This window comes from Arachis stenosperma, chromosome 5 (assembly GCF_014773155.1).
Source record: "Arachis stenosperma cultivar V10309 chromosome 5, arast.V10309.gnm1.PFL2, whole genome shotgun sequence".
Lineage (NCBI taxonomy): Eukaryota > Viridiplantae > Streptophyta > Magnoliopsida > Fabales > Fabaceae > Arachis > Arachis stenosperma.
Window position 1 is genome coordinate 120,417,954 of NC_080381.1, and position 71,417 is coordinate 120,489,370.

Below are 71,417 nucleotides of genomic sequence, written 5' to 3' on the forward strand. Positions count from 1 at the left end.
AAATGATTTTTTTTAGTTTCATCATAAATAGTATTTACTTTATTATTTGCTGATAAAAGTAAATAAAATTAACTATAATCTAAAAATTAATAACCTTATAAATTACGTAAATGTAGAAAAAATATTTAAATTTTTTTAAAATACTAAATTAAGTTAATTTTGTCGGAACATTAGAAACAGAATTAAGTATAGAAGAATGTTAAATTAATTTTTTTTAAATAGTATAAATAACCTCACGTAATTCTATTTATTTTATTATAATCCTTTGTAATTAGCATATTAACTTATAAATTATATAAATTTTTAAAAAATATTCTCCAACCCAATTGCTTACTTAAAAATTCAAAAAAAAAGTATATTTGAATTTAAATTTAAAATTATAAACATAGTACTTTAATTAAAAATTATAATTAGATTTATTTTTAAAATAAGTACACATTAAAAATTAATAACTAACTTAATTGTATCAATAGTAATTCAAAGAAGAAATTTATAACTTTATGACATTAAATATTAAAATAGAAATAATCAGAATATTCACGGTGAGAATCAAATTAAAAATAAAACCACAAGTAATAACTAAATAACTTCAATTTATATTTAAAAATATTCTAAATTCCAAACATAAAAATCGAAAAGAACAAAAAAAAATAACAATTCAAGAAAAGACAATGTTTTCACCAAAACAAACATATGCTTGGCATTATTCTATTAGATAGACTCTAAAAGGAATTCTAAAACATGTGCATCCAAATTCTCAAGTTTCATTTTCAATCTTGATCTTGTTGTAAGTTGGGGTATCTCCTTCCACCTTCGAATATTTCGATTTCGAGGATAGTCGCTTAGTTGGTGTAATAATATTTTCCAGCAATTCGGATTCATTATTAGCCGTAACTTCATTGGAGAATTCAAGCAACAAATTTTGTACAAAATACCACGTTAAATTAAAGACTTTTTTCTAACCTTTGATTTTATCTCACTAATATTTTTTGAATAAAATTAAGATCTAATTTTGAGAGAACAAATAAACAAAAAATTTATTTTTTGAACAAATACCTTAGCACCTTCTACTTTCTCCCCTTCAATGATTGAGGATGCCTTTGAAATTGGAAGCAAACCACCGGTGTAGTCAACATCCTAAAATTATAATTAGGAGTGGATCAAGTATCTCTACATAGCTCTTTCCCAAAATTTGTTTTGCCTCATTGTCAATGACTACAAAACATGCACAGTCAGAATCATCAATGACACTAAGCTTTATTCGGTACCTGCTTAAAAAAGAAAATAATATAAAAAAAGTTAAATATAGAGTTATTCAATATCTGATCCCATGTGCATAGACTTTAATTTAAAAAAAAATAAATAACCTTGGAGTTATGGATAAAAAGAGACGGCCACAACTTGAACATTTAAAAGTTTTTGTAAAAACATATGTGGACCCGTTGCATTCGCATTAGCCGTACCATCAGTCTGGAGTATCCATAATATGACTTATAGTAACCAAGACAACACAAACAACATTCTAAAAAAAAAACTTAATAATTTAAATTCCCTGAATTTGGAGAATTTTTAAATCTTAAAGATATACCTAAATAATTTGAATAAAATTAAGATCTAATTTTGAGATAACAAACAAATAAAAAATTTATTTTCTGAACAAATATCTTAGCACCTTCTACTTTCTCCCCTTCAATGATTGAGAATGCATTTGAAATTGGAAACAAACTACCGGTGTAATCAACATCCTAAAATTATAATTAGGAGTAGATCAAGTATCTCTACAAAACTCTTTCCCAAAATTTATTCTGCCTTCTTGTCAATGACTACAAAATATACACAGTCAGAATCATCAATGATATCAAGCTTTATTCGGTACCTGCTTAAAAAAAAATAACATAAACAAATTAAATATAGAGTTATTCAATATCTGATCCAATATCTGATCCAATGTGCATAGACTTTAATTTAAAAAAATAAATAAATAACCTTAGAATTATGGATAAAAGGAGACGGCCACAACTTGAAAATTTAAAAGTTTTTTGTAAAAACATATATGGACCCGTTGCATTCGCATTAGCCGTACCACCAGTCTGGAGTATCGATAATATGACTTATAGTATTTAAGACAACACAAACAGCATTCTGAAAAAAAAAACTTAATAATTTAAATTCTCTGAATTTAGTGAATTTTTAAATCTTAAAGATATACCTAAATAAATAAGATGAATAAACAAAAATAATCTATGTACAACGAATTTCAATTATTTTTTTCTCAACTTTTTTTCAAAAAAGAAAATTATTGTATCTAATTCTTTTAACTGTTCAATGATTTTGCCTTGATAAATTTTTAAGAATGCAGCCTCATTTGAAATTCCGCCGATGTTACCCCTAGGTTTTTCAAATCTTACAAAGCTAGATAAATAAAGAGAAAAAAAATTATGTTAGATTTGGTAGATTTGTTATCCTTTTCAAGAGTCCTCTCACTCCCATGCAATAAGATATCCAACAACATCTGAAATAATTTAAAATAAAAAAAAATTATTGTCAATAAGTTTATTAAAAAAAACTGCCGAAATTATCAATAAAATAAATAAATTTATAAATAAATTATACTTTTTCTAGAATAATAAACTTACCAACTAAATAGGTGCAATCATACCCAGGAGCATTTGAGAGTGTCAAAACTCACAAACTTAAATCCATATAGTAGGATACTTGACGATTCTGGAAGTCTATGCACATCAGTATGCTGGTTTAAATTAACCATGTACTTATGATGTGTAGTCTTTACGTAACCATTATTCAGTCCAACACCAAAGTACCTTATTTGGTAAGATATTTCTTCTTCCAGCAAATTTACGAATCGAGACACAAAAGCCCGCTTAACTGAGGCGTGTATTTTTTCTATATAGAATTAATGAACAAAAATCAAAGAACGATTAGATGGGAATAAATAAATAAATTTAAAATATAAATAATATAAATTTAAAATAAAATAGAAAAATATTAGTAGAAAACTCACGTCTCATCGAACTAAACCATCTCAATTGAGTATGGCAATGAAGAATTTCTGTAATTTGGCAGTGTCCATAACCGTATCACTCGTATACGTACAAACAAATTATCGATTGTAGGACTGATGTCTGCAATTTTGTGAATTCCAGCCGTTGGAATAAGTAGAGAGATTTTGGATATATGTAAAGAAAGGGATTGATATACTTTCAAATAATTTAAAATTTAAAAAATAACAATTTAAGTAAAACAACCCAAACTTAAAATTTGAAAATAACAACCTAAGTAAATACTAATTTATAATTAATAAATATAATTCTAAAATTGATTAGATGGAATAAATAAATAAATTTAAAATATAAATAATATAAATTTAAAATAAAATAGAAAAAAATTAGTAGAAAACTCACGTCTCATGAAACTAAACCATCTCAATTGAGTATGGCAATGAAGAATAACCGTATCACTCGTATACGTACAAACAAATTGTCGATTGTAGGACTGATGTCTGCAATTTTGTGAATTCCAGCCGTTGAAATAAGTAGAGAGATTTTGGATATATGTAAAGAAAGGGATTGATGTACTTTCAAATAATTTAAAATTAAAAAAAAAACAATCTAAGTAAAACAACCCAAACTTAAAATTTGAAAATAACAACCTAAGCAAATACTAATTTATAATTAATAAATATAATTCTAAAATTGATTAGATGGAATAAATAAATAAATTTAAAATATAAATAATATAAATTTAAAATAAAATAGAAAAATATTAGTAGAAAACTCACGTCTCATCAAACTAAACCATCTCAATTGAGTATGGCAATGAAGAATTTCTGTAATTTGGCAGTGTCCATAACCGTATCACTCGTATACGTACAAACAAATTGTCGATTGTAGGACTGATGTCTGCAATTTTGTGAATTCCAGCCGTTGGAATAAGTAGAGAGATTTTGGATATATGTAAAGAAAGGAATTGATGTACTTTCAAATAATTTAAAATTTAAAAAATAACAATCTAAGTAAAACAACCCAAACTTAAAATTTGAAAATAACAACCTAAGCAAATACTAATTTATAATTAATAAATATAATTCTAAAATTTTCTAGTGACGACACCTAAGAAAATGAACTCCTAAACTCAGCGTATGAGCGCCACGTCAGCATAAGAGCTCCCCATTTGTATACTATAAAGATAAAGATTAACGCCACTGGAAGATCGTGCATGCTAAACATATTAAAGGCTTCATATAATACATAGATGTGTCTTTTGTGGGAATCCAGAAGCAATTGAACACTTTTTTTTAGGTATGAACTTGCCTATAAGGTTTGGGTTTACTAGCACACTCAATTTGTAGAACCGCATGAGTATGGCCACTAACCATGAAAGAAAGCTACCCTAGCTGGATTGGTGTGGTAAGTGGTATGAGGAAAAGAGGTAATTTTGCTGTGTTTAACTTCTTTCTTTTTTTTTTATTAATATATTTAATTTGTTTAAATAAAATGTAAATATTGTTTTAGTCTCTAACGTTAACGTTTAGAGTCAGAATTGAAGTCGTCCTTCACGTAATTTTTTATTTAGAATCGTCCTTAATGTTGTATTTGATTTTAAAATCGTTCTTTCTAATAAATTTTTATTATAAATGACAAAACTATCCTTTTGAGCTTTTGTGTTTCATGCGAAACACTTCATGTCTTCATTTGTATGTAAACCCTCAACATTAACCACAACATTTCACAAACCAATGTGAGCAGTGCAGCATGTCTTAGCCCAGGATCGAAAACGACGGAAGCTGTTCTTGGAGTGAAGAGAGCAGGTGAGGTCGAGTTACTTGAAGGAAGGAACATGAACAGTCGGTCAGTACTCGCAGGATTGGCGTAGGCATGATTTCCCTCCTTCCATTGACTTTGGTAGCTCTCCTCCTACTAGTTAGTTTCGGGTTAGAAGGTTTAGGTTTTGGTAGTTTGCTGATGATTGAATGGAAGCCAAAGATCTTAGTATTAAGACTAGTGATTAACATCACCGTGAGTTAGGGAGGTCTGTGTGTGTGCGTGTTTTTATTTTTTTCTATTGTTGCAATATGGTAATGTGTTCTAATAGTAATTTACTCATAGAATGTTGGAGAAGACAATGGATTATTTCAAACTGAAAGTCTACCATGGAGAATGGTTTACTTATCAAAACGGGTCATTACAATATGTGGGAGGAGAAACAACAATGATAAAAGAGATTGATTGTGATCGATTGGTCCGTATTTAAACTTTATGCAGAGCTAAAGCAGTTTGGTTATGTTGAGGAGAATATCTCAGCGCTGTGGTTCAAGGATCCCATATATGAAGACATGGAGGAAAATATGAAGTTGTTTAAAGGTAATGCAGATTCGATTGCCATATGTGAAATAGCTGAGTTGAGAGATTATGTAGAGTTGTTTGTTGTGCACAAGGTTGAGGATGATGACGTGTTTCCTGCTGCTGGCTCCATTGATGTTGGGGAGGATCATAGGATGGTTGATAAAGGTGAGGGACAAGAGCTAGTTGTGTATGGTGGAGAACAGGCGGGGCGAAACTAATCTGAACCAGTTGCTGATGATATTGGGGCAGAGACTAGGGACAGTGATGATGATGATAATCAGGAAGTTGAGTTTGATAATTCTGATGATAGTGATAGTCTCAATTAAAAGTATAAACCATCTGAAAAAGAGGATGACAGTATAGATGATTTGCACTTTATCGATAGCGAAGATGAGCTTGATCTTGATGTAAGTGGGTTTCAGGATGTGAATGTCATGACTGAAAAACGTAAGGCTGTGAAAAAGAAGGGTGTGGCAACTGAGAACTTTGAAAATGATGAGGGAGCAAACAATGATGAGTTAGATTTGGACCATAAGGTTGGAGTTGAGGGGTCAGATTCAGACCATGAGGGAGTGAGGTATCTAGTTCACAAGGCACAAAAAGACATGAATTAATACAGGTTGGAAGTTGGCACAGTATATGCATCTCGGGAGGAGTTCAAGGACACTATGACTGCATATATTGTGCAAACCACAAGGGCAATTACATTTAAGAAGTGTGGTTCGAAGAGGGTTAGGGCAGTTTGTTCTTGAGAGTGTCCTTTTTGACTGTATGCTGCAAAAATTGGAGAAGAGGATACTTGGCAGCTTCGCAGCATGAATTTGACTCACATGTGTACACAAGCACACAGGCTGGGGATTTTACAATTGAAATGGCTTGGCAAGGCATTTAAGAAGAAGGTTGAATCAAATCTCAAGGTGAAGATAAAGGAGTTGGTTGCAAAGGCTCAGAAAAAGTGGAACTTGACTGTCACTAAGGCAATGGCAATGAGGACTAAGCAGATTGCATTGGATAAAATTCAGGAAACCTTCCGAGAGCAGTATAAGAGGATTTATGACTATGGACATGAGCTGTTGAGGGAAAATCCAGACTCCTCCGTTCGCATACAAGTGCAAAGGTCCCCTGATTTTGATAATGAAGCATAGTCCTCATCCATGACAAATTATTGCATTTTCTAGAGGATTTACGTGTGCTTGGAAGTATGCAAGCAGAGCTTCCAGCATTACAGGTCCTTCATTGGTCTAGATAGATGCTTTTGAAGACACCCCAGGAAAGACAATTGCTCACTGCAATAGGTTGGGATCCGAATGACCAAATGTTGCCCATTGCATATGCGGTAGTAGAGGCCGACACCAAGGACTCATGGACTTGGTTCTTAAATCATCTTGTATCTGACCTTGGGATTGAGAATATGGGAAGATCCACATTCATGTCCGACCAACAGAAAGTAAGTATATTTCACCACATTTTACTTATGCACGTTTACATTGTGAATTACTGCATATCAAGTATCCTTAACTATATGCTCATTGATATCATGAGTGTAGGGTTTGTTGCCAGTATACGAGGATGTTATACTAGGAGTAGACAACCAATTCTGTGTGAGACACTTATACAATAACTTCAGAAAAAGGTTTCCAGGGTTAGAATTGAAGCAAATGATGTAGAAGTGTGATAAGGCGACTCACTAAAAAGATTGAGAAAGGTACATGGCCAAACTGAAAGCTATGAATCTGGAAGCTTTTCGGTACCTAATTGCTATTCCACCTAGGTATTAGTCTAGATCTAGGTTCACCTTTAATTCTAAAGTAGATACACCGGTTAACAATATGTCTGAAAGCTTTAACTCTACCACAATTGATGCTAGAGAGAAGCCTATAGTTACGATGTTAGAGAAGATCAGGGTTAAACTAATGACTAGGTAGGCAGAAAATAGGAAAATAGCTCAGAACTATTTAGGGACAATCTTACTAAGAATTAGAGTCGGGTTGGAAAGAAGGTCTAGATCAGCTGAGGAGTGGTGATCATATTGGTCTGCAGCTTAGAAATATGAAGTTCTTAACGGATTAGAGAAGTTTGCTATTGACTTAGGCACTTATGAGTGTTCATGTAGAAGATGGCAGATGAGTGGCATACTTTGTGTCCATGCTATTATTAGCATCAAATTCAAGGGACTTGACTTGGAACCTTTTGTTGCCGACTGTTATAAGAAAGAAGCGTACTTGAAGTGCTACAAGTCTGTCATACACCCATTGAACGGACCTGATCTTTGGGAAAGAACATCACATCATGATGTTATGCCACTCCCGTATAGAAGGCCTAGTCACAGGCCAGTGAAAAAGAGGAAACCAGCTACTAGAGAGAAAGAACAGAGCAACCACACTCACTTGTCAAGGAAGGTGGAGAAACTAAGATGCTTAATATGTGGTTCAGTTGGACACAACAAAAATAGATGTCCTAAACCTATTGAAGATGAAGTATGATTTTTAATTTTTTTTACTGCTTTTTTGAGGTTTGTCATAAACCTATCATTGTTGTGGTTAATTGCAACTGTTTGTTAGGCCCAACATTCAAAGAAGCTTAGCAAAGGCAAACAGAAGAAGGAAAGCACCAAATCACATCCTCCGGCTGCCAAAGGAGGAAGAAAGATTGCATCTTCACAACCCACTCCTAAATTGAGTGTCAAGAGGAAAGCTATTTCAACAACACAGCTACCATCCTTAGCCCAGTCCAACTCTGCAACACAGCCAAAAAGGCTTAGAGGGAACCACTAAGCCTAATATGATCCACAGCCCAAGAACTACACCAGCCCAATAAGTTTAACACCTCCTTCATCCTTAGCACAACCAACCACCACAACCCTTTCTGCGTCTCAACTAACCCTTGCCACATCCTCAAGCCAATCTGTTAGACACTTCACTGTCAGGCTTTTTGGAGCAGCTCACGTTTCTCCAAAGAAAGTGAGGTTAATGGCAAAGTTACCTCTAAAAAAGGGGATTACTTTAGGAAAATTGAAAACTTATACAATGCATGTGGGTTTACTTTGAGTTAAGTTTGTCTTAAGCTTTTGGTAATGTTAATGTGGACTCTGTTAGCTATTTTTTGTTGGTGATATTTTGCTTGTGAGCTACTCAGTGTTGTATTGAATTATTGGCTTGGACCAACCAACCTTTTTGGGATTAATTCTAGATGTGAAATACTATATTTATTATGGATGTTATTCTGACATTTACCATATTGAGTTAAGTTTGTCTTAGTTTGTTGTTTATGACATTATTATGGAATTGTTCAGTAATGAAACCCATGTATTTGCCAAACAGAAATACTACTCTCATTTCAGAAACCAACCATACTTACATAATTGTCATTCATATATGTTGAAACATATTCAATAGAACTTCTTTCAGGGAACCCACCAAATAAATAAACCCTAGCCCAATTTACCTACAACAACAACAGCAGCATACTCCTACCCACTTTTCATACAAGGTTCAATGGAATTACACAATGTTGCTTTACTTTAGAAAAATTCTGCAGCAGCAAATACATAAACTCAATCCACCCAAACAACCCTAACACAACAACGACCTTCAGCTTCTATTCTGCCGCTTTCGTTCTTGATTTCAGCGAAGAAACCTTCCTCTTGATTCTGCAATTTCTGGGTGTTCCACCTCTGTCTCTGGATCTTCCCAACGAAAGAAGTTACAGCCTTGTTGCACCTACACATACCCACCGTGTTCACTCTCCATTCCAGCATCCAAATGACTCAATTGAGAAAAAAAAAAACAAACCTCAAAATAGACACAGCCCCAGAATTTGTGACCAGAGTTCTCCTTAGTCCCTGAGATTCGCAACACCGGCCTCTCACCATGGGAACAAAGTAGCGGCCTGCCATGTGAGGAAGATCTGCTTCGAGACAAGGTTGAGTTTTGGGCAGCCATGGCGTTCTCCCTCTAAGAGGTCGACGATGGTGGATTCTGCAACAGTGGCTTTTACATTACATTACTCTTTTTTTCCATTAAATATATATTTATAATCTTTTTCTATTGTCATAACTACCGGTAACAAACGAAAGGACATTTATGTCCAAAAAAATTATAAAAGACGATTTTAAATTCAAATACAATATAAAGAACGATTCTAAATAAAAAATTACGTAAGGAACGATTTCGATTTTAATCCTAAACGTTATGCACCAAAATAATACTTACCTTTTTAAATAATCAAGGTGTAATTTTTAATATAGTTATACTAAGTAAGAATGGTGTCATAAAAAAATAAAAAAATTACGTCTTATTATTGGAAATTCGGAGTGCTTGCAAATGAAGAGTTGTATATATAAAACAGGAATTAAACCTCGACACTTATTTAAGCGAATGAGTGAGTTGAGCATTCGATTAACTCAATATAGTTTATACTTTTTTGTTGATTTTTCACTATTTTTTCAAGTCCAACAGGTCAAAGACTAATTTATTTAGATCTAACTTTAATTAAAAATTTATCACTAATTAATAAATTACTACATACGCAAAGTAAAATTAAAATTTCAATACTTATCTAAGTAGAGAAATAACGAGCCCATGTTAGTTCAAATTGGTTTATTTATATGTATATAATTTTTTTTTTGGGACGAAGTCATATAAGCTTATTATTGCTCAAAGTCTCCCAAAAACTAGGACCTTGAAGATGATGAACTAGAATCAGAAGAAGAGAGCATGGAAAGCGACCAAGAAGAGGTACCTAAAGCAGAGAAGAACAACCAATTAAAATATACTGTTTTAGAAGTAGAAGAAATGGAAGGAAAAGTTAAAAATTTTTAAGATAAAACTAAAATAAAATAAATTTATAAATATTTTAAAATTTTTTAACAAATTTTAAAAACAAAAAATATATTTCATCTTTATAATAATTATTCTGCTATGTTATAGTTAAATATTTAGCTACTTACATAGTCTAGGACCAAAGTTTATTTTCAGGGTAATCATTAATTAATCAGGAAACAATCACTTTTAAGCATGGAAGGTTGATTTAGGTTAAGAATATGATTTGCGATATATACATATAGTAAGTGATTAATCCATTATGTTTGATGAGTTCATTGCACTTCCAAAACACAACCATATACATGAAAATTTCGATGGTGTTACGTCTTAACATAGCATATATATGACATGTATGTACTCCCAACGCTTTGGAAAACATATATATTAATAAATATAAATAATATATAAAATAAGAGATAAATGAATGAAATGTACGTAGAAAAGGAAATCAACACCAAATATATTCATAGAACAAGGATCATAAAAATGATTTAATGACTAGACACTTGGCTTAGACAGGTACAAACGTACGTACGCGTGTCCCAACATGCATATAAATTTAACATAAGAAAACGACTTCTGGAGCAATAATTTGACAGATGTATATCATTGTTCCTAAAAAATTAAATTCCGTTCCATCTCAAATACTATTAATTAATTGTTTTCTTGATATATAAATTATAAATTCTTACTATATATATATAAAGATGTTTTAGATTTACAATAATATCTAAATATTTTAGTAATATTACAATATAAATTATGTTTTAATTTTTTAATGTTTTTTACTTATATAAAATATTTTAGATATTCTTATATTAACAATTAATAATGCATAGTATTCTTAAATTTATTTTAAAAATATATATAAAAAATAATATTAAATTCACCGACATCATGTGATATCATATTTGGAATTTTTTTTAAATTTGTTTAAATAAATATTATATTTTTTTATTAAAACATAATTAATAAAAAATTTAGATTTTCTAAAGTTTGAATTTTATTTTAGAGAATAAAGTGTGATTTTTTATTTTTGAATAATTTTTTTATATTTATTCTTGATTTTACCTATAAAATAAATAGTAAAAAATTATATTTTACTCTTTAAAATAAAATTCAAATTTTAGAAAATTTAAATCCATTAATAAAATATATGTGTGGAATCAATATTAAATGAATAAATGACGTCTTAAAAATATTTTCAATATGCAAACCTGATAACTCGATAAATTTTCAACGTCTCGTAATAGAAGAATTCGTCTTCAAAATTAATATACGGCATATCCAATCTACATATATTATGTTATATAAAAAATTAATTATTAAATAAATTATATATAAAATATAAAATACACAATAAAAATAAATTAAATATTATATATATTTATATATAAATATATCGTGACTTATTTTTAGTGTGCACATGATTTTTTATTCATCCCCTTAAAGAATACACACGATATTTTATATTTCAAAATCCATTTTGCCTAAAATGGGAAAAATTATTCAAGATATTTTTTCAAAACACTAAATGTTGCGATTTGAATGTTACCAACTTATTACCATTAGGAAGATGACATCAATCTAATGCAATATAATCGTGGGTTCCAAGTCACTCTCAAGAATTTTAAGTACATAATGTACAATTAGTAACTTAATTAAATGGGTAATAATAATAAAGTGATAGAATTGTGTGAATATTAGACAAAGAACAAATATAATAATGACGAAATAATAACGACAGTGTTAATGTATATGCTTCACTGCCAAATCTCTCCATCAAACTTTCCTTTGCGGGTGAAAAGTCACAATGGGATTGACAAAAACTATCAACAACTGAAAATTAAAATCTAAAAGTAAATAAACGACATACATTTAATTTGTATTTATATTTCGAAACATCAAACAATATTATTTATTGCTGATTTTGTCAATGATAGTCTAAATCAAGGGTAAGTTCAGATCCAATTAAGTTCCTTTATTATGGTTAGGTAAAGCTAAGGACAAGGTGCGTGAAATTAAACTAATTGAACCGTGGCATTTAGAGAACAAAAAAAGAACATTAGGAAGGCATGATTAATGGTGATAATTGGAGTCAAATGAAAGGCAAGCAACCTACCATTTTTATTTTCTCATTGAATTTCAAAGGTTGCTCTTGATACTCGTGAATCATGATGATGATTTATTGATTTATCTATAAATTTTAAAATTGTTTGGGGCATTCAATGGGAGGTGATCACACATAAGGTGAGAGTGTGAGACGCCAACACATGGATCTGAGGACATAGAGTTTGATCACACATTCACACCAAATATTTTTTTAATTTTTTGAAAATAATGATTTAGAGTTTTAATTTATCACCTAATTATTTTTCTAATATTTAAATGAGTAAACAAACTATTTTTAAAGAAATTAAGTGGATAATTATAAAAATAAATTAGAATTTTCGATATTTTTTATTGACCATAAATTGAAATTGGAGAGATTTAATATCTTTTATAACTACATTATTCTTACTAACCAACTTAAATTTATTGAGTGATTAGCTTACATGTCTATTTGAGTAAGTATCAAAAGTTGAAAAAAGAAAAATACAATATAAAAGAAGACAAAACAGAAAAAATAATAAAGGATATAATTGACTGCATCTTTTTCAAATTAAATTAAATTATTAACGAGTACAAGTTGGGTATGAAGATTATAATATTAGTAACAATCTTAATGCATAGGGAGATACTCATGTGAAGTTGGTTAAATTAAAATAATTTCAGTATAAAGATTATAACTAAAAATATTACGTATAAATGCTTGTTATATATATATAATAGAGTAATATTCCTTCCCCCCTTTATAACTAAAATATTTTATTTTATTAGATAAATCAATTTTTATTATTATTCAATTAAAAATATTATTGATACATTAAAATTAACTACTAAAATTAGTTATTAAAAAAAATATACATCAAAACATAAAATATATATTAAAAATAATTAAACTATATATATATTTTTTTATATAAATATATAATAACTATTTTTTGTGGTTGATTTTATATACATCTAATATAGTTGTTATTCAATGCATACATAGCAATTCCTGTTCTGTTGTCAAAAATATTTCTTCTACTATAACTCGTTAAGAATATAGTTTGTAATTAATTTTTTTTTCATAAAATATGTAGCCGAAGCGAATGATGACTCCAAACTATAATTCGATTGGAGAGTTTTTTGTTTTTTCAAAAAATTTGTAGTCGAAATCAAACTCAGTATATAAGTGGGGCGTATATTTATGGAAGACACTTTTAACACTCAAATTATTTAAGAAGTATAATAATTTTATGAAATAAAAAATAAGACATTAAAAAATGAAATAGAATTCATAAAAAAGTTATCATATGACTTTCTTTTGTTGTTGAGACATAAAAGGTATTTTTTATAGGTATAAGATTAATAAATAACATTGATATTCAGGACGATTTAGTCATTAAGTTAATAATGACCGTTATTAAACTCGTATGCTAGAATTTATAAATTCAAGAATGAATAATAATTAAGGACTTGTTATAAGTTACCACTCATTATGTATAAAAAAGATCAGAGTTAGGCGATCATTTTGAATGACATATCAAACAGGTTTATAGATAATCTTGAGTAACAAATCAATTTCTAAAAAAAAATTAAATTTTATATCAATCATTTTATTTTTTATTTTTTATTGTATTAGCCAATAAATTACTATATGCATAAAGTATGATTCAAATTTTTTATTTTTATTTAAGTGCACTAATTAACTGATAACTAAACCTATCCAATTTGATTATATCAATTTTTTTATATAAATAAACAAAAATAAATTACCATTTGTATTTATAAAAGATATAAACGCTTGTAACTATAAAAGATTATCTCTGTGTGCTAAGAATATCGGGACTTAGATTATACAATTGATCCATTAGGACATTCTTAACACACAGAAACCATTTTCTATCGTTACAAATATCGTTTTATTCTTATATAAGTACATTTATTTGTGTCAGTATCTTTTATGAGTACAAACAGTAACTTATTCAAATAAAAAATTTAATATGAAGGCCGATTTATCTAACGAGATAAAAATTTAAAGGTTCATTTAATAATAAAAATATGTTAAAAACTAAAATATTTTTAAAAACTAATTTTAGATACTAATCTTACAAATAATTTCCTATGTCTTGTCTATAGTAAGGGCAATCCAACGAAACGGCGTCGGTGCATTGGGTATGATCACGTGAGAAGGCCAAAAAAAAAAAAAAAAAACCCCGAAAGGTGGTTAGCTGGAGGTTAAAATTTTGAGGGAAGTGGCAGGTTTTTGTTAAGGAAGAAAAAAAAAAAATCGTCGGTGCTCTCTTTAATCTTTATATCTTTCGTTTTTCATCTCTCACCCTTCAAACCGCCACAACACAAGAATCAAAGCCAGGAACCACCACAATATATATACACATTCGCATTAATACATTGATTACAGTCTGCGTGATTCATAACTATTATTATTATTATTATTATTATTATTATTATTATTATTATTCCAATTTCCATTGATTGAACCATCAGCTACATATATACACACTCGGAGAATCAATTGGTGGAAGCTTGCCTGACTCATTCACTCATTCTTCTTCTTCTTCTTCTTCTAGTTTTCACCACCACCTATGTCTGAATCTGCTTTACTTGATGCTGACAACATCTACCTCGATGGAAAGGTTCTTCTTTTTCCCCATTTCATTTCTGGGTTTCCGTTAAAGTTTCCATCTTTGTTAAGTTTTGGATCGTTTCTTAGCACTTTCTCAATTGGGCGATTGCAATTTTTCTAACTTCTAACTTTTGCTATGCTGCGTTGCGATTGTTTTTATTAAGCTAATATTTTTACATCATTGGTAGTATTGGATCTAGTTTTTTCATGTTGGATGTTACAGCGAGCTTGAACTGTTTTCATATTCATTATTTTGAATTCATGGGGGTTGGTTTATTTTCTTCTGTTGCTTTAATTCATTTTTTAATGTTCTTCTTTTGAATTGAATGTGTTTTACATCGCCAAGCCATTGAGATTTTGAATTTTTCATTTTTTATTTTAAACATGTCAAATAGCTGATCTGTGTTTTGGATGTACCCTATGCTTTCTTTTTATTTCTTTCTTTTTTTTCTATTTTTAAATTCCATATTCCATAACATGTTGAGCTCGTGAGCTGTTTATTCATTTCTTTGCAATTCCATATTTAGATTAAAACATGGATTTAGTATTTTTTTTTCGAGATATGAATCTTAACCTTACCCTTATTTGATGCCATTTTGATGATGTAAAAGAAAAGATTTTATATTTGCATTTTATTTTACTTCCTATTAGTTAACTAACACATTGTTTTTTTCTCCACCTTGTATCATTGATCCGTCTTTTTGTTTTTTCATGTGGGGTCCGGGTTCCCTTTTTTTTTTCTTTTTAATTTTTTTCCCCTGTTTTCTTATATGATGATGTTCATGCCTTTGAAGGAATTGGATCCATTTTGCTTTTGGCTTTTCCCTCTCCTCGGTTCTCTCTAAGTGCATTACAGTCTATAGGAATTAAGAACCTTGGCTATACCTTTCTTGTCCTTTATCTCATTATTTTTGTACTGGATTATAGTTATAGCAGGTGGTGCTTTTTGTTAATTTATGTAAGTATTTGTTATTAGATAATGTAAAGTCATTCTTCTCCTTTTAAATATTCCAAAGATGTTGTCCTCTTTTTCACTGGCTTCACCTTGTATTCTTCCTGGGGCATACAATGATTGGAATCTGGAAGTATTCAATTCATGCATCTTTTTGAAAAGTGATACTAATATGCTGTTGCTTGTTAGTTGGGTTTGTCCAAAAAAGGGGTAAGGCCACATGGAGGCAAATATGTTAGGGAATAAACTGTTTTAACAAGTTTTGGACATGCTTTTCTTACATTACTCTAATGGAGTATGTACAAAATAAAGGATATCCTTTCCTCTACAGAAACGTTTTATTTTTCGTTTTGTTTTTTTGTTCCAAAAGATTACTTCAGTTTTTTTATTCGTTTTTGCTCTGATTTGTTTGTGTTCTTTTTCATTTGTTCTATGCAGTACTAATTTTGGATTATTACTTCAGGAACATTATATTCGAACTGGCTGTGGTTCTGTGTCTGTCATGGTATACGGTGATCATGACAAACCAGCCCTGATCACTTATCCGGATTTAGCGCTAAATTGTAAGTGGTGTTATCTCGTTTTCCAGTAGCTAATATATCAAGCATTCTGAGCTTTCTGCTGTTGTTTTAGAATCTATTGCTCCGAGTGTTCATTCTCTTAAAAGCCTGATACATAATTTGTTGTCGATTCAGATAAATCATGTTTCCAAGGATTATTTTTCTGTCCAGAGGCGGCTTCTTTGCTGCTACACAACTTTTGCATATATCATATTAGTCCTCCCGGGCATGAGGTCTGTATATTGTCAACTCGAACTACCTTGTATTACCTTCAAAACCCAATATTATTATTCACATAATTTCTCTGGAACTTCCACAAGAGTTCTTGCAGTTGGGAGCTGCTGAAATTAGTTCTGAAGATCCTATTCCTTCCGTCGAAGACTTGGCAGATCAAATAATTGAGATCCTCAACTATTTCGGGTAATTGCAGTATCATTACTTGCTCAATAAATTTTTTGTTATTGTTGTTTTGAACTATTACATCTATTGAAACTCAAAACTAATATGTAAAGTAAAAGGCATGAACTATTCTGGGTGGAATTTTAATGAATATTATATATTTAACCGATGGATGAACTATTTCTTTGACCAGGCTTGGTGCAGTGATGTGTATGGGAGTAATGGCTGGTGCTTATATCCTTTCCCTATTTGCAGTATGTATCCTACGTAGCTTTGAATGGTGAAATTTTGGGATGTGGCCAATGCTTTGTAGTTTTAGATTATATGAAGTCAATCAAATTGATTTGCTCTTCTTTGATGCTTTATTACAGACGAAATATAGGGAGCGGGTTCTTGGTTTGATACTTGTATCTCCTTTATGCAAAGCTCCTTCTTGGACTGAATGGTTTTATAACAAGGTTCCTTCCAAATGCCTTAGACTATCTGATGTGTTCTCGAATTCAATAACATTACCTGAAACTGTTTCCAATTTCTTTCAGGTGATGTCAAATTTGTTATATTTCTATGGGGTATGTGGTTTGTTGAAAGAGTGTCTGCTCCAGAGATACTTCAGCAAGGTATTATAATGTGATGATCTGTCTCGGATTCCCTCATTTATTCGATGGTAACTAGTTTCTGTAATCAACATCAACAGGAGGTTCGTGGTAATGCCGAGGTTCCGGAATCCGAGATAGTTCAAGCTTGCAAAAGAGTCAGTGCTAACCAAACCTAGTTTCTTTTTCTCTTGTTTTTCTTTCTTCTCCTCACTTTTTCTATGTTCAATATATTTATCTCACTTTGTGCTTGTTTCCTTTCCTTTTTCTTCTTCTCAGTTACTGGATGATAGAAAATGCAAAAATGTCTTAAGGTTCCTTCATGCAATTAATCAGTAAGATCTTCTAGATAGTTGCTTTACCATATTCACTTCCTTGCTCTTTGTAATTTCATATATCATCCTCTGGGAATTTAAGTTGGAGATTGGCGTCAGCATCTGTATGTGTTTGAACTTGTTTTGCCAACTTGTAGGAGGCCTGACATAACAGATGGATTGAAGAGATTAAAATGCCGTACACTTATTTTCGTGGGGGACAGTTCTCCTTTCCATTCAGAGGCTCTATATATGACTTCAAAACTCGATAGAAGATATAGTGCCTTGGTTGAGGTATGTAGTTCTTCTTGCATCAGTATGTGGAAGGGTCTACTATAATACAAATAGCAAAAGTACTATGTGCACGCCAAAATTCAGCCACTATATATTTGTGTATAAATATGTGTTATTTAACTCATTTTCAACGTGTATTTTGTATTTCAACATCTATTCTATACGGATAGCTGATTTGATGGTTGATTTTTAGTATATATGTAGCATAGTTGATTTTCAGGTTTACTTAACATTGAGGGAGGTAATGGCGAATATAGTATCTATCACATAACTTCAATGGAGGACCTTAAACACCTAAATGCATGTGTTATGTAGGAAAATATTGCATGAGATACATAAAGTAGGATCATAAGATGTGTTGATTTGGCAGGTCCAAGGATGTGGGTCAATGGTTACAGAGGAACAACCACATGCAATGCTGATTCCAATGGAGTATTTTCTCATGGGGTATGGTTTGTATAGACCCTGCTACTTCAGTGAAAGTCCAAGGAGTCCTCTTAGCCCATCATGCATTTCTCCAGAGCTACTCTCTCCAGAAAGCATGGGATTGAAGCTTAAGCCTATAAAGACCCGGGTTTCTGTTCCCCTTGAAGTTTGATATCCCTTTTTTTTTTGTTGTAATTTTAAGCTTTTTTATTTCCTTACTTGTATCTTCTTTATTTTTTACTTTTTTAATTTTCAAGAGGGTTAGAGAAGAGAGAGTTGGAGGGAGTTGTAGATATAGAAAGAGAAGGGGTGTGTAATGAAATATAGGTAGATTTGCTTGCATTCATTTTGTAGTTAGTCATAAAGGAAGCATTGAGCTTTCTCACTGTATTGACTCATCAATTGTTTATTGACTCACTACTCATTACTCATGGGCAGCAATAATCTTAAGGGACACTTTGATTTCAAAAAAGGTTTAATTAATGATTTTGCTGTATTTATAGTACAGTATTGCTAATAGAGTAATTGTATACAGTAATTTTTTTTTCCAAAATACTGTATAAGTAGACTAAATTTCAATTGCCTTTCAATTGATATATGATAGATGTAAAGTCTCAACACTAATTTTACATGATGTAACACAATACAAACATCTTTGAAATTCCTATAAATGAAGCTACAATAAAAATCTCTAAAGCCTGCAATGAACAAGGAAAAATTGTTGCAGACAATACTGAACTTGAAGTATGTCGCAGCCACAGCACTAACTTCTTGGAGCCTCCTTATCATAATTTGCTGATCATCATTTCCATGAACAGGATCACCCCAAGAAGTACATGGCAAAATCAAGGGGGCTTGGTGTATCTTCGCCATAACTGGATCCTCTACTTTAGTTTTATATAGAGATTGACAATTTGATACTCTAGCTTATGAATCTGAATCAGAAGCTGGATCCTCAACTTCACTCTCGCCACTTGAACCATCATTTGCGGATGAAGTCTCGGCTTTGACTGGACGAGAATTTTGAAGGAGGTTATGTTTGATGAATTTGACTTTCCTTTCTTTGCTTTTTCCTTTTCGCTTTTGGCTTCCACCATCAGTTACCTTCATAGTTCGAGCAGCAGCTACAAACGCATCACTAATCACTTCGTTTTGCTTATCCTCCTCAACTGCATTTCCCTCTTCCCCAGCATTATCAACATAAAAAAGATCATCATCCACCATCTTTCCATCCAAGTTACCAGTAGGTTGCTCGGCTTGGGAAATATCAAGACCTGATTTAGCACAGCTTCTTAAAGTATCATCTTCAAGAACTCGAATTCCTCTATTCTCAATGCTCAGCAACCAAGCTAACAAGCAGAATAAATTGGAACGAAATAAGTTAGAAATAATGCACTGAGAACCATGTAGCCGACTCCACCTAATAGGAAAAAACTTTATTGTTGTTGTAATAAACTGAGAACCATGCTGGAAGTTGCAACCTAGATATAAGCAGTGATAATCTACTTACTCAAAAGAGCTCTGGGTGAAGATCCATTTGCTTTAACAGCTTTTTCCTCCAAACCATTCTGGCTTGTAACATATTTGATTATTTGCAAGGGTATCCGTGAAACAGAAAATTCCCTAACATAAGAGAGAGCTCTTTTCTGATCACCAATTCCCCTGCATTAATAAATTATTAGATACTACAAGTACAAAGAGAGAGCCATATAAACATAATACGATACTAAATTCTTTATACCTAAAATATTCTACAGCCTTATGAGTAACAATCAATCTGGTCAAGGAAAGGCCTTTGATGTACTTGGAATTTTCATAAAGGAAAGGGTACTCCACCAATAGCAAAGCATCAAACAGAACCTTCCTAAACAGAGTTTCCTCTTCAGATTTCTGCAGACACTCATATTTGATAGATGTCACTTAAATTACTGATGATGAACATATGAATATATGTATGTAAGAACAAGGACACGGCACAAAAATTAAGATAAAATGGACACAAAAAACCAAGATATGCTAGCCTTTGTCCGGTCCATAAAATCATGGTGTTGGAGCTTTGTGTATTAACAATGGAAACAAATGCAAGCTATGATATCAAAGAAATAAAATGAACTTATGAGGAACATTCAAAAGGAAAATAATCAAACTATACTAACCGAAATTGAGCTCAGTGGCAAAGATGTCCCTAATGCTGCCCTCATGAGGATCTCTGGTTACACAAGACAAATCAACATCAAAACAGGAGCTAGAAAATGAGTCATAGTTCTAGATAACTCAAAATACATGATCAAACTCAATCATCAAACTAGTTATAGATGTTTATGCATTTTAGACAGAACAATTATAATAGTGCAGACTGCAGTACAAAAAGCTAAAATCATAAAATTTTACAACCTTTGAAAAACTAAAGTCACATTGTCACAAGTAACAAAATGTAGCATGAAACTGAAAATTTAAAACCATGTAATAACTAAATACTGACCCAAAAAGTAAATATTCTGAAAGCTAGATATTGAGCCAACAGCCCAACTCTTGAGATTCACTTCCAATTCATCCCCTGGTGTTTTCCTATGACAAAGCAACCTAAGTTTCAAGAAAAAAGCTTCCATGATGACAGCACCTCCCAAGTAACCAACATGAAAACCCTTATCACAAAGCCACTTGCAAACATCACTGCCCAAAATTGGCAACAAAGATTCAAACCCATTATCAGCATCCCCATTTGCATTCATCCAAACATAAGCCAAATCAGTGAAAGGCATAATCAAATTCAATCCAATAAAATCATGTTCTTCCTCCTCAGAAAGCTTTTTACTACAGCAAATACTCATGTACCCAACAATCACATCCACCAGGGACTTCACCTCCTTCATTGCTTTCTTTTCTCTCTTCAGCTTCAGTTCCTTTCCAGAAAGTTCTAGAAGAACCTTGTGAACCTCATAAACAACTGGGGCCATCAAAGCCACACTCTTTGAAGCACCAACTGAAGCTGAACACGCAGATAGCAGCTGAAACAAGGATCTTACGTCAGATACACGATCCAAGGCATCACCTTTCTCCGATTTGAGGCTTTGAAACTTGATTGCAGTGTAGACCCATATCACCTCAAAAGGTGGATTAACATTGGCTTGCATCAATTCGTAGAATACATCAAGGAAAGAAGAAAAATCAGGGGACCCTTTGCGAGTCTCGGAAATTAGTTCTTGCACTGAGTTTTTCATCTTCATGGCATAGTTTTCACCCACAAGAGGGACGAAATTATCTGATGCATTGCTCAAACCTGTGATCTCCATTGCTTGATTTCTCGCTGAACCAAAATTGGGGTCTAGGGTTTATCAGAAGATGGGGTTTTGGACTTAAAGTTTCCAGTTTCCACAGTTTGGGCCTGGCCCGGTTTCTCTAATTCTCTGTCATTTTGGTGGGGGTTTAGTTTTGCATTGACTCCAACGTGGAAAAGAAGGTGGAAATTTTTTATTTTTTAATCTTTTTTGGGAAAATTTTAGATTTTTATTATTAGATTAATGATGTAGAGCTACGTGTTTGCCTGCACCTTATTGGTGAAAAATGGGACCCACTTTTGCTATGCTTCCCTGGACCAATCACATGCGCTAAAAAATCTTATTTTGCGTTTTGTAACAAAACCAAGAATTTGCGTTTTCCTATATTTTTAAGCTTAGGAAAAGAAGCAAGGTTTTGGTTTTTGGTTTTTTTGTTATTTGATTACTTCAGTTCTCTGTCAATTTTGGTGGAAAATTCCCACCTTTTTTGAGGATCCGAATTTCCTGTACAAGGTGGGGGGTTCTAGAACATCGTGTGTGTTGTGTTGTGTTGAGGAAGATGAAGACATTGTTTTGGGTTGTGTTTGTTTCAGTGGTGGTTTCAACATGGTTGCCACTCTCTGAGTGTTTCAAAAAACCCGCAGTGCTTGCTAGAAAAGAGGACATTCCGTACATAAAGTGTCAAGTTTGTGAGCTTCTCGCTAAGCAGTTGCATCAGCAGGTGAAGAAAAAGCATGCTGAGACCGCTCCCAAAAAGGTTTTCTTTTTTCATGTCTTTCAATTGTAGGAGTGTTTTATTGGTAAGATTATTGTGTTGTTGTTTGGACTATTCTAAATTTGTGTGTGTTTTTGGGATGCTAGATCTCGGAGTATCAGATCATTGAGATAGCAGAGAATGTTTGTAATCTTAAGAAGGTAGAAGCGGATTGGATATTGCGCATTGATATTGTGGAGAAAGAAGATAGGCTTGAGGTAAGAATGGTGGTTCAATTTTTTCATTTATTTGATGATTGTGTGTGATTCATGCAATAGTTCTAATACCTGCAATTGATTTTGAAACTTCCTTTTATTGTTTAACAGTTAGTTGAGCATGACTCTGAGGGACAGTGCAATTCTGAGTGCAAGACAATAGAGCGAGCGTGTCAGGAGGTATAGAACTTTGTGTGATTTTCGCTCGGTGCATTTGTTTGTCGCAAATGGATTGCAAGCCATGGTTTCTTTTAGTTCTGAAATGGCAAATTATATTATGAATTATTGTTTTCAAATTTTCAGGTTATAGGGTATTCGGATACAGATGTTGCTGAATATCTATATAATTCGAAGCCTGATGCCAATTCATTGTACAAATATCTCTGCAAAGACCTTACTAAAGCATGCAGCACCAAGCCACCCCCTGTCCCTAAGGTACTGACAATCTGAATTGTTGTTTACTTACTGCTTTCAAGTGTTTGAATTAGAATGGACATTAGTTACTAACTTACTATAAATATTGCACAGCTGCCCCGTTTTTCGGAAACCAACTATGCACTTTTGTTTCGATTCATGTAGTTTTGTGATTATAGAGCATGCCAACTAAGTTGCTAGTTCAATTGAGCTTATGTGATTACTGATTACAGAACATTAGAACAGCTGGAGTATTTGTTATAGCTGAATAGTCTGCCCTAGATTAAAGTGTAACCCTTGATGAGAAAATCAAGATATTTTTTTCATGTCCATGGTTTATTTTCATGCATTTCAGCTCACTTTTCTATCAACAATCAAAACAAAACTTTATCCACACCTTGCACCTTAGGTTCCGAATTCCATAATCCCAACCAAATGAAATATCCATTCTTTGAAGTATATAGTTTGGGAACTATGATTCTCTTTCATGCAATGATATTGTCATATTGTGTAATATGCTCTTGCCATTATTGTTTGATGTTTTGTAAAGCTACTTCATCTCTAATCAGAATATGTTTTCTGTTCTGTAGGACAGAATCCCTGGTGATGCTTTTGTTGCTAAGTCTGATAAGGAGGCTGAAATGGAAAAGCTACTAAAATCTATGGAGGTATTTCCCTTGTTCATGTTATATATCTTTAGACGATTTATAGTGGAATACTGTCATTGTCTGATTAATATAGCTGACCTTCCCTAGTAAGAATAAGACTTAGTTATTGTTTTTCTTGTCATCATTGTATATCACTATATCTTAGGAGGAGGGTTATCTTTGTCCTTTATTTAGCTCGATACATTTGGTTAGTTTTATAGCCCTATGTTCTTACTGTATCTAATTCTGCATCAGGGCATGCCAGGAGCACCTGGCATGAAAATGTACTCAAGGGATGATTTAATGAACATGAAAAACCTTGGTGATGAAGATGCCGAAGATGAAGATGAAGATGATGAAGATGACGGCGATGCTGCTTTTCCTGGGAAATTGGTACTTTCTCTTTTTCCATTTAGCTTGAAAAATGACATGTACCTTTATTTTATTAAAGGAAACACTTGATTAAAATGTCATACAATCGCTGACAAATCAAGAAATCTGCATATCGTAGGGAAAAGTTCTGAGAGAAAAGGAAAAGGAAAAGGGAAAAGGCGACTGGAAACAAACGATTAGAAAAGGAATCACAGATACGACCGTGACGCTGAAGAAACATGCAGACCGAGTTTCCAATCGCTTAAGACAGTGGTGGAGGGCAAAGAAAACAAGTTCAAAGAAGGGAACAAAAGGAGTCAAATCTGAACTTTAGCAAGTCACAAAAAGCTTACACTGCGATTGTTGAAGAACTGCAGGCATTTCAACATCATTTTTTACAGGTAAAATGTGCCTGTGATAGTCAAGAGGAAGAAACATAGAGAAGCAATCAAATGAGAACTTTAGACTTTAGAGTGACCACTTGGAATGGTTCATTTTCCATTCAAGTATTTTGCTATATTCATGTATTTTAATGACTCTGTTTTGATGTTGAAGGAGGGTGTATACTAGCTTGATAGTGAAGGTTATGAACTTGTGATGTTCTCCAAAGACTTATTTCCTCCTACACCTTATTTTTAGAATTTTTTTTCTCTAAAAAATAGTATAGATAATCATCCAACAACAACAAACGCTTCATCCCACTAGACGGATTCGGTTATATAGATCAAATGGCACCATTTAGCATTTTAGCCCTAACATACATCATGTTTACACCATTCAAAACTTTGTTTCCAATTTAATAACAAATATTCTTGCTTATAGTATGTGGATACAGCCACTACTATGCTGCACATTTCTTAATGTAGAGCACAGTTTGAATAACAAGCAAAATATCTTCTTAAATTTAAATCTCATTGCTGCTAATGTACCAAAAATAAATATTACAAGTACTCCCAATCAATACAACGTGCAAGAATTAAGGTTTATTTTGGTCATCAGAAGGTTCGAGGAGTAGTATTAGACTATTAGGATGAAAATGACATTAGCAGTCATGCAAATTTTGTGTACTTGCTAACAAAGGCAAATCTATTCACTGAAAATTGATAACAAATAGTTGTCAATGGGATTAATTAAATTCGGAATAAAATAATATTTTAAATATCATTACATCCAAAAAGCCAGAAGAGCAACTATGAATTTATAAGAGAATACAAGCACAATGTGAAAATACAGTTACAGTTCCTCAAACAGAAGACTCTACATTAAATTATAAAAGCGGCAATAATTGTTGTTCAACATCTTGCAAAATTTAGATAGCATTGGAAAATCATGACTCAACGCATCTTGTAATACTGAACCCTTGAAACGTTGCATCTGCGACCATTCAACGAGTACTTGACCATTATGTCAACATCGCGCGGATTTTTCTTGTTTTGAGCCACACTCATGCTCCCTACAATTGCCTCGCCCTCACAAATGGTCAATATGTCTTCCAGATAAAGCACTGTTTGTTTCCAATGGGTGGCACGCGACCTTGGCCCTGCATAAATTCTCAAAATGTTACTTCATGTGCGTGTGTAGTCTAGCAAATCGTTGCAAGCGAAGCAATCATTCAAATTTCCAACTAAGTTTCTAAGGAACTCTTTGGAGCGGATAAATCCAGCATGGTTTCAAAAGAGATTACAAGTTTTTTCAGTCTGCGGTTATCATATTCTGAATTGATGATACTTCTACATGCAAATTCAAAGATACCAACTTATAAAATTCATTGTTCTTCCCTTCAAATTTTATGCTCTGTTGTTCTCGTGCAAAAAATATAATCCTTTCGATCTATTTAACATCTATGCATTATCTTTTTGCCAATTAACAGTTCACATGCCGAAATATAAATTTGACTCCCAAGTCCCAATAACATTATATGGACGAAAAAGAACAGCTCCAACAAAAACATATAAATAATTGAGGAAGTAGAAAGGAAGCTAACCTGTAGAGAAGCCCATCAATTTATGACACTTAGTAAATGTTACATCAAAATATGCAACAAGAGCATGGATGTAATCATCGCGTTCAGCAATAAGTTTAAACGGTGCTGTGAAGGAAGCATCTCCAGGAGCCATCTTTGAGATATCCATAGTCTGAATAAAGATGAACCAATCATTGTACATGTTCAAACCAAATACAAAATATTTTGGCCAATGCAGAATGAAATTTTTGCGCATGTCAAATACAAAGAATGTAAGAACTGTTAAAGCTCCCCACCTTGAGTAGCTGGCAGTTAGTAGCAATCTGATTCTGGTCAACTGTATCAACAAGTGGCTCCATTATGGCTTGCTTCTTGATGCAGCTCATATCAAATCCATAGACATTGTTCCAAACTGTTAGAAAAAATGAAAATGTGGCTTGAGTAACTCTTTTTTTTCACCAATAAATAAAGAAATTCATATGAAAATGCATTGTGTGGATGCCTCTTTCATTGTAACCGTAAGTATACTGTAAAAGAGTAGCAAACTCATATTGGTTAATAAGAGGTCACGATCTCACACTCTATTTTATCTTCTTTGTAGTCTGCATCTTCGATGGCAGTAAGATGGAGGGACGCTTTATCTGGTAGCACAACTCCTCCTTCGACCTATTCAAAAGAGGAAACTCAGAATGATTCCCACACCATTGTACTGTGTGACATGTCTTCATCTAATATCAAGAGCAAGGAGTGCATGACTTACAAGCCATTTGTCGCGTGCGTAAAGGACAGAATTTAACATATTCTCAAATAATAGGAAATATCCCATCCATTCTGAAATGATTATATCAACTTTTTCAACCGGAAGTTCAATTTCTTCAATCTTACCCTTCAAAACTGTTACAACTGCAAAACCAAAACAATTATATTGCAATCATTGTGAGTGGATTTTTCCAACGAATCAACACCAAAAGAAAATGTATTTCAAAGGAGTAATACAAAATATAAAACATTGCTTTACCATTAGAGTACCCATTAGTTTCAACTATCTGCTTTGCCATGTCAGCCATATCGGAGCACTCAACCTGAATTCGCAATATAAAAAATGGTACAACTTAAAGTCATTATTTGGAATACTGATAAAATCACAAAAAACATAAAAGGCAATAAAAGAAATCAGGCACTTACAGCATAGACATGCGCTGCCCCAGCTTTGGCACAAAATAGAGACAAAATCCCAGTCCCAGCACCAACATCAAGAACTACTTTATTCTTGAATAAAAACTTATTCTGATAAATAACATTTTGATATGTTTTTGTTCTTACAGTGTCCTTCAACATTTCCTGCAATCCAAACAAGGTTACAACAAAGCATTATACCACAATAACATACAAAAAACTTCTTTTACTATATTGCAAAACATTTGAATACTAGTTTGCATTTCCCCTTCTCATTTATGGGGAAAAAAAGAAGAAAAAACGGAACTTCAAGGCAAAAAAATAAACAAAATATAAACTTAATACACCAGCCTGCATCCAAGTTGAGCACACTTACTTCGTGAATTCCTGCAAACACATATACACATTTAAGATGAGAAAACAATCCTATTAAGAACAAATGCAAATGAGATTAAGCTGAAGCGCGTGAATTTTTCAGGTTGCAAAAAACAACAGCCCGGATGTAAAGTTCGGAACATTGAGCAAAAGGGAATTCAAATTGAGCAGAAGCAGATATTAAACAATTAGAATGAGAGAAAAGAGAGAGAAGCAAAAGTTACCGAAATGAGAGTAGGAATCGAAATAATAATCGGCGCTGGTTTTGTCATCGGAATCAATAAACGATGGTTCTGATGGTTCAGGTTCACACATGGATTGGTCGTCGAGGTTGGAGCTCTCGGCAGCGTCCTGGATAACCTCGTCGGCGTCTTGGAAGCGAAGGTGGTTGTTCATGCTGTTGTTATCGTTGTTGTTCTTTCGGCGACCCATACGATATGAAAGGAAAGATTTTTTTGGAGATGGAGAAGGAGTTTGCGTATGTCAGTGACTACTCACTAGAACTGGAATTGCGAAAATTAGGGTTTTAGTTTGGGTTTTAGCCTTTTAGGTTATGCGACGATAGCTGCTTGCCTGCTTCCACTTGATGATACCGCGTTTTTCACTGCTTCAATCCTTGGTTTTTTTTATCTTTTAAGGAATACGAAAATAAAATTGATATCGAGTATAAACCAGTTTTATATATACTACACATATATCAAATTACCTAATACTTAGTATTTGTTTGTGCGTTATTATTTTGATAAAAAAAAATTTTTAGGTAAAAAATAATCTTTTTTATTTTTTAATATATTTGACAAATTTCTAGTAGTAAAAATAAAAGTACTAAAAAAATAAAAAATTTTTTGAGAAACTGTAATTTACATTTTTTTTTAAAAGATCTTTTTCTTTTAAAAAAGATATTTTTCATGTAATAAATAAATAAAAAAGTACTTTTGTATTATTATACCCAAATATAATTGATAGATAAAATGATCTTTTTGCATGAGATATTCAAACATAAAATTACTTTTACTTTTTTATAAGATCTTTCAAAAAAAATAACTCAAAAAAAGATTTTTTCTTAGAAACTTACCCAAACAAGCTCTTAATACTACGTAATACTTTTTATATTAACAGTATAAATAACTATATACAAAAATATAAGTAAACGGCTGTGTAAAATATTTGATATTATTAATACATTAAAATTAAATAAAATAAGATAAAACTACATCGCTTTATTATTATTAGAAGTGTTGATATTTACTACGATTATACTTTTTAGATAATAAATTTTTTCATAGGGTTAGAACAATTTAACTGATTTTAGAAATATAATAAAAGAATGCTCTATTAAGATTTTTATTTAAGAGTTTGATTTGATTGAATGAAATTAGAAAAAAGTGAAAGTTCAAAAAGGTATTGATCTAAACCAATTTGGAGACTCTATAAAGGTGGCTATCAAGAAAGTTGAGATACCGGTGATAATCCAAAAGTCTCATACAAAGACTCTCTTTTATTGTTCCTTAGTTCATCGGTAGATACTAATGAAAATGTGTTTGAGCCTATTGATAAGGATGCATTAGACCTGAAAGATCGTTGGTATAAGAAGGAGAAAGAACCCCACTAGGAGGATAAACATTTTGACCACTATCCGACCATTCCAATCACTAGGAATGAATTTGAGGAGTGGTGTAAACCATGGGATACGGCTTTCATTGTTAAAGTTCTCGGAAAAAGAGTGCATTTAGCGTTCATGGAACAGAAACTTAATAGACATTGGTTTTAAAAAGGTAAGATTAATGTTATTGATATGGATCGTAACTATTTTTCAGTTCACTTTACTCGTAAAGAAGACTATAACCATACGCTCATGGAAGGACTTTGGATGATAGCGGGACACTACCTAATTATTCAAAGATGGAGGCCTTTCTTTCTCTCATATGAGAATATAGTCAAGAAGATCGCCGCTTTGATTTGTATCCCGGACCTATCAATTGAGTTATACAATCATCATTTTTTTAGGAAGGTATGCTTAACCCTGTGGACTATACTTAAGATTGATTGTGCAATCTCCATTCATTTTCGGAGATGATTTGCAAGAATTTGTGTTGAACTAGACCTAACAAATAAACTAATTCCAAGAATCTCCGTTCTCGATCATACTTTAAATGTTGAATATGAGGGATTACATCTTATATGTTTTACGTGTGGTAAATATGGCTATCGATCGAATCAATGCAGTGAAACTTAAGAGCATAAGGTGGTGTCGGAGAACACATTCAAAGCCGGCAAGGGTGGCAGTATATCATCTGCCGAAGGGGACGGCACAAATTATGTTGGCAATAGTGGTTAAGAGGTCCCAAAATCAGTACAAAAAAGGCAAGTAAATCAAGATTCCTCGACATTCGGACCTTGGATGATGATAAGAAGGCAAGTAAGATCTAACGCGGGAATTAAGGGTGCTAATAATAAGAAAGGATCTCCTTCTAATTTGGAAGCTAGAAATTCTAATAGGTCACGTTTTATTATTCTTAATGAGAAAGATATGGAGCAAATCCACGAGGAGATTGTGCATGAGAAGCTTCATGTGGAGGAATCCATGCAAAGTGGACTAGACGCTAGAGTGGAGCAACATGGGCCTTGTACTTTAGTGCCACTTAAAGTCCATAAAAAAATGAAAGATCAACCCAATCTCTCCACAAGATTCTTGAACCGGAGGCTGAAAAAAATCTCCAAATAAGTAAGAAGGCTAGAAATAATAAGAATGGGCTAAATAGGCCAGGAAAAGTGAACAAAGATAAAATAAAGATTAAACTAGTTGAGAGTCATACCTTGGTGTTCTCTAACTCAACATTTGTTCCTTTTCTAATCGAGAAAGTAAGTTTAAAAAATCTAGAGAGAGAAGCCATGGAATGTGAAATCATTCACAGAATGGGCATTATGCAAAGGGAACAGTGGAAAGCTTTTGAAGTTGAAAAGATTATGAAAGAAGGCATGGCGAAGCAAATGGCGTTGTCTTCCTCCAACAACTCGAACCTTTTTCAACTGGCTATGACCACTAATGTGGAGGAAATGGATGTAAATTGTCAGGGAAGAACTCACCTGATAAACCACCTAACCCCATGATTAAAGATCTAGGATCATCAACAAACGGTGAGGGTAACTCTAAAGAACTCGGTTTGATCTTGACAGTGGGGAGCCACACTCTAATTGATCTGCATCTCTAGTGACATTTTTCTCCTATTTTTTTTAATGAAATTTTTATTCTGACATTGTCGTGGTGTTGGTGGAAATTCTTTTACTGCTTTAATTAGAGATGTTAAAAAAGAATATCATGTTATTTTTTTGTTCTCCTTGAAACTTATATTAGTGGGAGATAAAGGAACTAATATTAGAAATAAGTTGCCTTTTGACAATTGTTTTATAGAGAAAGCCAGAGGACACTCTGAAAGTATTTAGTGACTGTGGAGTTCCGATGAATGGAGAGTGGATATTTTGTAGAGTCATCAATAATTCGTATATATGAGGATGCTGGAAAAGTACATACATCCACGGTTTTTACTGTAGTGTATGGGAGTCCCCAAAGAGTACATAGAAGAGAACTCTGGAGAAACTTGAGGGATCTAAGTTTGCAGAATAGTCCCCCTTGGTGCCTGGCAAGGGATTTCAATGCACTTATGCATAATTTGGAAAAGACAAGGAGGAGCAGCCACTCAATTTAATGGTGCATGTGCTAATTTCCAGGAGTGTGTTTCTGACTGTGAACTTTTAGACTTAGGATACTCAGGATATCCTTTTACCTGGAAGAGAGGAAACTTGGTCGAAAAATTAGATCGTGGTCTGAACAACATGGATTGGCAAATCAGATTTCTGAAAACTACGATAAAGCACTTACCTATATTAAAATCTGATCATGCATGCTCCTCTATATCTCTAACTCTTTACTTCTCCCTCACCTAACAAATGGCGAAGGCCATTTAAATTTTTAGCATCTTAGTTATCCCATCTGGACTTTAATAATATGATTTCTAATCATTGGAAAATAATTGGTCCCAAGGTGTTACGAACTTTATAGATTCTCTTAGAGTATAAAATTTCACCGTCTATGGGAATATTTTTAGAAGAAAAAGTAGGATTCTAATGAGATTGCATGGCATCACGAATAGCTTGAGTGTGAATCACAATCTTTATCTAGAAGATCTCCAAGTTACTCTTTGAAAATATTATTGGTGCGCGAAATTGTGAACTATACTTTTTCACAACTCTCATAATCCCTGGTAATGGCTCCAAAAACTTGGTGCGCTCAATACCATGGCATTACACAACTTCGCACAACTAACCAGCAAGTGCACTGGGTCGTCCAAGTAATAAACCTTACGTGAGTAAGGGTCGATCCCACGGAGATTGTTAGTAATGAAGCAAGCTATGGTCATCTTGTAAATCTTAGTCAGGCAAACTCAGATATATATGGTGATGAACGAAAATAACATAGAAGATAAAGATAGTGATACTTATGTATATAATTGGTGTATGAGCTTCAGACAAGTGTATGAAGATGCCTTCCCTTCCGTCTCTCTGCTTTCCTACAGCCTTCATCCAATCCTTTCTTACTCCTTTCCATGGCAAGCTCGTATAGGGTCTCACTGTTGTCAGCAGCTACCTCCCATCCGCGCAGTGAAAGCTAATGCACACACTCTGTCACAGTGCTGCCAATCACCGGTTTGGTTCCCTCCCCTACCGGAATAGAATAACTCTTTTGCGTCTGTCACTAACGCCCAGTAGGTTACAGGTTTGAAGCACGTCACAGTCATTCAATCATTGAATCCTACTCAGAATACCACAGACAAGGTTAGACCTTCCGGATTCTCTTGAATGCTGCCATCAGTTCTTGTCTATACCACGAAGACTCTGATCTCACGGAATGGCTGGCTCGTTTGTCAGGCGAGCACTCGGTTGTCAGGCGATCAACCATGCATCATGCAATCAGAAATCCAAGAGATATTCACTAAGCCTCGGATGTGTGTAGAACAAGAATGGTTGTCAGTCACCTTGTTCATGAGTGAGAATGGTGATGGGCGTCAATCATCACCTTCATCATGTTGAAGAACAAGTGATATCTTGGATAAAGAACAAGTGGAATTTGAATGGAAGAACAATAGTAATTGCATTAATACTCGAGGTACAGCAGAGCTCCACACCTTAATCTATGGTGTGTAGAAACTCCACCGTTGAAAATACATAAGAACAGGGTCTAGGCATGGCCGAATGGCCAGCCTCCCAAAGGTCTAAGATAGCATAAAACAAAGATAGCTACCAAAGTTTTCTCTCTAAGTCTTTTTTATAATACAATAGTAAAAGGTCCTACTTATAGAAAACTAGTACATAAGTGAGTAAATGACATAAAAATCTACTTCCGGGCCCACTTGGTGTGTGCTTGGGCTGAGCAATGAAGAAATTTCGTGTAGAGACTCTTCTTGGAGTTAAACGCCAGCTTTGGTGCCAGTTTGGGCGTTTAACTCCCATTTGGGTGCCAGTTCCAGCGTTTAACGCTGGGATTTTTTGAGGTGACTTTGAACGCCGGTTTGGGCCATCAAATCTTGGGCAAAGTATGGACTATTATATATTGCTGGAAAGCCCAGGATGTCTACTTTCCAACGCCGTTGAGAGCGCGCCAATTGGGCTTCTGTAGCTCCATAAAATCCGCTTCGAGTGCAGGGAGGTCAGAATCCAACAGCATCTGCAGTCCTTTTGAGTTTCAGAATCAGATTTTTGCTCAGGTCCCTCAATTTCAGCCAGAAAATACCTGAAATCACAGAAAAACACACAAACTCATAGTAAAGTCCAGAAAAGTGAATTTTAACTAAAAACTAATAAAAATATACTAAAAACTAACTATATCATATCAAAAACATACTAAAAACAATGCCAAAAAGTATACAAATTATCCGCTCATCACAACACCAAACTTAAATTGTTGCTTGTCCTCAAGCAACTGAAAATCAAATAAGATAAAAAAAGAAGAGAATATGCAATGAACTCCAAAAACATCTATGAAGATCAGTGTTAATTAGATGAGCGGGGCTTTTAGCTTTTTGTCTCTGAATAGTTTTGGCATCTCGCTCTATCCCTTGTAATCCAGAATGGTTGGCTTCTTTAGGAACTTAGAATCCAGATAGTGTTAATGATTCTCTTAGTAAAGTATGATGATTCTTGAACATAGCTATTTATTGAGTCTTGGCTGTGGCCCAAAGCACTCTGTCTTCCAGTATTACCACCGGATACATACATGCCACAGACACATAATTGGGTGAACCTTTTCAGATTGTGACTCAGCTTTGCTAAAGTCCCCAATTAGAGGTGTCCAGGGTTCTTAAGCACACTCTTATTTGCCTTGGATCACAACTCTTATTCTTTCTTTCTTTTTTTTTTTTCTTTCTTTTTCATTTTTTTTTGGCTTTTTTTTTTTTGAAATGCTTTTTCTTGCTTCAAGAATCATTTTATTGATTTTTTCAGATCCTCAGTAACATGTCTCCTTTTTCATCATTCTTTCAAGAGCCAACATTCATGAACCACAAATTCAAAAGACATATGCACTGTTCAAGCATACATTCAGAGAACAAAAGTGTTGCCACCACATCAAGATAATTAAACTGCTATAAAATTCAGAATTCATGCAATTCTTTCCTTTTCAATTAAGCACATTTTTATTAAAGAAAGGTGATGGATTCATAGGACATTCATAACTTTAAGGCATAGACACTAAGACACTAATGATCACAAGACACAAACATGGGTAACATAAGCAAACAAAAAATTCGAAAAACAGAAGAATAGAGAACAAGGAAATCAAGGAACGGGTCCACCTTAGTGATGGCGGCTCTTTCTTGCTCTTGAAGATCCTATGGAGTGCTTGAGCTCCTCAATGTCTCTTCCTTGTCTTTGTTGCTCCTCCCTCATGATTCTTTGATCTTCTCTAATTTCATGAAGGATGATGGAGTGTTCTTGATGCTCCACCCTCAGTTGTCCCATGTTGGAACTCAACTCTCCTAGGGAGGTGTTTAGTTGCTCCCAATAGTTTTGTGGAGGAAAATTCATCCCTTGAGGAATCTCAGGGATCTCATGATGAGTGAGGTCTCTTGTGTACTCCATCCTTTTCTTGGTGATGGGCTTGTCCTCATCAATGGGAATGTCTCCCTCTATGTCAACTCCAACTGAATAACAGAGGTGACAAATGAGATGAGGAAAGGCTAACCTTGCCAAGGTGGAGGTCTTGTCCGCCACCTTATAGAGTTCTTGGGCTATAACTCATGAACCTCTATTTCTTCTCCAATCATGATACTATGGATCATGATGGCCCGGTCTATGGTAACTTCGGACCGGTTGCTAGTGGGGATGATTGAGCGTTGTATGAACTCTAACCATCCTCTAGCCACGGGCTTGAGGTCATGCCTTCTCAATTGGACCGGCTTTCCTCTTGAATCTTGCTTCCATTGTGCGCCCTCTTCACATATGACTGTGAGGACTTGGTCCAACCTTTGATCAAAGTTGAACGCCACCCTCACACTCTCCGGACTAAAATCCAAGTATTTCCCCCGAACCATAGTGAGATAATTCTTCGGATTCGGGTTCACACTTTGGTCATGGTTCTTTGTGATCCATGCATTGGCATAGAACTCTTGAACCATCAAGATTCCGACTTGTTGAATGGGGTTGGTAAGAACTTCCCAACCTCTTCTTCGGATCTCATGGCGGATCTCCGGATATTCACCCTTTTTGAGTGAAAAGGGGACTTCGGGGATCACCTTCTTCAAGGCCACAACTTCATAGAAGTGGTCTTGATGCACCCTTGAGAGGAATCTATCCATCTCCCATGACTCGGAGGTGGAAGCTTTTGCCTTCCCTTTCCTCTTTCTAGAGGTTTTTCCGGCCTTGGATGCCATAAATGGTTATGGAAAAATGAAAAAGCAACGCTTTTACCACACCAAACTTAAAATGTTTGCTCGTCCTCGAGCAAAAGAAGAAAGAAGGGAGTAGAAGAAGAAGAAATGAGGAAGAGGGGAGGTGGTAGTGTGTTCGGCCAAGAAGGGTAAGAAAGGGTGTTTAGGTTGTGTGAAAATGAAGGGTTGAAGAAGGGTATTTATAGGAAAGAGGGGGGTAAAGGTTCGGCCATTAGGGTGGGTTTGGGAGGGAAAGTGGTTTGAATTTGAAGGGTGAGGTTGGTGGGGTTTTATGAAGGATGGATGTGAGTGGTGAAGAGAAAGATGGGATTTGATGGGTGAGGGGTTTTTGGGGAAGAGGTATTGAGGTGATTGGTGAATGGGGGAAGAAGAGAGAGAGTGATGGTAGGGTCCTGTGGGGTCCACAGATCCTGTAGTGTCAAGGAAAAGTCATCCCTGCACCAAAAGTTGCTCAAAATCACGTTTTGAGCCATTTCTGGCGTTAAACGCCGGGCTGGTGCCCATTCCTGGCGTTTAACGCCAGGTTCTTGCCCTTTACTGGCGTTTAACGCCAGTCTGGTGCCCCTTTCTGGGGTTAAACGCCCAGAATGGTGCCAGACTGGGCGTTAAACGCCCAACAGCAAGGCTTACTGGCGTTTGAACGCCAGCAGCTTCTTCCTCCAGGGTGTGCTATTTTTCTTCCTGTTTTTCATTCTGTTTTTGCTTTTTTCATTATTTTTGTGACTTCTTATGATCATCAACCTACAAAAAAGATAAAATAACAAAAGAAAATAATTAATTATAAAACATTGGGTTGCCTCCCAACAAGCGCTCCTTTAATGTCATTAGCTTGACAGAGGACTCCCATGGAGCCTCAGAAACACTCAGAACCTTGTTGAAACCTCCCAACACCAAACTTAGAGTTTGAATGTGGGGTTTCAACACCAAACTTAGAGTTTGGTTGTGGCCTCCCAACACCAAACTTAGAGTTTGACTGTGGGGGCTCTGCTTGGCTCTGTTTTGAGAGAAGCTCTTCATGCTTCCTCTCCATGATGACAGAGGGATATCCTTGGGCCTTAAATACCAAGGATTCTTCATTCACTTGAATGATCAAATCTCCTCTATTAACATCAATCACAGCCCTTGCTGTGGCTAGGAAGGGTCTGCCAAGGATGATAGATTCATCCATGCACTTCCCAGTCTCTAGGACTATGAAGTCAGTAGGGATGTAATGGTCTTCAATCTTCACCAAAACATTCTCTACAAGTCCATGAGCTTGTTTTCTTGAATTGTCTGCCATCTCCAATGAGATTCTTGCAGCTTGCACCTCAAGGATCCCTAATTTCTCCATTACAGAGAGGGGCATGAGGTTTATACTTGACCCTAGGTCACACAAGGCCTTCTTGAAGGTCATGGTACCTATGGTACAAGGTATAGAAAACTTCCCAGGATCCTGCCTCTTTTGGGGCAGTTTATGCCTAGACAAGTCATCCAGTTCTTTGGTGAGCAAGGGAGGTTCATCTTCCCAAGTCTCATTTCCAAATAACTTGTCATTTAGCTTCATGATTGCTCCAAGGTATTTAGCAACTTGCTCTTCAGTGACATACTCATCCTCTTCAGAGGAGGAATACTCATCAGAGCTCATGAATGGCAGAAGTAAGTCCAATGGAATCTCTATGGTCTCAATTTGAGCCTCAGATTCCCATTGTTCCTCACTGAGGAACTCAGAGGAGGTTGGTACACGCCCACTGAGGTCTTCCTCAGTGGCGTCCACCTCCTTTCTTTCCTCCCAGAATTCGGCCATGTTAATGGCTTTGCACTCTCCCTTTGGATTTTCTTCTGTATTACTTGGGAGAGTGCTAGGAGGGAGTTCAGTAACTTTCTTGCTCAGCTGACCCACTTGTCCTTCCAAATTTCTGATGGAGGACCTTGTTTCATTCATGAAACTTTGAGTGGTCTTTATTAGATCAGAGACCATTGTTGCTAAGTCAGAAGTGCTCTGCTTAGAACTTTCTGTCTGTTGCTGAGAAGATGATGGAAAAGGCTTGTTGTTACCAGGCCTGTTTCTTCCACCATTATTGTTATTGAAACCTTGTTGAGGTCTCTCTTGATTCTTCCATGAGAAATTTGGGTGATTTCTCCATGAAGAATTGTAGGTGTTTCCATAGGGTTCTCCTAGGTAATTCACCTCTTCCATTGAAGGGTTCTCAGGATCATAAGCTTCTTCCTCAGATGAAGCTTCCTTAGTACTGTTTGGTGCATTTTGCATTTCAGACAGACTTTGAGAAATCAAATTGACTTGTTGAGTCAATATTTTATTCTGAGCCAATATGGCATTCAGAGTGTCAATCTCAAGAACTCCTTTCTTCTGATTAGTCCCATTGTTCACAGGATTCCTTTCAGAAGTGTACATGAATTGGTTATTTGCAACCATTTCAATCAGTTCCTGAGCTTCTGCAGGCGTCTTCTTCAGATGAAGAGATCCTCCTGCAGAGCTATCCAAGGACATCTTGGATAGTTCAGAGAGACCATCATAGAAAATACCTATGATGCTCCATTCAGAAAGCATGTCTGAAGGACATCTTCTGATTAATTGTTTGTATCTTTCCCAAGCTTCATAGAGGGATTCTCCATCCTTCTGTCTGAAGGTTTGGACTTCCACTCTAAGCTTACTCCATCTTTGTGGTGGAAAGAACTTTGCCAAGAAGGCATTGACTAGCTTTTCCCAAGAGTCCAGGCTTTCCTTAGGTTGAGAATCCAACCATATTCTAGCTCTGTCTCTTACAGCAAAAGGGAATAGCATCAGTCTATAGACTTCAGGGTTAACCCCATTAGTCTTGGCTGTGTCACAGATTTGCAAGAATTCAGCTAAAAACTGATGAGGATCTTCCATTGGAAGTCCATGGAACTTGCAATTCTGTTGCATTAGAGAAACTAATTGAGGCTTTAGCTCAAAGTTGTTTGCTCCAATGGCAGGGATAGAGATGCTTCTCCCATAGAAATCAGGAGTAGGTGCAGTAAAGTCACCCAGCACCTTCCTTGCATTGTTGGCATTGTTGTTGTTTTCGGCTGCCATGTCTTCTTCCTTGAAGAATTCGGTCAAGTCCTCTAAAGAGAGTTGTGCTTTGGCCTCTCTTAGCTTTCGCTTCAAGGTTCTCTCAGGTTCAGGGTCAGTTTCAACAAGAATGCCTTTGTCTCTGCTTCTGCTCATAAGAAAGAGAAGAGAAAAAGAGAATGTGGAATCCTCTATGTCACAGTATAGAGATTCCTTGAAATGTCAGAGGAAAAGAGAAATAGAAAGAAGAAGGAGAAGGAGAATTCGAACTTTAATTAGATAAGGTTCGAATTGTGCATTTAGAAGGAGTAGTACTCCATAAATAGAAGGATGTGGGAAGGAGGGAAGAGAATTTTCGAAAATTCAATCAAAAGATTTTGAAAACATTTTGAAAATTTGATTGATAATTTTCGAAAATTCAAAGTGAGAAAGAAATCAAGTGATTTTTGAAAAAGAATTTGAAATTAGAAATTAAAAAGATTTGATTGAAAACTATTTTGAAAAAGATGTGATTGAAAAAAAATTGATTGAAAAGTTATGGTTTTAAAAAGATATGATTGAAAAGATATGATTTGAAAACAATTTTAAAAGATATGATTTAAAAACAATTTTAAAAGATATGATTTGAAAACAATTTGAAAAGATATGAATTGAAAATAATTTGAAAAGATTTGATTTTAAAAACTAAAGACTTGCCTAACAAGAAAAGATATGATTCAAACATAAAACCTTCCTTAATAGAAAAGGCAAAAAATGTTCAATCAAATCATTAATTGTTAGTAAGCATCTTTGAAAAAGGAAAGAAATTGATTTTGAAAACATTTGATTGAAAAGATATGATTTGAAAAAGATTTGGTTTTGAAAAACTTTGAAAACTTGAAAAAAATTGATTTTGAAAACAAAATCTTCCCCCTGGCACCATCCTGGCGTTAAACGCCCAGAATGGTATACATTCTGGCGTTTAACGCCCAAAATGCTACCTTTTTGGGCGTTAAACGCCCAACCAGGTGCCCTGGCTGGCGTTTAAACGCCAGTCTGCCTTCTTCACTGGGCATTTTTGAATGCTCAGCTTTTTCTGTATAATTCCTCTGCAGTATGTTCTAAATCTTCAATTCCTTGTATCATTGACTTGAAAAGACACAAATTAAAAATATTTTTGGATTTTTAATAATCAAAATGCAACAAGAATCAAATAACAATGCATGCAAGACACCAAACTTAGCAGTTTGTGTACTACTGACACTAACAATATGAGAATGCATATGAGACACACAAAATACTTCAAGTCAATAGAATTCAAAGATTAGAACACAAAAATCATCAAGAATTACTTGAGGATCCTTAAGACACATGAATGAATGCATGCAATTGACACTAAACTTAAGATGAGACACTAGACTCAAACAAGAAATATTTTTGGATTTTTATGATTTTGCAAATTTTTTTTGTATTTTTCGAAAATTAAGTGGAAAAAGGTATCAAAATTCTTAATGAGAATTCCAGGAATCAGTGCAATGCTAGTCTAAGACTCCGGTCCAGGAATTAGACATGGCTTCACAGCCAGCCAAGCTTTCAAGGAAAGCTTCGGTCCAAAACACTAGACATGACCAAAGGTCAGCCAAGCCTTAGCAAATCACTGCTCCAAAAGCAAGATTGATACGAAATCAACAAGCTCTTGTGGTGATAAGTTGAAACCTCGGTCCAATCAGATTAGACATGGCTTCTCAGCCAGCCAGATTTCAACAAATCATCATGAAACTCTAGAATTCACCTTCAAGAATTTCGAAAAAAAATACCTAATCTAAGCAACAAGATGAACCGTCAGTTGTCCAGCCTAAACAATCCCGGGCAATAACACCAAAAATTTGATGTTGTTGCCGGATCTTGGCTCTGATGTTACCAAAGGCTTGCTCAAAACTAGAACAATCCCCGGCAACGGCGCCAAAAACTTGGTGCGCGAAATTGTGAACTATACTTTTTCACAACTCTCATAATCCCTGGTAATGGCTCCAAAAACTTGGTGCGCTCAATACCATGGCATTACACAACTTCGCACAACTAACCAGCAAGTGCACTGGGTCGTCCAAGTAATAAACCTTACGTGAGTAAGGGTCGATCCCACGGAGATTGTTAGTAATGAAGCAAGCTATGGTCATCTTGTAAATCTTAGTCAGGCAAACTCAGATATATATGGTGATGAACGAAAATAACATAGAAGATAAAGATAGTGATACTTATGTATATCATTGGTGTATGAGCTTCAGACAAGTGTATGAAGATGCCTTCCCTTCCGTCTCTCTGCTTTCCTACAGCCTTCATCCAATCCTTTCTTACTCCTTTCCATGGCAAGCTCGTATAGGGTCTCACTGTTGTCAGCAGCTACCTCCCATCCGCGCAGTGAAAGCTAATGCACACACTCTGTCACAGTGCTGCCAATCACCGGTTTGGTTCCCTCCCCTACCGGAATAGAATAACTCTTTTGCGTCTGTCACTAACGCCCAGTAGGTTACAGGTTTGAAGCACGTCACAGTCATTCAATCATTGAATCCTACTCAGAATACCACAGACAAGGTTAGACCTTCCGGATTCTCTTGAATGCTGCCATCAGTTCTTGCCTATACCACGAAGACTCTGATCTCACGGAATGGCTGGCTCGTTTGTCAGGCGAGCACTCGGTTGTCAGGCGATCAACCATGCATCATGCAATCAGAAATCCAAGAGATATTCACTAAGCCTCGGATGCGTGTAGAACAAGAATGGTTGTCAGTCACCTTGTTCATGAGTGAGAATGGTGATGGGCGTCAATCATCACCTTCATCATGTTGAAGAACAAGTGATATCTTGGATAAAGAACAAGTGGAATTTGAATGGAAGAACAATAGTAATTGCATTAATACTCGAGGTACAGCAGAGCTCTACACCTTAATCTATGGTGTGTAGAAACTCCACCGTTGAAAATACATAAGAACAGGGTCTAGGCATGGCCGAATGGCCAGCCTCCCAAAGGTCTAAGATAGCATAAAACAAAGATAGCTACCAAAGTTTTCTCTCTAAGTCTTTTTTATAATACAATAGTAAAAGGTCCTACTTATAGAAAACTAGTACATAAGTGAGTAAATGACATAAAAATCCACTTCCGGGCCCACTTGGTGTGTGCTTGGGCTGAGCAATGAAGAAATTTCGTGTAGAGACTCTTCTTGGAGTTAAACGCCAGCTTTGGTGCCAGTTTGGGCGTTTAACTCCCATTTGGGTGCCAGTTCCAGCGTTTAACGCTGGGATTTCTTGAGGTGAATTTGAACGCCGGTTTGGGCCATCAAATCTTGGGCAAAGTATGGACTATTATATATTGCTGGAAAGCCCAGGATGTCTACTTTCCAACGCCGTTGAGAGCGCGCCAATTGGGCTTCTGTAGCTCCAGAAAATCCGCTTTGAGTGCAGGGAGGTCAGAATCCAACAGCATCTGCAGTCCTTTTGAGTTTCAGAATCAGATTTTTGCTCAGGTCCCTCAATTTCAGCCAGAAAATACCTGAAATCACAGAAAAACACACAAACTCATAGTAAAGTCCAGAAAAGTGAATTTTAACTAAAAACTAATAAAAATATACTAAAAACTAACTATATCATATCAAAAACATACTAAAAACAATGCCAAAAAGTATACAAATTATCCGCTCATCAATTATGCAGAGCACCTTTCCCAAGAAGAAATGTTATGATTTCAGAAGTCCAGATGCAAATGGATAGAGTACAGTAATAGAAATACTAAATATTTTTATGGTACTACTATGGCCAGAAGAAGGAGGAACAAGATTACTTCTTTGCAAGATGAGGCGGGTAATTGGATACATGATAGTCACTCATTTGAAGTAATGGCTACGACTTTCTATATCAATCTATATTGTGATTATCTCCTTAACGTTTCCTTTGTGATTAATGGTGCTTTTTCGACATTAAGTTATGAAGATATGACTCTGATTAGTTGTAATGTCTCCTACAAGGAAATTAAATATTCTCTTTTCATCATGGGTAGCTTCAAGGCTCTGGAAAAAGATGGTATTTGGTGCGCGAAATTGTGATCACTACAACTTCACACAACTAACCAGCAAGTGCACTGGGTCGTCCAAGTAATACCTTACGTGAGTAAGGGTCGATCCCACGGAGATTGTTGGTATGAAGCAAGCTATGGTCATCTTGTAAATCTTAGTCAGGCAAACTCAAATGTATATGATGATGAACGAAAATAATATAAAGATAAAGATAGTGATACTTATGTACATCATTGGTGTAAGAGCTTCAGACAAGTGTATGAAGATGCCTTCCCTTCCGTCTCTCTGCTTTCCTACTGCCTTCATCCAATCCTTCTTACTCCTTTCCATGGCAAGCTCGTGTAGGGTTTCACTGTTGTCAGCAGCTACCTCCCATCCGCGCAGTGAAAGCTAATGCACGCACTCTGTCACAGTACTACCAATCACCGGTTTGGTTCCCTCCCCTACCAGAATAGAATCACTCTTTTGCGTCTGTCACTAACGCCCAGTAGGTTACAGGTTTGAAGCACGTCACAGTCATTCAATCATTGAATCCTACTCAGAATACCACAGACAAGGTTTAGACCTTCCGGATTCTCTTGAATGCCGCCATCAGGTCCTGCCTATACCACGAAGATTCCGATTAAAGAATCCAAGAGATATTCACTAAGCCTCAGATGCTTGTAGAACAAGAATGGTTGTCAGTCACCTTGTTCATGAGTGAGAATGGTGATGGGCGTCAATCATCACCTTCATCATGTTGAAGAACAAGTGATATCTTGGATAAAGAACAAGTGGAATTGAATGGAAGAACAATAGTAATTGCATTAATACTCGAGGTACAGCAGAGCTCCACACCTTAATCTATGGTGTGTAGAAACTCCACCGTTGAAAATACATAAGCATAAGGTCTAGGCATGGCCGAATGGCCAGCCTCCCAATGATCTAAGATAGCATAAAATTAGAAGATAGCTACCAAGATGTCTAATACAATAGTAAAAAGGTCCTACTTATAGAAAACTAGTAGCCTAGGGTGTACAGAGATGAGTAAATGACATAAAAATCTACTTCCGGGCCCACTTGGTGTGTGCTTGGGCTGAGCAATGAAGCAATTTCGTGTAGAGACTCTTCTTGGAGTTAAACGCCAGCTTTTATGCCAGTTTGGGCGTTTAACTCCCATTTAGGTGCCAGTTCCGGCGTTTAACGCTGGAAATTCTGTAGGTGACTTTGAATGCCGGTTTGGGCCATCAAATCTTGGGCAAAGTATGGACTATCATATATTGCTGGAAAGCCCAGGATGTCTACTTTCCAACGCCGTTGAGAGCGCGCCAATTGGGCTTCTGTAGCTCCAGAAAATCCACTTCGAGTGCAGAGAGGTCAGAATCCAACAGCATCTGCAGTCCTTTTCAGTCTCTGGATCAGATTTTTGCTCAGATCCCTCAATTTCAGCCAGAAAATACCTGAAATCACAGAAAAACACACAAACTCATAGTAAAGTCTAGAAAAGTGAATTTTAACTAAAAACTAATAAAAATATAATAAAAACTCAACTAAAACTACCAAAAACATACTAAAAACAATGCCAAAAAGCGTACAAATTATCCGCTCATCACAACACCAAAGTTAAATTGTTGCTTGTCCCCAAGCAACTGAAAATCAAATAAGATAAAAAGAAGAGAATATACTATAGACTCCAAATTATCAATGAAACTAAGCTCCAAATTAGATGAGCGGGACTAGTAGCTTTTTGCCTCCGAACAGTTTTGGCATCTCACTTTATCCTTTGAGATTCAGAATGATTGGCTTCTTTAGGAACTCAGAATCCAGATAGTGTTATTGATTCTCCTAGTTAAGTATGATGATTCTTGAACACAGCTACTTATTGAGTCTTGGCCGTGGCCCAAAGCATTCTGTCTTCCAGTCTTACCACCGGATACATACATGCCACAGACACATAATTGGGTGAACCTTTTCAGATTGTGACTCAGCTTTGCTAAAGTCCCCAATTAGAGGTGTCCAGGGTTCTTAAGCACACTCTTATTGCCTTGGATCACAACTTTATTTCTTTCTTTTTCTTTCTTTTTCTCTTTCTCCCCCTTTTTTTTCGTTTTTTTCCTTCTTTTTTTTTGTATTCACTGCTTTTTCTTGCTTCAAGAATCATTTTTATGATTTTTCAGATCCTCAGTAACATGTCTCCTTTTTCATCATTCTTTCAAGAGCCAACAATTTTAACATTCATGAACCACAAATTCAAAAGACATATGCACTGTTTAAGCATACATTCAGAAAACAACAAGTATTGTCACCACATCAAACTAATTAAGCTAGTTTTAAAGATGAATTTGAAATCATGTACTTCTTGTTCTTTTGTGATAAAAACAGTTTTCATTTAAGAAAGGTGATGGATTCATATTCATAGCTTTAAGGCATAGACACTAAGACACTAATGATCATAAGACACAAACATGGATAAACATAAAGCATAATTTTCGAAAAACAGAAGAATAAAGAACAAGGAGATTAAAGAACGGGTCCACCTTAGTGATGGCGGCTCTTTCTTGCTCTTGAAGGTCCTATGGAGTGCTTGAGCTCCTCAATGTCTCTTCCTTGTCTTTGTTGCTCCTCCCTCATGATCCTTTGATCTTCTCCAATTTCATGGAGGAGGATGGCATGTTCTTGGTGCTCCACCCTTAGTTGTCCCATGTTGGAACTCAATTCTCCTTGGGAGGTGTTTAGTTGCTCCCAATAGTCTTGTGGAGGAAAGTGCATCCCTTGAGGTATCTCAGGGATCTCTTGATGAGAGGGGTCTCTTGTTTGCTCCATCCTTCTCTTGGTGATGGGCTTGAGGTCATGCCTTCTCAGTTGAACCGGCTTTGGATGCCATAAATGGTTATGGAAAAACAAAAAGCAATGCTTTTACCACACCAAACTTAAAAGGTTTGCTCGTCCTCGAGCAAAAGAAGAAAGAAGAGAGTAGGAGAAGAAGAAATGGAGGAGAGGGAGATGGCTTTGTGGTTAGGCCAAAAGGGGAAGAAGTGGTGTTTTATGAAGGATGGATGTGAGTGGTGAAGAGAAAGAGATGTTGAGGTGATTGATGAATGGGTGAAGAAGAAGAGAGAGTGGTGGAGTTTGATAGGTGAGGGGTTTGTGGGGATCCTGTGGGGTCCACAGATCCTTAGGTGTCAAGGAAAAGTCATCCCTGCACCAAATGGCATCAAAAATCACGTTTTGAGCCAATTCTGGCGTTAAACGCCGGGCTGGTGCCCATTCCTGGCGTTTAACGCCAGGTTGTTGCCCTTTACTGGCGTTTAACGCCAGTCTGGTGCCCCTTTCTGGCGTTAAACGCCCAGAATGGTGCCAGACTGGGCGTTAAACGCCCAACAGCTAGCATTACTGGCGTTTGAACGCCAGCTTCTTCTCCTCCAGGGTGTGCTGTTTTTCTTCCTGTTTTTCATTCTGTTTTTGCTTTTTTCATTATTTTTGTGACTTCTTATGATCATCAACCTACAAAAAAGATAAAATAACAAAAGAAAATAGTTAACTATAAAACATTGGGTTGCCTCCCAACAAGCGCTTCTTTAATGTCAGTAGCTTGACAGATGGCTCTCATGGAGCCTCACAAATGATCAGAGCAATGTTGGAACTTCCCAACACCAAACTTAGAGTTTGAATGTGGGGGTTCAACACCAAACTTAGAGTTTGGTTGTGGCCTCCCAACACCAAACTTAGAGTTTGACTGTGGGGGCTCTGTTTGTCTCTGATTTGAGGGAAGCTCTTCAAGCTTCCTCTCCATGGTGACAGAGGGATATCCTTGAGCCTTAAACACATAGGATTCTTCATTCACTTGAATGATCAGTTCACCTCCATCAACATCAATCACAGCCTTTGCTGTGGCTAGGAAGGGTCTGACAAGGATGATGGATTCATCCATGCACTTCCCAGGATCTTGTCTCTTTTGAGGTAATTTCTGCCTAGACAAGTCATCCAGTTCTTTGGTGAGCAAGGGAGGTTCATCTTCCGAAGTCTCATTTCCAAATAACTTGTCATTTAGCTTCATGATTGCTCCAAGGTATTTAGCAACTTGCTCTTCAGTGACATACTCATCCTCTTCAGAGGGAGAATACTCATCAGAGCTCATGAAAGGCAGAAGTAAGTCCAATGGAATCTCTATGGTCTCATTTTGAGCCTCAGATTCCCATGGTTCCTCATTGAGGAACTCAGAGGAGATTGGTGCACGCCCACTGAGGTCTTCCTCAGTGGCGTTCACTTCCTCTCCTTCCTCCCAAAATTCGGCCATGTTGATGGCCTTGCACTCTCCTTTTGGATTTTCTTCTGTGTTGCTTGGGAGAGTACTAGGAGGGAGTTCAGTAATTTTCTTGCTCAGCTGACCCACTTGTCCTTCCAAATTTCTAATGGAGGACCTTGTTTCAGTCATGAAACTTTGAGTGGTTTTGATTAGATCAGAGACCATGGTTGCTAAGTCAGAGGTATTCTGCTTAGAACTCTCTGTCTGTTGCTGAGAAGATGATGGAAAAGGCTTGCCATTGCTAAACCTGTTTTTTCCACCATTATTGTTGTTGAAACCTTGTTGAGGTCTCTCTTGATTCTTCCATGAGAAATTTGGGTGATTTCTCCATGAAGAATTATAGGTGTTTCCATAGGGTTCTCCTAGGTAATTCACCTCTTCCATTGAAGGGTTCTCAGGATCATAAGCTTCTTCCTCAGATGAAGCATCCTTAGTACTGCTTGGTGCATTTTGCATTCCAGACAGACTTTGAGAAATCAATTTGACTTGTTGAGTCAATGTCTTGTTCTGAGCCAGTATGGCATTCAGAGCATCAATCTCAAGAACTCCTTTCTTCTGATTAGTCCCATTGTTCACAGGATTCCTTTCAGAAGTGTACATGAATTGGTTATTTGCAACCATTTCAATCAGCTCTTGAGCTTCTGTAGGCGTCTTCTTCAAATGAAGAGATCCTCCAGCAGAGCTATCCAAAGACCTCTTGGATAGTTCAGAGAGACCATCATAGAAAATACCTATGATGCTCCATTCAGAAAGCATGTCAGAAGGACATTTTCTGATCAATTGTTTGTATCTTTCCCAAGCTTCATAGAGGGATTCTCCATCCTTCTGTCTGAAGGTTTGGACTTCCACTCTAAGCTTACTCAATTTTTGAGGTGGAAAGAACTTTGCCAAGAAGGCATTGACTAGCTTTTCCCAAGAGTCCAGGCTTTTTTTAGGTTGTGAGTCCAACCATGTCCTAGCTCTGTCTCTTACAGCAAAAGGGAATAGCATAAGTCTATAGACCTCAGGGTCTACCCCATTAGTCTTGACAGTGTCACAGATTTGCAAGAATTCAGCTAAAAACTGATGAGGATCTTCCATTGGAAGTCCATGGAACTTGCAATTCTGTTGCATTAGAGAAACTAACTGAGGCTTAAGCTCAAAGTTGTTTGCTCTAATGGCAGGGATAGAGATGCTTCTCCCATAGAAGTTGGGAGTAGGTGCAGTAAAGTCACCCAGCACCTTCCTTGCATTGTTGGCATTGTTGTTGTTTTCGGCTGACATGTGTTCTTCTTCTTTGAAGAATTCGGTCAGGTCCTCTAAAGAGAGTTGTGTTTTGGCTTCTCTTAGCTTTCTCTTCAAGGTCCTTTCAGGTTCAGGGTCAGCTTCAACAAGAATGCCTTTGTCTTTGTTCCTGCTCATATGAAAGAGAAGAGAACAAGAAAATGTGGAATCCTCTATGTCACAGTATAGAGATTCCTTGAAGTGTCAGAGGAAGAAGAGAAATAGAAGACAGAAGTAGAAAATTCGAACTTATCAAAGAAGATGGAGTTCGAATTTTGCATTAAGGGATAGTGTTAGTCCATAAACAGAAGGATGTGAGAAGAAGGGAAGTAATTTTCGAAAATTAAGTAAAAGATTTTGAAAAAATTTTTTTGAAAAACACTAATTGATTTTCGAAAATAAGAGTGGGAAAGAAATCAAGTGATTTTTGAAAAAGATTTTTAAATTAGAAATAAAAAAGATTTGATTGAAAACTATTTTGAAAAAGAGGTGGTTAAGAAGATATGATTGATTTTAAAAAGATGTGATTGAGAAGATATGATTTGAAAACAATTTTAAAAAGATTTGATTTGAAAACAATTTTAAAAAGATATGATTTTAAAAATTAATGACTTGCCTAACAAGAAAAGATATGATTCAAACATAAAACTTTCCTCAACAGAAAAGGCAAAAAATGTTCAATCAAATCATTAATTGTTAGTAAGTATCTTTGAAAAAGGAAAGAAATTGATTTTGAAAAAGATTTGATTGAAAAGATTTGATTTGAAAAAGATTTGATTTTGAAAAAAATTTGAAAACTTGAAAAAAAATTTGATTTGAAAACAAAATCTTCCCCCTTGTGCCATCCTGGCGTTAAACGCCCAGAATGGTGCACATTCTGGCATTTAACGCCCAAACCTATACCTTTTTGGGCGTTAAACGCCCAACCAGGCACCCTGGCTGGCGTTTAAACGCCAGTCTGTCTTCTTCACTGGGCATTTTTGAATGCCCAGCTTTTTCTGTGTGGTTCCTCTGCAGTATGTTCTGAATCTTCAATTCTCTGTATTATTGACTTGAAAAGACACAAATTAAAAATATTTTTGGATTTTTAATAATAAGAAATAATCAAAATGCAACTAAAATCAAATAATAATGCATGCAAGACACCAAACTTAGCAGTTTGTGTACCATTGACACTAGCAAAATGAGAATGCATATAACAAAACACTCAAGTCAATAGAATTCAAAGATCAAAACAAGGAAATCATCAAGAACAACTTGAAGATCAATGAGGACACATGCATGAATGCAATAAGAACAGAAACATGCAATTGACACTAAACTTAAGATGAGACTCTAGACTCAAACAAGAAATATTTTTGGATTTTATGATTTTGTAATTTTTTTGGGTTTTTTCGAAAATTAAGTGAAAAGGAAAATAAAGGTATCAAAATTCTAAATGAGAATTCCAGGAATCATGCAATGTTAGTCTAAAGCTTTAGTCTAAAGGAATTAGACATAGCTAGCTAAGCTTCAGCAAGACATTGCATTCAAGAGCTAAATTGATGATGATCAATCAGCTTTGGTGATGATAAGAACATCACCTTGAAACACTAGAATTCATTCTTAAGAACTCTGAAAAAAAAAAATACCTAATCTAAGCAACAAGATGAACCGTCAGTTGTCCATACTCGAACAATCCCCGGCAACGGCGCCAAAAACTTGGTGCGCGAAATTGTGATCACTACAACTTCACACAACTAACCAGCAAGTGCACTGGGTCGTCCAAGTAATACCTTACGTGAGTAAGGGTCGATCCCACGGAGATTGTTGGTATGAAGCAAGCTATGGTCATCTTGTAAATCTTAGTCAGGCAAACTCAAATGTATATGATGATGAACGAAAATAATATAAAGATAAAGATAGTGATACTTATGTACATCATTGGTGTAAGAGCTTCAGACAAGTGTATGAAGATGCCTTCCCTTCCGTCTCTCTGCTTTCCTACTGCCTTCATCCAATCCTTCTTACTCCTTTCCATGGCAAGCTCGTGTAGGGTTTCACTGTTGTCAGCAGCTACCTCCCATCCGCGCAGTGAAAGCTAATGCACGCACTCTGTCACAGTACTGCCAATCACCGGTTTGGTTCCCTCCCCTACCGGAATAGAATCACTCTTTTGCGTCTGTCACTAACGCCCAGTAGGTTACAGGTTTGAAGCACGTCACAGTCATTCAATCATTGAATCCTACTCAGAATACCACAGACAAGGTTTAGACCTTCCGGATTCTCTTGAATGCCGCCATCAGGTCCTGCCTATACCACGAAGATTCCGATTAAAGAATCCAAGAGATATTCACTAAGCCTCAGATGCTTGTAGAATAAGAATGGTTGTCAGTCACCTTGTTCATGAGTGAGAATGGTGATGGGCGTCAATCATCACCTTCATCATGTTGAAGAACAAGTGATATCTTGGATAAAGAACAAGTGGAATTGAATGGAAGAACAATAGTAATTGCATTAATACTCGAGGTACAGCAGAGCTCCACACCTTAATCTATGGTGTGTAGAAACTCCACCGTTGAAAATACATAAGCATAAGGTCTAGGCATGGCCGAATGGCCAGCCTCCCAATGATCTAAGATAGCATAAAATTAGAAGATAGCTACCAAGATGTCTAATACAATAGTAAAAAGGTCCTACTTATAGAAAACTAGTAGCCTAGGGTGTACAGAGATGAGTAAATGACATAAAAATCCACTTCCGGGCCCACTTGGTGTGTGCTTGGGCTGAGCAATGAAGCAATTTCGTGTAGAGACTCTTCTTGGAGTTAAACGCCAGCTTTTATGCCAGTTTGGGCGTTTAACTCCCATTTAGGTGCCAGTTCCGGCGTTTAACGCTGGAAATTCTGTAGGTGACTTTGAACGCCGGTTTGGGCCATCAAATCTTGGGCAAAGTATGGACTATCATATATTGCTGGAAAGCCCAGGATGTCTACTTTCCAACGCCGTTGAGAGCGCGCCAATTGGGCTTCTGTAGCTCCAGAAAATCCACTTCGAGTGCAGGGAGGTCAGAATCCAACAGCATCTGCAGTCCTTTTCAGTCTCTGGATCAGATTTTTGCTCAGATCCCTCAATTTCAGCCAGAAAATACCTGAAATCACAGAAAAACACACAAACTCATAGTAAAGTCCAGAAAAGTGAATTTTAACTAAAAACTAATAAAAATATAATAAAAACTCAACTAAAACTACCAAAAACATACTAAAAACAATGCCAAAAAGCGTACAAATTATCCGCTCATCAGTATTCAGGTAGACTTTTACCAAAATAAATGGGATCTTGTGGGACTGGATTTATGCAGGATGATTGAAAATATTTTTGTGCACCCTCAGAAAATCAGAGAGCTAAATGAGACGCTTATTACGCTTATTCCTAAGATGGAGCCTGTTACTAATATAAAGCAAATGAGACCTATCAGCTTATGTAATGTCTCATACAAAGTGATTACAAAAATTTTGTACCAAATACTGCGGAGGGTTGTGGAAAAGTTAGTACGTTCAACCCAGTGTAGTTTCATCCTAGGGAGGCATAGTTCTGACAATATTATCATTACCCAAGATGTTATCGACTCTATAAGAAATAAATAAGGTCTGAAAGGATGGATGGTGATTAAAATCAATCTGAAAAAGGCTTATGACAGACTCAAGTAGAATTTTATTGAAGACACTCTGGTTGATATTGGGATGCCCTCCCACTTGTATTTCTTCTGTGAGGATGAGGATTCTATAGAATGGGAAAATCTTGGACCAGTTCTCTCTTTCAAGAGGAATTCGGCAAGGTGACCCTATTGCCGTTACATTTTTGTCTTCTGTATGGAAAGACTCTCTCATCCTATTAATGCTGGTGTAGATCACGTCCTTTGGAAGCCTATCAAACTTAACAGAGAGGGCCCTGAGCTTTTTGATCTATGTTTCGCTGATGATTTAATTCTCTTTGCCGAAGCAACTATGGACCAAGCTGAGGTTATTAATAAGGTGCTTAAGGCATTCTGCATTAGTTCGGGCCAAAAGGTCAGCAATGAAAAAAAGCGTGTCTTCTTCTCGAAGAATGTGGGTAATAATGTGAGAAATCAGATAAGCAGTATCCTTAAGTTCCCTAGAACTGATGACTTGGGGAAGTACCTTGGTATTCCTCTCCTCCACTCCAAGGTCTCGAAAAACACATACAGTGACATTATTAATAATATGAACTCTGAACTAAATAGTTGCAAAGCTACTTCATTGTATCTAGCAGAAAGTACCATACTGGTGAAATCTGTTCTCTCTTATCTTCCTAGTTATACTATGCAAACTGCTCTTTTACTAGTTTCTACTAGTAACTCGGTTGATCATAAATGTAAAAATTTTCTTTGAAGAGAGACGGAACAATCTAGAAAAATCCATCTCATCAATTAGAGGGATCTTAGCAGACCAAAAGTTTTGGGAGGGCTTGGTATCCGCATTGCTTGTGAAGTTAATCAAGCTTTTATGATGAAGAGTAGTTGGGGCCTTATGATGAAAAAGGACGCTTTATGGGCAAGGATGGTTAGGGCCAAATACAAATGTGGGAGCAATTTGCTGCTGAGGGTCAAAAGGAAAAATAACTCCTTGAATCTCTAGAAAGAGATATGTTCGGCTTGGAAGGGGGTCGATGAGAACCATATCTGGCACATTGGGGATGGCGCTAACATTAAGTTCTGGAGTCATAATTGGATACCCAATCTTGGATCTTTAACCCAATATTCAAAACAGGTAATAACAGACTCTAAATCAAGTTTGTGTCTAACTAATTTTCTTTCGGTTTTAGGTGAGTGGTTTGAGAGTAAGCTCAAGGAGTGGCCTCCTGATTACATTGTGAGAAGAATCCAGGGACTATCACCTCCGTCTCCATGAAAGGGTCCAGTTTCTATTGCTTGCACACTAACTTCTGATGGGACGTTTAGCCTCAAATTGGCCTATAGATTCATATCGAATTTTAATGTAGTTTGGAAGTAGTGTGATCCAGAAAGAATTCATTCCTTCATGTGGCTGGTTGCTAACGGTGCAATCCTAGAGAATGTGGAAAGAAGGAGAAGACACATAGTAACGGATGCCAACTGCCCCAGATGTAATCGTCAAGAAGAGAACTCCTTGCATGTTCTTAGAGATTTTTTCTATGCCAAGTGTGTGTGAAGTCTCTTGAAACCTCATGAGGTTGTGTCCGAATTCTTTAACCTCAGCCTTAAGGATTGGTTAACTAGGAATCTATCAGCAATAAGTGACTAGGCTTGTAAGTTTGGAGTAACTATCTTTTCTCTTTGCTTCTATCGTAACTCCTTTATCTTCGAAGGGAAAAGGGTGAATTCGATTATTGCGACAGGTTCAATTAAAGCACAGAGCGATGAAATTATGTGCACCATGAAGTTTTGGTCCTCCTTACATCATACCAGCAAGGATATTAATCAGCTAATCTGGTGGCTGCCTCCCCCAAAGCACTACCCACATTAAATGTAGATGGATCCTTATTCTCGAAGAACAAGAATGCAGCTTGTAGAGGTATTTTCAAAAACCATTTGGGTAGGTACCTATTGGGTTTTTCGTGCAACCTAGAGAGTTGTTCAATTACTCATTAGAAATTGTGGGAGATTGTTAAAAGGCTTAGTATTGCTGTTGCTCACAACTTCCAGCACCTCATCATTGAGTCAGACTCCTGGTCAGCTATAAATTTTATCAAGGAAGGTTGCCCAAATTCGCATCATGTTAAACCTTTGCTAGAAGACATTAAGATCCTAGTGAGTAGGTTACAACATGTAGGTTGGAAGCATACCTTGAGAGAAACTAATACTGTCGCAGATCATAGTTATCAAACCCGGTTCGACCTAGTCGGTCGAACTGAAAATCCGGTCACCCGGTCATCAACCCGAGTTGGATCATCATTCGAACCGGTTAAGCAATTAACCAGGTCAAACTCAGTCAAGCCCGACAAAATTCAGTCAAATTCACCGAAAACTAGTTTAAATTGACCCGGTGATGAACAAAAATTAAAGCTCACAGATACCGGCAACTGTACCGGATCGTTCAAGTAATACCACAGTGAGGGGATATCGTTCCCACGAGGATTAACGGATTCAGGCAAGTAATGTCTAATTAAATGTCTAATTAGATCGATCAAACTTAGAAATTGGATTATGAATCTTGAAGAAGAGAATCGGGAGAATGCTTGAATGTATAGAGAAATCAATATTGAGAATGTTGAAGGCTTTGGAGATGCTTGATTCTCGGAAGAACAATGCTTATGCTTTCTTATTTAATTCATGCAAAAACATTTTTACATCAAATCATTTATAACTAAATCCCAATCCCTTGGTGATTTAATTTCTCTAAACCCAATAAACCGTCAATCCCTTGGTCAACTAATCGAGATAAGAGGTGAAGAACGGTTTCGATTTTAAGCTGCACAACCTTCAAAAACTATCACTAGCTGAATTATATGTCATGTCTTCATACTAGATCTAAACAAGTGAAGATTAAGAGATGAGTTTTAAGCTAATTCCGAAATTAAACTTTCCAAATATAAAATTAGATCCACGACAGATTAAAATATTTCCCAATAGTTTTAACCCTTATTGATGAAGAACAAAACTCAATATTGAAAAAGTAATAAGCATCAATTAAAATAAAGAAAACATTTTACATTATTAATCCTAAAACCAAAAAGAGCTCCTAACCTTCAACAGAGAGGTTTAGTAACTCATGATAGAAAAGAAACTAATCCTAAGTATGAGAAAAGTGATCTTCTAGTGGATGATTCCATCATCTCTTGTAAACAAGGTTTCACTTATTTATATCCTAAGTTCTAGAATTCAAATTCAAAACTAACCCTAATCTTATCTCTCGGAAAGATAAGATAGCTAACTTCTTATTTTCAAATTCAAATCAAAACAATAATTCAAATCTAATCTAGAAACAAATCCTAACAACCAAATCTTTATATTTCTAGAAGGAATTAATGATAACTAATCTCTTAAATCTTCAATCTTCGGAGTAAGGCTTCTAATGATTTGATAATTGAATTTGGGCCTTGTCAAGTATTGAAGTATTGAATTCTGGGAGTTGAGTAGTATGGAGACGGCAAGCTTGCATCCTTGAATGTGGGCCTAAGCCCAATTTGGCCTTGCAGGGACAATTGCACGCTAGGCTTGGATTAGCACACCGGGGTTGTGTGTGCAAATGAAGGAGGGACACCGGGCTTGGCTTGGATTAGAGGGGAGACGCCAGGCTTATGTTGCATGCAAGGAAGGGACGCTGGTCTTGCTTACATGGCCGTCGGGAATGTGGTGGAAGGAGGAGGTGATGCCGGGCTTCTATGTATAGCCACCGGGCGTGTGTTTGTGCTACCGGTTGTCCATGCTTGAAGGCTTGGGCATCCAGTTTTCTTTCTTTTGGACCTGGTTGAACTGTCTTTGAACTGATTTTGTGTTTTCTTACTAAAAAGACTTTAATTCTTGCTTATTTTAGGCTAAAAACACCTCAAAACACAATAATACTAACACAAGTCTAACTATTTGATTAGTTATGAAAATTCACTAGAAAACATAAGAATTTGATAAAAAAATCTAAGAAAACTTAAGAAAACAAATGAAAAAGGGCCCTAAAAAATGGTTAAGATGATGTGTCATCACAACACTAAACTTAAAACTTTGCTTGTCCTCAAGTAAAAAGAAAAGTAAACAAAATTTATCTTAACTGAAAAGAATTGAAGAGTTTACAAAATTAATCTAAAAACAAAAGTAGAATTTATGATAATCCTTGTGGTTACATTTGACTTCTCTTATTCTTGAATCTTGCATACTTAGGCTATGAAAATTTCAAAAACTTAGATCTGAATTGTATTATGAGAATTCTTTGAGCTTATATGACTTGGAGGCAGTTACTTTAATTTAGTTACTTCACACTTAATTCGAAGAAAGATCTTTGCGGCTTTTGACTCTAAGTGTTCTATCATAAGGCAACTCTTAATGGGCTATCAATCGATAATCCGGGCCAGTTGGCCTAAGTTACCGGGTGATAAAGCGCATCTCGGATCTAATCACCTAAGCCTCTCCTTGACACAATCACATCACAAGCACATAATTAATATTTTGTTGATCCAAACGTTGATGCTCAGAGCCTCTTTGGGCTTCTTAATGTTTTGTCTTAAGGCGACTCTTTAAGCAGGCTTTCAATCAATAATCCCAGTCCACTTGGCCCAACTTGTCGGATGATAAGGCATCCCTCGGATTTATTCGCCTAAGTCTTTCCTTAGAACACAAACATAACAAACGCATAATTGAGCCCTAATCATTGCTACTCAAAGCCTTATAACTTTTGATTTCTTTGATCTTTCCAAACTTCTTCTTTTTCTCTCTTCTTCTTCTTTTTTTCATTCACTGTTCCAAGGAATTGATGGTCGAATTCTCATAATGCTTCTTCAAAGCTTTGTTTTTGAAGATTATTCTTCTGTTTTCTCAATATTCAAATATCTTAAATTCCTCAAATGTAACCCCATATTCTTAAGCACGACCACTCCATTCAATTTGATCACTGAAGAAACAAACAAGTTTTAGCATTTAAACGAAGAATAAGAAAGAGTAAAAAAATAGAAACAGAAAGATGTAATGCATGCAAAAAAGAAAGAAAATAAAGAAAAATAAAAATGAAAAGAAAATGAAACAAAGTGAAAAAGAAATAACTAACTGCTAGAGGGAATTCATCTTACCCAATCTTCACTGCTCTCTTTATTTTTGTTCTCCATTATCTAGAAACTCATGGTGTTACCAACACCAAACTTAAGGACTTACACCAAATTTAGAGTTTAACAAAGTTTTAGGAATAAGTGCAAGTGATATGGAGAAGCATATGTGCATGAAAAAGAAAGAAATAATATGAACACTAATCAATGTGGCTTAATGAGGAGGGGTGCCTTTAAAGATGCCTAGCTTTAATTTAGGGACGTCCATCGTCCCTGATTGTGCTCTCCTGAGGATTTGCTGGCCAGACATCAGGCTTCCATCTTGAATGCTTGGCGTGTGGTTTTCCTTGGCCCATGGACACTAGGCGTTTATTTTGAATGCCTGGCGTCCAACCCCAATTTTTTTAAATAAAGAAAACTATGTAAACCAAAAATAAAAAAATGCAGATGCATGCAGAGAGGGAGAAGAAGAAGAGATTAATGCAATGAAAAAGAAAAAGAACGAGAAAAGAAAAACTAACCATGATTAGGTTGCCTCCCAAAAAGTACTTCGTTAACGTCACTAGCTTGACATTGAGTCTTCTAGGTTGGTGCTTCGGGTGAGTTTTGTTGATTTACTTTCCCAATATAGGATTTCAATCTTTGTCCGGTGACCACGAACCTCTTTTCAGAGTTTTTCTCCATTACTTCGATATGTCCATATGGGGATATTTTACTCACTATAAATGGCCCAGACCACCTTGATTTTAACTTTCCAAGGAATAGCTTCAATCTTGAATTGAATAGCAGTACCTTTTGACCAAGTTCAAATTCCTTCGAGAGGATTTTCTTGTCATGCAAATTTTTGCTCTTTCTTTGTATAACTAGGCATTGTCACAGGCTTGATTCTAAAATTCATCAAGTTCATTGAGTTGCAGCAGTCTCCTTTCCCCTACGGCCATGGCATCAAAATTAAAAAATTTGATTGTCCAGAACGCTCTATGCTCTAGCTCAATAGATAAATGGCATGTCTTGTCATAGACCAGTTGATAAAGTGACATGCCAATTGGTGTCTTAAAATCTGTTATGTAGGTCTATAGAGCATCACTAATCTTTCTAGACCAATCCTTCCGAGAGACATTGACCATCTTCTTCAGAATTGTTTTTAGCTCTCAATTAAATACCTCCACTTGTTTACTAATTTATGGATGATATGGAGTTGTCACTTTATATCTAACTCCATACTTTTAAAAAAGAGCTTCAAACTACTTGTTACAAAAGTAAATCCCTCCATCACTAATTAGTGGTTTTTGGAATCTTAAATATATTGAAAATTGTCTTTTTCAATAATTCAATTACAACCTTAGCGACCAACAAATATATATAATAACAAGTAGGCCTTCTTACTTATTATAAGCTCTAATTCAATAAAGTTCAAAGTTGAAACACAATAATACATACTTGTAATAATAAACAGCTGAAAACATATTACTTCTTTAATTAATATATCTTTCTACACAACACCTTCTAAGAATGACCAACTCCACAAACTACGCCGTCTCCCTTTACATGGACTCAACTTCAATTGAGAGCACTTTCACTGCCACCAATGTGTCATCGATAATTATCAAAATCAAACTGATGATCGACTTGCTTAATATAATGTATTAGATTACCAAATTAGTCATATCTTCGATTCACTGGTTTTTTTTATCAATAAATCATTCGAGTCCAATTTTAAGGGTTTTTTTAAGTAAAATAATAGAAGATTAAAATGACATGAATCCCCTAAATAAAATTTCGAAACATGAATTCCCTAAACTATATAATATATAAATCGTCCAAAGGTGATATGTGTTAGTTAATGCATAAAACATGTTACCCCAGGACGATTTATGCTTAAAAGTCATTGGAAAAATATACATAAATCATCCCACCCCGATATGCTTCTCAAGATGTATATAAATCATACCACCCCAGCATGGATTTCGCTTTTTGACCCAAAGCTCACAACCCTAACACAATTTACGTGCAATTACCCAACCCTCAGCATCCTAGCATGATTTACATGTAAAGCCATACCCCTCAGCACCCTAGTACGATTTATGTGCAACCCAAAGCCCTATTGTACATAAATCGTGCTAAGGTTGTGAGCTCACTACAAAAAAATCTGGTAAAAACGACGATTTCTTTTTAATTTACAGCAGTTTGAACCACCATAACTACCAAGAACGACGGTTTCAGAAGGCAATGTGATTTTGGGTGCCATTCTGGTTATTACGGCGATTTTCTAAAAATTGCCACAATTTGTTGGGTTAAAACAGCAGTTTTCTGGTAGGTTAAAATGGCGATTCAAACCGTCGTTATTTCCAAGGTGAAAACGGCATTTTTGATTGGTTAAAATGAAAATTAAAAATGACATTTTTTAATGGTTAATGGCAGTTAAAACTGCTATTTTTGATTGGTTAAAACGGGAATTATGAACCGTCATTTTTACCCTGATAACGTGGCATTTTGGTTGGTTAAAACAACGTTTTTGATTGGTTAAAATGACATTTTTGAACCGTCATTTTTACTCTAACATTGATATTTTTATTGGATAAAAAGGCATTTAAAATCACTGTTTTTACTGGGTTAAAATATCATTTCATATTGTTTTAAAATAACAGTTACAAACCGCCCTTTTTAGATCAATCTTTTAAATAAATACTAAAAATATTCACAATATCTATATCGAAATATAGAAATTCAAAGAGATAACATTTATAAACACATCAAATTTATTATCCAAAATCTAAATGTACATTGATAGCTTTATGGCTAATGGTCCCAATGAGCACATTATAAACTAGCAAATCAAAGAGGACAAATGTGTGAAGAGTATTACAAGAAAACAAGAGTTTTATCTTTTTGAGGATGATTATTAGTCTTACATGCATCACTAAAGCATTGTGTACATTTGATCCAAAAAGCTATATTTTCTTCATGTTTCAACTTTCGAGGATTTATTTCTTCTAATTGACTAATAAGTGACCTGAAACAACATTAAAAATTAAAGGAAATGAAAAAATAAGTTAATAAAAATTATACCATAGTTGATTTTTTCAAAAGGGTACTAGACCCCTGATAAAGCAAAGAAGCATCTAAGATTATGAAATTAAAGCTTTTCAAAAAGATATAATTAAAAACCAGAAGAGTCCTCATAAAAAGTTGAACTAGGACCATAAAATTGTAAGCATACCTTCAAGGTTTCTCCTAGCAAAGCCACAAACAAGAGAGAGCATAGCAAAGAAGCAACGACCCCAAGAAGCAAGAGAGTAGAATAATGTTACAGCTATTACAACTAGGATTTACCTCCAATTGTTCAATTTGTTCCCAAGGAGTTTAAATTCAGGTCACAGTGCTTAAGCTCATTTATTCTAGTTAGCAATCTCTATTTATTAAAAAATGACATGCAAGACACAAAATTACTAAATACCAAATACATAAATTACTAATTAAAACAGAGCCAATGTGTAAGGAGAGAATAGAAAGAACAAAGAAGAAGCTTCAAGATTCTGCTATGTGCAGAGAGCTAGAGAGAGATCTCAATCTTCTATTTTTGCCACTAACTAAACTAACTTCTAAATAAATATGGAGTTAAATAACAAAGAGATATATTACAAATTTAAGCTTCATAATTACTTAGTATATTTAAGGTTTTTTTGCAGAAGAAAAAAGAATCAGAAAAATTACCTTAAGTCATTTTTGCAGGCTCGTGTGTTCTTCTAGTAAAAAAATCTAATTAGCATATTTCTGTGGTTGGAGAAGATTCCAAAATAGATATGGTGAAATAATGCAAATATTAACTTAAAGTATATGCTTATTACAACACACCAAATCAATAAAGTAGTGCATAATGCCAATATTAACCTATGCAGAACAAAGAAATTGAACACAAGCCATAACAATTTGGTGAACCTCTTCATACGAAACAGCCAAAATTACTAAAAGAACCTTTAAAATAGATAAAGAGGGTAAGAGGTAGAGGGGTACCTCGAAAGAAGAAGGGTAGTTTACAGACAGGACAATCAAAAGATGACTTCATAGATTTGACGATACAAAAGTTAAAACCACCAAAATTAAATTACAAACACATAACAATGCTTCATTTCAGATTTTTATAACGATAAGAAGAAGAAGAATACTTACTTGCAAAAGATATGGCTGCATGGGAAACTAGCCGGAAAATTCAGCAAACTTAAACTTCACACGTCATTACAAAAAAACAAAAAGATCCATCAATTAATTAATTAATCGTTATACTTTTTTTCTTCTTTTTCTCTTCATTAATATTAGTCCTCAATGAACAAGTTTTAGAATTTCAATAAACAGGTATCTCACAAAAAGAAAGAAATTAGTCATAATAAACACTTTTAATTGAGATACTTTGGCACTTATTTAAACATTGTGTACTTCTTATACTCAGCATCATGCATTGTATGAACATTTTCATTTTCTATAATGCTCAATTATATTCTCGCAACACTAGCAGATTTTGGGAGATATGGGGGGAAATCACATAGAATGAAATAAAATAATTTAGTAGCAGAAGTAGCTGTATATTTGATCAATTACAAAAGTTAGAAATCAGCATTATTAAAACTAACAAATATATATATTTACGAGATAATTTGCCATTTGAGTTGTTAGTTAGTTATACCATAATTAAGCAAATTATATCCACTAATTATACCATAATTTTTTGTAAGAAAGAAAAGTTAAAGAAAAACAATGAATTAGAGAGATGCATTAATGCCTTTTCTTGTGAAATTTTGCATCTTTTAGCATATTACTATTTTTTTCTGGATTCGAATTCTAGGCATTAGCTTTTAATGGCCAAAGATTTTCGCTAGTGTGAAGCTGCAACTTAAAGGAAAAGGGAGTTATAAATATATGATACTTCTTTGCATTTACTATTAACATATAGTACTCTCTCATCTTATTGTAGCCTGTTCATAGGAGACTAGGAGCTTCTATCTCAAATCTTGTCTACAAATAACAAATATGCAAATCGAAATGTGTAGTAGTGATCACTGATTAGAATATAAACCCTATAACGACCTAACTTTTAGCTTGTTATGACCAAGGCTAACAGCCAGGCGCTACTATTTAGCTGACTTTAGATACTTTAGACCATATATTAAGTGTATACATATGAGCCTGTAACGCTAGTCGAGAATCGTATATCTAATCGCGCATATTTGAATAATTGTAAATTAAGCAGTTAATACAAAAAACAGAAAAGCATAGCATAGCATACTCATATCATACATGAAAATGCCCAGAGGCTTAATTCATCACAAAACACAAGTTCATACTTAATTACTTACTATATTATGTACATACTCCATCTATAATGCTTACAAGCCCCGGCTCACAAGAGCCACCCTAGACTGGGACCCATTCTAGTCCTCTAAAAAGACTACTCAAGAGCGAGGGCAATGACCACTATTATTAAGACTACTACCATTACTACTACTACTGGCGTTGCTGTTACTTTATCTCCAGAAACTGCTGTCACAATATGCTAAAGCGAGGGAATCACTCTGACGCACCAGTGATGTTGCTGCTGCTCGCATCCTCTATGGAGTCCTCTTCCCGGGTCTCAAAAGAAATAGAGTACAGATCTGCCATCATCCGTTCAATCTACGCCTCTAAGCTAAACTCGGTTGAAGGTGCAGAACCAGAGCTTTCAGGAACCCCTGGCCCATTGGATCCTGGCTCAGCTACAGGGGATGGTGGTGGAGCGTCGGGCATAGGTACATCAGGAACTACTTGATCCTCTTCGGGGTTGAACCATGGTGGATACTCAGGTATGTCAATGATCGGAGACTGCGGTATTGGCTCTGCCTTATTCAGAGGGTAAGGCGGAAAAGAATACTGGCCTCTGCCAGGGTAAAGCTCGGATAGCAGTGTATCATAAGGCATGTCAGGGTCAAACTCCTGGCTGAGCAGAGGGTGAGAGAAATGATGGTCGGGAAGATAGTAGGTGCGTGTACGCGGACTACCCCAAAACATCGCGCTCCCCGTCGTGGAGTCCACGTATCTGCCATACACTGGGCACTCAAAGAAGATCACGCCGGTCCCTATCTACGGACATGGAAAAAAGGGGTGAGAACCTAGGGTTCCCAATAGGGTACTATACGAAAAACCTAAGGGGATCCGCAGCCTAAGTCTAATCGTTCACAGGGTCACCACAATAATCAATCATACAAACAGATATAATCACAAGTATATAACAGTATAACAGTCACATACACAAGTAAGCAAACGCAAGCAAAGAAATGCAGCAAACAAGTATGATGCATGTCTGGTCTTACGCAGGTCATGAGCTCATGCGTCAGTTGGCTACCTGCAGCCCGACGTTACCCGGCCCAAGTCCGGATATGGCTACTCCACTGGGTCGGTCACGCACCGGTGCCTGAAATACAATCCCGATACTAATAAAGAATGGCCCCAAAAATACAAGGTGTTCTCGTGAGTAGCAGTCCATATGGCGGGCGTCCCCACATTCATATAGTCTCTGGTCAAGCGGGATGGAAGTCCGCTCTGCCAAGTACTTCTTAGCACCTTGGGGTTTACAGTTTCTTCTTCCGCGGCACATCTCAACAGAATTTCTTTCTAAGGGACTTCTCCTCCCTTCTTTTATAAAAACTTGTGCCCGGATCTTTCTTAAAATGTCTCAGCCTTGTCACATTATACCATTTTATCCTTTTTATTTAACTTTTCTTTTTACCGTTTTCATTAGGTTTTTAATGATGCTTTCACTCCTAATGTTATTATTTTACCATTGTATCTTCATATTTTTTCTAATATACCTTTTTCCCTTGATTAAGTTAATTATTTATTTTTAATTTGACTTTATGCCTGAAATTACTAATATGTCCCTAAGTACTCTAGTTTTTACCGTTTAACCTTATTTAGCATCAAAATTTTACCGGATTAATCCTATTAGTTACCTATGATTAAAATTATTCCTAATCATTTTATTAAATGTCAATTTTCACCCTAAGAAATTAAAACCAAATTTACTTTTTATTAATTTTATTTACTTATTCTAGTTACTACTTTTTACCATTTTACTTCTAACTTTTACTAAAGCTTTTATTTAGACTCAAAACTTTTTTATAATTATATCTTGACCCAACTAATTTATATAATTACTATTTTATCCTTAATGACACTAAATTCTGAATTTTACTTATTTTTTATTTAAATTATATTTTTTACTATCTTTTTACCCAAAAATGACCATAACACTTTTTTTACCTTTCCTCCTTTGTTCCATAGGATTAAAACTATTTTTGTGACTACTTTTTAACCCTTTTATACCATGATTTTCATGCTCTTAGTGACTAAAATTTCAGAGGTGCAGTTTTTGTATTTTTCTTTACTTTTTGTGACGTTTAAAACTAGAAACTTAAACCCCAAGCGCTTTCATATTTCCGGATGTTTTCACACAAAATTCATAGGTAATATAACAGTATTTTACACATATTTATCAAGCCAAAATAGTGGTAACTCACAAAATTTCCAGAAATTCAAAACAAGCATAAATTCACCACAAAATGGCTCATATAAGCATCGAAAACAAGCACAACTATACTCTAACTAATCCTAACCCTTCCCTCTTATGTAATTCAGTTAATAAACCTTTCTCACACTAGAAAACGTGGATACAAGGACAGAAACACAACTGGTGGTGGTGAGTTTTGTTTTTGGGCCTAAAGTGTCGCAAAACGTCAAAATTTAGCCACTGTGAGCTCAAAACTCCTTAACTCATTAGGCGTGCTCCATGGGCGCTTCAAGAGGAGTTCTCTATACTATACATAGAGGAGAGTAATGATTCATAATGGTTACTGTTTCTTTTAAAAAGAAAAAAAAAAGGAGAAAGAATAAGAGTTTACCTAGCCGAATTCGGTAAAAACGCAAAGATTGGTGAAAACGGACAAGAGTTTGTACTTGTATGGTTTGAGTCCTTGAAGAACACTTGGAGAATAGTGTATGAATGGTGATATAAGGGGCTGAAAATGTAGGTATGGTGTGCAGAATTTTCTCTGTTTCTCCGGATGTTTTCACACAAAATCCAGAGGTAATATAACAGTATTTTACACATATTTATCAAGCCAAAACAGTGGTAACTCACAAAATTTCTAGAAATTCAAAACAAGCATAAATTCACCATAAAACGGCTCATATAAGCATCGAAAACAAGCACAACTATACTCTAACTAATCCTAACCCTTTCCTCTTATGTAATTCAGTTAATAAACCTTTCTCACACTAGAAAACGTGGATACAAGGGCAGAAACACAACTGGTGGTGGTGAGTTTCGTTTTTGGGCCTAAAGTGTCGCAAAACGTCAAAATTTAGCCACTGTGAGCTCAAAACTCCTTAACTCATTAGGCGTGCTCCATGGGTGCTTCAAGAGGAGTTCTCTATACTATACATAGAGGAGAGTAATAATTCATAATGGTTATTGTTTCTTTTAAAAAGAAAAAAAGGAGAAAGAACAAGAGTTTACCTAGCCGAATTCGGTAAAAATGCAAAGATTGGTGAAAATGGACAAGAGTTTGTACTTGTATGGTTTGAGTCCTTGAAGAATACTTGGAGAATAGTTTATGAATGGTGATATAAGGGGCTGAAAATGCAGGTATGGTGTGCAGAATTTTCTCTGTTTTTCCTCTCTCACTTACGATTCTTATCTCTCTCTTTATGGTAAAATGTAATTGAATTTTTTTGCTTTGGTAATTCCTTAAATAAAATTTGAAGTCTAACTTAATTAAAGGTGGTAAAAAAGCGCTGGAAAAATTAGAGAAACATGGGCTGATAGCAAGAGAGAAGGGGCGTGATTTCGAGAAAACACAATCAGCGTCATAATGATGTGTTTATCTACAGTTAACCGCGATTAATTACTCATGGTTTAAAATACAGCAGAGAGGGTTGAGAGGCTGAGATAATCTCGGCCTAGAGGCTGAGAGATGTGAGCCGAGTTACTTGGGTAGTAAGCAAGAGGATTCAGGGTCTTTAGGAATCATTTGCGGAATACTAAAAAGAAATTTGGTTCAGATAACTTTTACTGGGCGGTAAAATGATTAATGGATAATAACTATTCTTAAAGAAGTAAATCATGAAGAGATAGCCAATATAAATCTAGGACATATTTTCTTGAATAGAAATTACTTTTACCACTGGTTCTGAGGTTTTCGGTTACGAGAATTTTTCTCGGTGTGCGCACAATCATCACTAAAAGCGTTTTTGCAACTCAAAAGTTTCTGATGTGGTAACAAACCAATGGTAAGATAGTATTTAATATCCATTAGTCAAATTTGACTTAGAGGGATTAATTACTCTCATAAAGCCAAGTTTGACCTCGTAACTCTCTTTTTCTTTTTAATTTTCATTTTTTTAAGCTAGAAAAATTTGTTTACCGATAACCTAGTTCTTACAAACCCTATTGGTAATAAGGCAGAGACTAAGATATATCTGCTGAATCTTTAACCATATTTAATGTGTGACCAATACATACATAATCACCAATTTTGTTTCATTTCTAAACAGAATATACAACCAATGTAAGCACACGAGTTCCATATAGCAGAGCACACATTAAGTCAACTAGCTTTGCTAGGCAATAATCAACACTCAAAAATCGCACAAAAGTAAAATAATCTAGCTAAACATGTTTAACAACAGAATAATCAAGAACCAAATTTTTCAGAATGACAAAAGGAAGACAAGTATGAGAAACAGACCTGGATAAGTACCATTTGTAGCATCTCGTAGTGAGAAGTCCATAACGATGCTATCGTTTACAGAAATTGACAACAGAAATTAATTAAAGTTGTTCAAAGACAATAACAATAACAACACTGAAATTCAATCGAAACCAAAACAAAATTGAAATTCAATCAAGTTATGTAAGTCCATCAAGAATTCAAGAAAATGAAAAATAAAATCAATTGAAACAAAAAATTCTTTGTTCGTTGTTTTCTTTCAATAAAAAGAAGGAAGAAGAATAGAACAGAGGAGGGAGCTCAAACATGATATCATCATAATCCATAATCATCTAACATATATACAAACAAAATTAGAAGAAAATGTAGCGAATGCCTGACCTCCAATTTCTTCTGACAAGGAAGAAAATCAAAAACCTAGAATTGAAGAAAAAGGTGTAATCATTGTTAGCATAGAACATGGCATATTTACAAATATGAGTAAACAGAAGAAGATAATACAAATTTGTATACTAACCTAGATGCTCAACGAAGCTCAATGGAGATGTAGAAGTCGCAGAACACAACTCAATACCGCAGGCACTTGTGCAACAGATCTCATCAATGGAAGAGAAGCATTGATGGAGGAGATCGCTGTCAGAGGAGATCGTCGCCGGAGAAGATCGTTGGAGGAAACACTTGCGCAACAAATCTCATAGTTTTATGAAGTTTCTACAACTTGATTTTTCATTTCAAACTTTTAGGTATTTTCGACAACAGTAGAAAATTGAGAGAGAGAAAGAAGATCAACCTTGCTCTCACACAGAGATTGTAGCCAGAGGAAAACGTGCAGCAAGAGGAGAACTTGCCAGAGGAGATCGTCACTGGAGAGAGCACACAATCTCGTCGGAGGATAACGCCGCTGAAAAAATTGTCGTTGGAGCAGATCATCGCCAGAGCAGTCGCTGGAGCAGAGCACATATCTTCGTTTTCGAGTTTGGTGGCAGCGCGCGTTAATTTAAGCAGCAATAGGTTTTCGGGTTAGGGTTTTCCTTTGTTGCGGAAAGGTTTTATTTGGGCCTTATTTTTTTAAATAATGGGTTTCGATAATGGCGGTTTAAAACCGCCAAAATCACCAAAAATGTCATTTTATGCATATTAATTATGGCAGTTTCGTAAAATGTCATAATACCTGAATATTATGGCGGTTCTTTAAAATCGTCATAATATAAATGCCATTTTAAATTTTTTTTTATAGTGGCTTTAGGTTAAAAACCATAATCCATGCTGAAGTGGAACGATTTATATACATTTTGAAAAGCATATTAGGGTGGAACGATTTATGTGTATTTGTTTAATAAATTTCAAACATAAATTATCTTGGAATATCATCTTTTATGTATTAACTAACACATATCACCCTAGGATAATTTATATATTATTGATTTAGGAGATTTATATTTTGAAATTCTATTTAAAAGATTTACGTAATTTTGATTTCCTATTATTTTGTTTAAATAAAAAAAAATCCAAATTTAATAGGAATGGTCCTATTCTGGAGCAGTCTCTTTATACCTTCACAATAAATTAAACCTTAATCAATTTTAATTTAAATCTTGTATACTTGCATATCAAGTGAACATATAATTTTTTTTCTTTTTAGTATTGAATATTTGGATGTGACATATAATATTTTAAGATATATTTTATTTAAATTGTAAAAATGTGTATTATATTTATATATAATAATATTTTTTTATATTTTAATAATACTTTTTAAAAATGTTATTTAATAATAAAAAATATTATTTTAATTTTAATAACATTTTTTAAAATATCAAAATCACCGTACGTAATTATAGTAAGATAGTCATTCTAAAATTTCTCTATAAATGTATAGATGCGTTAATAGATATATTTTAATTACTTCAGTATATTATTTTTTCCTATAGTTTAGCGATTTTAAATTTATAAAGTATATATTACATATTTTCTTTATAAGAGATGCAGAACCATTTTTTTATTTCACTTAGCTTGTAGATTTTATTTGCTGAGCTTATTATTATATTGCTAACACCACCAAGTAACATATTTCTCTCTTGTGGTTAGTTCGTTGTTTCACTAGTAATGAAGTTAAACATCTGGCATGGGAAGGAATAGTAGTCAACCATAGTAGTTACTTTACATAAATAATGAAATGTAAAAATAATTAAAACCGTTTTCTATTTCATCATCACTTGTCCTACAAGTTACTTTTAACATTGGTCGGAATAGGTAATGGCTAACAACAACAGTAACTAATAATAATAATAGAACTATACAATTGGCAGTGTTACTTGCATTGTTAAGTTGTCATAAATAAATAACCAAATTAAAGGGACATATATATACAAACTATTAAAAAAAAAGCCATCGAGATAAAGACGCCTAAAACATCTCTTTTTAAGGATATTTTTTAGTAATTAAAATTTAACAAATATAATCGATTAAATCATGTTATTTTTATTTAAATTAGGCTAGGCAAATTAATTTAACCGAAAAAATAGTGAATCAAATCTTGAACTGGTCTAAATTAATATTATATTTTTTTATAAAAAATAACTACAATACCTTTATTATAGAGAATGATTAAAATACTCTTATTTTATATATATATATATATATATATATATATATATATTAATTTAAAAAATTTTAAATCCTAACACTACTATAGAAAAATAAATGACTAAAATTTAGGATTCTCAAAATTAATATATATAATAGAAATAAATATTTTAATAATTTTTTATAATAGGGTATTGTAGTTATTTTTTATAAAAAATAATATTATTTTAGATCATTTTAAGATTTGATTAACCATTTTTTATCAAATCAATTTGTCTAGCCTAATTTAAAAAAAATAATATAATTTAATCGATTATATATGCTAAATTTTAATTATTAAAAAATATCTTTATAAAAAAATATTTTCAACGTCTTTATCTAAATGGCTCCGATCTCTTGAAAAAAATATTAGCGTATGTGCTCCATGCCCATAGCACTTGCTTCTTTATTATTCGTATCACTCAAAATCTCATCAAGTGGATGGTGACTTCAATCTTATCATCATATTGCACACGGTATGGTAATATTATAAGAAATATATAATTTAAAAAACAAACAAACTATATATAATGCAACATAATATTAACATTTTCATGAGTTCCAATGTGGTATATATATATTTAGATTTGACTATATGCAACAATACTGAAACATTAGATATCTGAATTTATGTTACAAGATTTTCCAAGTTGGCATGGAGCTGGATTAATAAAGTTTTATTTTATAAGGGAATGAATAGGAAGAATATGTAACACGAAACAAGCCAATGATGGGTAGAAGAAATTATTATTAGTCAACAAATCATAAAGTTTTGTGAATTTAAGGCAAGTTTGATTAGATCACACATGGGTGTTTTTTATATTATGAATGGAGAAACCACAATTCATGCGTTTATATATATTTAGTCTTCAAATTTCACTTTATTTATGCACGCAACAATTTATTAGGCAGCGACAAATTTTTAAATATAAAATTTAGATCTGCAATAAATTAGGTTTTAATCTGTTAGACTAGAGGATACTATAAAAAAAAGTTTTCGTAAAATTTAGATCCATATCAAATTAATCATTGACTTATCGGACTAAATAATACAGTAAAAAAAAAATCTTTGTAGAACTCCCTTATTTACGCATCATATTCATACCTATGAAATAATACAATAACCTAGCTAATTAGCTATTTTTATTTTTTATGTTTTCACACATATATTTTATAGAGATATTCTCCACATCCAACTAATTTTGGCATCTAAATTCATCCAAACAATTTTAGGTCACGCGTTTTTTTTTATTTTTTCTTTCCTCACGCTTCTTCTCTTCTTCTTCTCTTCTCCCTGCGCTTCTTCTTCTTCTTCTTCTCCCACGTTTCTTATGTTCGTTTACGCACAAAGCGTCTTTTTCTTAGCCTTTTTCTTCGCGTTCCTCCTCCTCCTCATTCTCCTCCTTCTTTTTCGCGTTCCTTCTTCTTCACATGTTTTCTCCTTATCGTCATTCTTTTATTGTTATTGCTGCTGTATTTTTTTGTCTTCTGAAGAAGTAGTAGAAGGTGAGGAGGAAGAGTTTTGAATTGTGAAAAATAGAAATAAACCGAACATGTTATTCTGGTGAAACAATTGTATAGTACTAAATGAATTGAACATTATCCATTATATGAATTCAAATTCGAACAGCTTTCTGTATAATAAACCGAAATACGTACTCATGGTGAAACAATTGTATAGTACTGAATGAACGAAACATCATCCATTATATAAAATCAAATTCAAACAGCTTTCTGCATAATGAACCGAAACATGTACTCATAGTGAAACAATTGTATAGTACTGAATGAATGAAACATAATCCATTATATAAAATCAAATTCAAACAGCTTTCTGCATAATAAACCGAAACACGTACTCATAGTGAAACAATTGTACAGTACTGAATGAACGAAATATAATCCATTATATAAAATCAAATTCGAAACACCTCTATCTACAATTTAAGAGATTATCAATTCAATTTAATTCAATTCAAATTCAGAACACATGCATCTATTCAATTCAATTCAATTCAATTTAGCAATTGCATTCCATTCAATTCGATTGAAAAAAAAATCCATTAGCAAAATATTGGTGTTGT

General features: G+C 35.0%; 5 protein-coding genes and 2 non-coding genes across 8 annotated transcripts; 5 read left to right on the forward strand and 2 right to left on the reverse strand.

The window, feature by feature from the left end:
- Positions 1-6,612: 6,612 nt before the first annotated feature.
- LOC130981257 (uncharacterized) lies at positions 6,613-8,137 on the forward strand. The gene is made up of 4 exons (XM_057904861.1): positions 6,613-6,810; positions 6,911-6,996; positions 7,477-7,840; positions 7,925-8,137. Exons 1-4 carry the CDS (start codon positions 6,613-6,615, stop codon positions 8,135-8,137), a joined length of 861 nt encoding a protein of 286 aa, XP_057760844.1.
- A 6,403-nt stretch (positions 8,138-14,540) lies between these two features.
- LOC130981713 (protein NDL1-like) lies at positions 14,541-18,955 on the forward strand. The gene is made up of 11 exons (XM_057905363.1): positions 14,541-14,931; positions 16,337-16,436; positions 16,569-16,666; positions 16,765-16,853; positions 17,026-17,086; positions 17,204-17,290; positions 17,372-17,449; positions 17,527-17,583; positions 17,705-17,760; positions 17,898-18,033; positions 18,404-18,955. The coding sequence occupies exons 1-11, from the start codon at positions 14,881-14,883 to the stop codon at positions 18,629-18,631; spliced, it is 1,041 nt and encodes a 346-aa protein (XP_057761346.1). The 5' UTR covers positions 14,541-14,880; the 3' UTR covers positions 18,632-18,955.
- On the reverse strand, positions 18,926-21,873 carry LOC130981712 (uncharacterized). The gene is made up of 5 exons (XM_057905362.1): positions 20,942-21,873; positions 20,616-20,668; positions 20,201-20,349; positions 19,970-20,121; positions 18,926-19,808 (listed from the first exon to the last, which is right to left on the reverse strand). Exons 1-5 carry the CDS (start codon positions 21,750-21,752, stop codon positions 19,387-19,389), a joined length of 1,587 nt encoding a protein of 528 aa, XP_057761345.1. The 5' UTR covers positions 21,753-21,873; the 3' UTR covers positions 18,926-19,386.
- A 255-nt stretch (positions 21,874-22,128) lies between these two features.
- LOC130979576 (uncharacterized) lies at positions 22,129-24,895 on the forward strand. The gene is made up of 7 exons (XM_057903037.1): positions 22,129-22,494; positions 22,599-22,709; positions 22,818-22,886; positions 23,010-23,141; positions 23,711-23,788; positions 24,023-24,160; positions 24,279-24,895. Exons 1-7 carry the CDS (start codon positions 22,297-22,299, stop codon positions 24,471-24,473), a joined length of 921 nt encoding a protein of 306 aa, XP_057759020.1. The 5' UTR covers positions 22,129-22,296; the 3' UTR covers positions 24,474-24,895.
- A 344-nt stretch (positions 24,896-25,239) lies between these two features.
- Positions 25,240-28,257, reverse strand: LOC130979368 (probable protein arginine N-methyltransferase 1). 2 transcript variants are annotated; one of them, XM_057902796.1, is made up of 9 exons: positions 27,878-28,257; positions 27,655-27,665; positions 27,288-27,443; positions 27,121-27,184; positions 26,863-27,005; positions 26,681-26,768; positions 26,399-26,514; positions 26,124-26,274; positions 25,240-25,679 (listed from the first exon to the last, which is right to left on the reverse strand). In XM_057902796.1, exons 1-9 carry the CDS (start codon positions 28,083-28,085, stop codon positions 25,474-25,476), a joined length of 1,143 nt encoding a protein of 380 aa, XP_057758779.1. In that variant the 5' UTR covers positions 28,086-28,257; the 3' UTR covers positions 25,240-25,473. The 2 variants fall into 2 exon arrangements, with proteins under 2 accessions (XP_057758779.1, XP_057758780.1); XM_057902797.1 differs by lacking the exon at positions 27,655-27,665 and having other exon boundaries at positions 27,878-28,156.
- A 9,881-nt stretch (positions 28,258-38,138) lies between these two features.
- On the forward strand, positions 38,139-38,246 carry LOC130984127 (small nucleolar RNA R71). Its single transcript, XR_009088080.1, has one exon. It is a non-coding gene; the product is annotated as a small nucleolar RNA R71 (small nucleolar RNA).
- Positions 38,247-47,711: 9,465 nt separating this feature from the next.
- Positions 47,712-47,819, forward strand: LOC130984898 (small nucleolar RNA R71). The gene has a single exon (XR_009088802.1). It is a non-coding gene; the product is annotated as a small nucleolar RNA R71 (small nucleolar RNA).
- The last annotated feature ends 23,598 nt before the right edge of the window (positions 47,820-71,417 follow it).

Excerpts from the sequence above, each read along its gene's own strand:
- LOC130979576 (XM_057903037.1), top strand. The coding sequence starts at position 22,297 with ATGAAGACATTGTTTTGGGTTGTGTTTGTTTCAGTGGTGGTTTCAACA. Across the intron at positions 22,495-22,598 it reads CTGAGACCGCTCCCAAAAAG|ATCTCGGAGTATCAGATCAT; the intron begins GTTTTCTTTTTT and ends TTGGGATGCTAG. Across the intron at positions 22,710-22,817 it reads AGAAAGAAGATAGGCTTGAG|TTAGTTGAGCATGACTCTGA; the intron begins GTAAGAATGGTG and ends ATTGTTTAACAG.
- LOC130981713 (XM_057905363.1), top strand. The coding sequence starts at position 14,881 with ATGTCTGAATCTGCTTTACTTGATGCTGACAACATCTACCTCGATGGA. Across the intron at positions 16,854-17,025 it reads GAGATCCTCAACTATTTCGG|GCTTGGTGCAGTGATGTGTA; the intron begins GTAATTGCAGTA and ends TTCTTTGACCAG. Across the intron at positions 17,291-17,371 it reads CTGAATGGTTTTATAACAAG|GTGATGTCAAATTTGTTATA; the intron begins GTTCCTTCCAAA and ends AATTTCTTTCAG.
- LOC130981257 (XM_057904861.1), top strand. The coding sequence starts at position 6,613 with ATGCTTTTGAAGACACCCCAGGAAAGACAATTGCTCACTGCAATAGGT. Across the intron at positions 6,811-6,910 it reads TCATGTCCGACCAACAGAAA|GGTTTGTTGCCAGTATACGA; the intron begins GTAAGTATATTT and ends TCATGAGTGTAG. Across the intron at positions 7,841-7,924 it reads CTAAACCTATTGAAGATGAA|GCCCAACATTCAAAGAAGCT; the intron begins GTATGATTTTTA and ends ACTGTTTGTTAG.
- LOC130981712 (XM_057905362.1), bottom strand. The coding sequence starts at position 21,752 with ATGGAGATCACAGGTTTGAGCAATGCATCAGATAATTTCGTCCCTCTT. Across the intron at positions 20,669-20,941 it reads TCAGAATATTTACTTTTTGG|AGATCCTCATGAGGGCAGCA; the intron begins GTCAGTATTTAG and ends TTGTGTAACCAG. Across the intron at positions 20,350-20,615 it reads TGCCACTGAGCTCAATTTCG|AAATCTGAAGAGGAAACTCT; the intron begins GTTAGTATAGTT and ends GAGTGTCTGCAG.
- LOC130979368 (XM_057902796.1), bottom strand. The coding sequence starts at position 28,085 with ATGGGTCGCCGAAAGAACAACAACGATAACAACAGCATGAACAACCAC. Across the intron at positions 26,515-26,680 it reads CAAAGAAGATAAAATAGAGT|TTTGGAACAATGTCTATGGA; the intron begins GTGAGATCGTGA and ends TTTTTCTAACAG. Across the intron at positions 25,680-26,123 it reads ATTGATGGGCTTCTCTACAG|GGCCAAGGTCGCGTGCCACC; the intron begins GTTAGCTTCCTT and ends GAATTTATGCAG.